Source organism: Beta vulgaris, chromosome 5, assembly GCF_026745355.1.
Source record: "Beta vulgaris subsp. vulgaris cultivar EL10 chromosome 5, EL10.2, whole genome shotgun sequence".
NCBI classification, from domain to species: Eukaryota; Viridiplantae; Streptophyta; class Magnoliopsida; order Caryophyllales; family Amaranthaceae; genus Beta; species Beta vulgaris.
In genome coordinates this window covers 3719815-3791903 of record NC_079206.1, presented here as the reverse complement: position 1 = coordinate 3791903, position 72089 = coordinate 3719815, and the positions used below count along the sequence as shown (strand labels likewise).

Sequence of the window (72089 nt, the reverse complement as noted above, 5' to 3'; positions counted from 1 at the left end):
ATAAAAGTCGATATCTTAAAAATATACATGAAATAAAACTAATAACATCCCAAATGATGATATATACTCCTTTTGTTTTTAATTAGTTGTTTCACTTTTTTTTGATAGAATTAGTTGTTTCACTTTGACTTTTGCATTATACATAGAAGCCACTTTGTTTTCTTAATTATTTGTATACTAGTATATGAAAACAAATATTATCATGTAAGATTGTATTGGATTAGTTTGTCTATGAAAATAGATATTATCATGTAAGATTGTATTGGATTAGTTTGTCTCAACATAAATTTTTTTAATATCATCAACTTTTTATTAATTTTACTAATTGATATTTAACAAGATTTTAATTATCAACATTGTGGATCAGTGAGTATAAAAGTCAGAGAGAAACAACTAAATAAAAACAAAGGAAAGGTAAAGTTTCATATATTAGTAAAACAAATCAATCTTCATACAATTTAACCATAAGAGGTTAGATGCTACATTATTTATAGAGGGAGGGAAGGACTGATAGAGAGCTTTTGGGCAAAAGTGTACTAGCTAGGTAAAAGTGTAGAACAGTAGAAGTGCTATTATTATTGCATAATGCATACATGTCCTATATACAAGGCAAAGCGAGAATGAGGGAGTGAAAGGGTGGTAAGCTCTTTCATCTTTCACCCACATGTTGTGGGTTCGATTCTCATCAGGAGGTTTGAGGAGTTTTGGGGTAGATTGTATTTAGGTCCCCTGTGAGAGGGCGTTAATGTAATTTATCTTACCAATTTTTTTAAAAAATATATACAAGGCAAAGTAATGATAAATTTACTTAGTACAAATTGTAGCTATTGCATATATGTCTTATTTTAGTTTGAAATTAAAGTCTTGTATAGCTGGTTATTAAAATTTGAGATATAATTAAATAAGGACGAGTATATATGAAGCTACTATATCTTCTGAATCATATATAAGAAAAGTGATGAGCCATCCTTTGCTATCTTATAAGTAGTAAGTTCTAACAAAGGAGTATGCAACAAATTAATGTTGCGAGAACATGTAAGTTAGTACTTATTATTGTGATCCTATGTGAGAGCAGATTAGGGGAATTTCTTATTATCACGGAGTTTCTGAAAGTGTCATTCCAAAAAACATACTTATTATTGTAAGTTTGTAACCTCGATATGTATAATAATTTTAAAGTTAGAGAAAGAATTTATTAGGATGTGTTGTTATCGGCAGAGGACAATATCATACAAATTATAAAGGTGAAAAGTTCATATATGTTACTATAAAAACTATATGATATAACATGTTTTGTGAAAGTTTTTCATTTAATACCCATTTCTTAACAAAGTACAAGCTACCAAAAGAGTAGAAAAACTTGAGATCATCCATATGTAATTTACTACACATATCAAACAAAGTTCATATAAACTTTTCCCTTATTAAATTCCATGTCCAAAGATAATATATTAATTGAGGTGATTTTAATTACAGATCAAAGAGGACCAATTTAATTTTAGGATGTTTTTTGTCAGATGAAGATTGACCCACAAATACAATGGCCTCAATACAAAGACAGAATTCAACTTAAGGAGTGGGGTAAAATAAGGGTTTGTTTGTCTGAATATCCCTTTTTTCACTTTCTCTCTCTATCTCTAACCTTAATTCCTAGGTTGAGTCTTTCATATCTTACCATGTAAGGTCTTTTAAAAGAGAGAAAAAATAACTACTCTTTTACATAAAACATACACAAACAAACACAGTACATCTTCTTCTTCTTCCTGTTTTTTCTCTCTCTATTTTTTTTTTAATTTTCTCTCTCCATAATCAAAGAACAAAAAAAACTTGAAGTTGCTCCACCAAAATCTAAAGGTACCCACCACAACCATCAACACTCTTTTCTCTACTTCTGGCAACCGTTAACATTTCCATCCTTTCTTCTCCCTTCCAAACAAGGCAAACTCATTAAAGATCAAAACTTTGCATTTTTCTTTTGTAAAATTTTTTAAAAAAAGCTACTTTTTTTTTTTTTTTTTGAGATTTCAAGAGCATATTTTTCTTGGGATTTTATTATTCTAAGGTATTTTGGGAGGTGGGTTATAAGTGGCAGAGTGATCTCCCAGAAAAAAGGGGGAAAAAATAAGCTAGTTGCCAAAAAAAAAATTTAAAGTTGGATTTTTTTTTTTGGGTGATATCTTGTATGTATAAATGGCTGCTCATCATCATCATCATCATCAATTATTGGAAGAGAAATCATCAAGGGAAAGTAACAACAACATGATGGTATCATCTTCTTCATCAAGCTTTTGTTACTCAGATGTTGTTCCTCATTTAGCAGGAGTTAGCAATCATCATCATCATCATCATCTTCAAAGTTTTGATTCAAACCCTGAAATATACAACTTAACTAGTGGTATAGAAATGATAGGGTTTCAACCAAAACCTCCTAACAATAATATTAATAATAACAATAACAATACTCACCATCATCATGATGATGATGATCATAATGAGGTTCAAAATCCTAATGATCATCTTATTGTAGCACAACAACAACATCATCAACATCAAAATCAAGAAATGGGTTTTATGGATGAATCTTCTTTAAGGCCATGTGTGTTCTCTTGTGAAGGTAATGAGAGGCCTAGTCAAGGTTTATCACTTTCTCTCTCCTCCTCTAATCCTTCCACTATTAGCCTTCAATCCTTTGAGTTAAGACATAGTTTTCATCAAAGATTCAATCTTTCTTCGCCTTCGTCGAATTCTAGAGATGGGTTTTTGGGTAAGTCTCAATCTTTTCATCAACATGAACAACATGATCAGCAACAACCACAACAACAACAACAACAACAAATTTTTCTTGGGAAAAGTATTGTTAATGGAAGTGCTAGTAGTAGTAATAGTATGAGTTTGCAGTTTGAGTTAATGAGGAATTCAAAGTACATGGGACCCACTCAAGAGTTGCTGATTGAGTTCTGCAACCTTGGAACAAAGCAAAATTCTGATGAATCACAAAGGAAAAAGCAGCCATTGAAGAAGAACAAAGAACAATGGGAGTTTGAAGAAGGTGAAGAAGATGGTGATCATAACAATAATAATAATAATACTAATAATGCAAGTAGTAGTTCTTCTTCAAGAAATGCTAATACTAACCCATCATTGTATGGTGTTAGTTTATTGGAATTGCAAAAGAGGAAGACAAAGTTGCTTGCCATGTTGGAAGAGGTATATATTTATTGCTTTTTTAACTTATTATTATTATTATTATTATTTCATGCAAATAGTTTTTTTTTTCTCTATTTCACTCCTTTTTTTGAGCATAAAATTTGCTAAAAACTTCCCTTTTGTTTATAATTCACCATTTTGCTTTCACATCAAAAAAAGATCAAGAAAATTATAATAAAAATTGTAGAAAGAAAGGAAAAAGAGAAGAACTTTATAATCTAACTAACTAGATGGTTGAGTTTATTATATTGTGGGTCATCATTCATCAAAAAGAACAAAAAAAATAGAATAAAAAAAAAACTAGAAATTTGTGAACTAATTAGGCGACTCCTAATTAATGCTCACAATCACATGTAGGTGACAATTCAGGGACTTCATTTAATTGTTTCCATAGAAACCTCTATATCTTACATACACTTCCAATTTTTTTGATCTAATGGAAGTGATTTTTACCATATGTAAATGAATGATCTTATGAATCTTTTTCTCCTATTTTCTTGGGGGTGTTTTTGTTTACCTAGTTGGACAGAAGATACAAGAACTACTGTGAACAAATGAAGGGTGTAGTGTCTTCATTTGAGGCTGTGGCGGGTCCGAGGGCGGCGAATGTGTACTCTGCCTTAGCCTCCAAGGCAATGTCAAGGCATTTCAGGTGTCTAAGAGATTCAATTGTAACTCAGATTAAAGCAACAAAGAAGGCAATGGGAGAAAAGGATTCAAATAATGCAACCATTCTAGGTACAACAAGGGGTGAAACTCCAAGACTTAGAATTTTAGACCAAAATTTGAGGCAACAAAGAGCTTATCAACAAATGACTATGATGGAGAGCCATCCATGGAGACCTCAAAGAGGCTTGCCTGAGCGTTCTGTTTCGATCCTTCGTGCTTGGCTCTTCGAGCATTTCCTCCATCCGTATGTCTTCTCTGTCTCATCTATTGTTCGTTCTGTCTGTCCATCTGTATATACGAGCTCCCCTCTTGTGAGTTATGATCTAGAGTAGACTCCATTTTTGTGTCGTGCGTGCATGGTTAGGTTGACAGATTAGATCATGAAAATTTCAATATTCATGGTATGTTGAGCATCAAAGTTTTCTTCAAAATGGTATAGCATAATATGTAAAACACTCTAGCTAAAATTCCCAATAGTAGCTTGTGTAGCTCAATCATTCTTATTTACAAACAAACTACGTACCACATGGCTTTTGTTAGTTTTTGCCTCAAATCCTTGCAAGATTCCAAGTAGCTTGCTTTGTTCTTATTTGATCGTTTTTTTGTCATGTTTTCATCAATCATATTTGTTCACTTCCCCATCTTTTGAGGTCCCATCTTCCTTTTTATACCTTTCAAAAGAACCATCCTAAAAAATTTCCACTCAAAAGAAAAAAAAAAGTATGAAGTTAAAGTGATCAATACTAATATTATTCCAATGGAATCAATTCTGCAACTCTGAATTGAACTCACATGTTTTCCATTTATGAATCTTTCCCTTCTTAGGTACCCAAGCGACGTCGATAAGCATATCTTAGCACGCCAAACAGGTCTTACAAGAAGCCAGGTAATCAAGATTTCTAATTACAATGCAATGTTTATAACAATAATAACAATATAAGACATTTTAGCTTAGCTTAGTGATGATGATGATGAATATGGTACCTTGCTAATTGGTTTGATTAGTCAACAATCTAAGCATGTTTTGTTTAGGATAATGATATTGATTTTAAGTGTTTTTATATGATGGGTAGGTGTCTAATTGGTTTATTAATGCAAGAGTGAGACTATGGAAACCAATGGTGGAGCAAATGTACTTAGAAGAGACCAAAGAGCAGCAAGACAAGAACATGGGGTCATCTTCAGATGGTACAGATCATCAACTATCTTGTACTGATCATCTTGGTGGCATTCTACCACCACCACCACCACCTCAAGATCAAAAGCCGGACCCTGATCAACTCATTCGAATTGATCCAGGGTCTCTCTCCTCCATTGTCAACACCACTACCACCACCACCACCACCACCTCGAGTCGAGATGATCCTCAAAATAGGATTAATCATCACTTACAATTTCAACAAAGTAGCCAATTTATTGGTAGGGTTGAAGGTTTTGGTTCAATGGACCATTTGGATTTTCCATCTTCTTCATCATACAACAACCAACAAAACCACCATGCAACACCTTTTGGTAGTAATACCAATGACCAAAATGACAATAATACCCCTCACCAAACCTTTGGTGGTGGTAACAATAATGTGTCATTAACATTAGGGTTGCAACAGCATGATGGTAATGGAGTAAGCTTAGCATTTTCGCCTGCTTCACAAACAGCTTCTCTCTTTTATCCAAGAGATCACATGGATGATTGTCAACAAGTTCATCATCAATACTCTCTTTTGGATGGAGATCAAGGACAAAATTTACCTTACAGGAACTTAATGGGTGCACAAGTACTTCAAGATTTCGCTTAATTATATTAATCATCATTGATTAATTTTAAGCTAAGTGAGATCACCATGAACCAAAGATTATTATTATTCATGATATATAATTCGTTTGAGGTTTTACTTAGTTTGTAAGGAATATTATAGGTATTAGATCAAGTACTAATTAAGCTAAAATAGGTAGTATATGTATAGTACTCCATGATTAATCATACATGCATAAATAGCTAAACAATGGAAGGTGGATTTGATGGGGAGTAGTGATCATGGAATATGTTGGTGCATGCATGATAAAGATGTTGTAGTTTTTTCTATTTTGCTTTTTCATTGTTTTGGGAAATTTTTGGTGGTTTAATTAGGGGGTCTAAAACGTTATTCCTATGCTATAATTTGCTTCAAGGGGAAAAAATATTCAAAATAGAGAAAATTATACATGTAGCTTTTTTATTTATTTGTTAGAAGCCGGTATATTTTGTTATGCTTGTATTTCTTTTTCTTGCTATGGAGTGTAGGTTTTCATTTTATTTTTTTGGACCTCTTTCGAGAATGTCGTGATAAGATGAATTTTCTATGGACTTTCCTCGCACAAAGTCACTCGCCCAATGCCTAACAAGCTCTAGACCCTCAGTGCATGTTTTCATTTGGATCAATAGTGTAGTAAATTAATGCAAGAATTCATTCATATACATGAAATTTGGTAATATTTGTTCCCCGTTTTGGAAAGATTCTGCTATGAATTTTGCTTTTAACTTGTTCTATATGTTTATTGTCTTTTTCCTGCCACCCCAAAAAAAAGGAAAAACCCTTTGGCTCAAGGAACTTATGATGGGGGCCACTATAGGGTGATTGAACCATTTGTGGCTCAAGTTTAGATGGGTATTTGGCGACTTTCATGAGACCTTATCTATAGATGACTTTCATAATAAAGAAAGGTACTTTGCAATTTGATTGGCAATTTTAAGTTTGAAAGATTAAACCGACGAAATTTTTCTATGATAGTAGAAAATAGATGCATCTTTTTGATGTGGACCATGTTTTCTTATCATTCTCATCTAAGACAGCTAGATCTCTTAGTATTGCAATTCTTTTGGTTGGACAAATTTTAGAGCAGTTGATGTCTCAATTTTCAGCTGTTGAAATTGCCCTCCAACAACTTCTCCAAAATGTTTGGATAAGATGCTTGAAGTTTAATTTTTATAGGTGAATAAGATGTTTGAAGTTTAACTATCTGTGTGATTAAAACATATTATCAATAATAGTGTTAGGGATTAAGAGGTCCATAGATACTAGCACTGCTAGCAGAAGCCCAACAAACATAAATACAGAATGAACACAAGATGATTTATGTGCAAAAATCCCTCCTCAATTAGGTAAAAAATCACAGCTACTATACTATCATTAACGAAGAGAGTTACAACAATATATATGTCCACACCAACTATTTAGACTCATGGGTTGGTGTAAACAACCTCCAACAAACTCATTTTCGGCTTCTCGATCACCATAGAACATCTATGGATGCTACACAAATCACTACGTGAACCAGTACACGAACCAAGAGGACTTTCGACACAAGACAACTCTCGTCTTGTACGCCGCTACAACCAACGGGACACGCCGTCCGACTACCGCACAAAATACATTAGACTTTATGGACAAGTCACAAACCACATGCCTGGAGGAGACGCTTCCCCTCCGGCCGAAGCCCCCACACACTTTGAGCTCTCTCACGGCTCCTTTCTCTTAAGCACTCTTGAGCTTCTTCCTTCATTTTGAGCTGCTTACTCACTTTAATGCTTCTCCTCTATAAATAGAAGTCTTCCAACCCTAATTCAACTTTATGATAGGAAAGTACATCTCACAAATCTTATCATAATATATTTCTTTAATACAATTAGGATACTACTACTACTACTTTCTTAATCAATTAGGAGTGTATATAATGAAAATCTAATCCTTACCTAAAACTCTACCAAAAAATATTATCCTAAAATATTTAGGATATACTCCCTCCGTCCTCTATTAGTTTATCCCTTTCTTTGGGGCACATTTGCCGAGATACTAATTTGAACCTTAATATCTCTAATTTTCGATAAGCAAAAATTACAAAAAGTTGATATTTGGATAATACACATTGAGACGAATCCAACAAGATCTCACATGACTATATTTTTCCTTAAATACAAATTACAAAAGATAGTCAAAGTCATGTATGTGAATAGTGTCAAAAGTCAAAAGGGGTAAACTAATAAAAGACGGAGGGAGTACATCACAATATTCTAAAAGATTAGGATGCATCAAAGATGAGATCTTGAGCTACGCATGCATGAAACTTGCTAACTTCAAACTTCGCTACGTATAGTGACTGATCTCTTACTTGGTCCACATGCTGGTCCATCGTCACAAAACTCACATAAAAGTGTACATCTTTGCTTCTTCGTGGGCTTTTAGTCAACAAATAGCTTATCTTTGCAATTAAAAAAAACAATAGGATTATCAGATGAATACATATACATTTATAAGAGATTTGTATGAATAATTCTAACTATCACCCTTCTTGTTTGAAGAATTTCAACTATCTATTAACTTAACAGAGTCACAACTCACAATGTCAAGGAAGTCTTTCTAAATCATCCGTATGACTTGTTACCTGTTAAACATATTAAGGAAAAAGGTAAGTGTTGAAATCTCAAAAGAGAAAGATAGAGTAATCCTAAAGAAGTACAAATGAATTTCCTTAACATGTTTAGCAAGTTATACTTGGATTTCAATCTTTATTTCAGCTCACTAATTTTTCTAACAAATATGATCTCGAAATACAAAAAGAAAGGAAAATAGGTAAAAAGATAAAGATAAGAGAGCTTGAAAAAAAAAATATGAAATTTATGCTGATCTAAAAGAGTCGGTCTTATCAAAAAAACAACAAACAGGTAGTAATTATCAATGGGTTTAGTTAAAAAAAAAGGCTTCAAGAACAAAAAGTAGTGGATGGGCCTAAGGCAGTAAGGCTACTAGTCTTCGCTCGACTATAAAAAGAAATTCAAGTTATTTTTTTGTCGTTACTTATTTTTGACTCATTTTTTTTTTAGGGGAAAAGCTCTAAAGATTTTTATTAACCAACATCAAGTTCCGTCAAGGTTAAAATACTCTGGTATCGTTTGGTTGCATTTGGGAAGTTGATCTTCCCATGAAATTTCACTTCCTAGGAAGTAAGCAAAATTGTTTGGTAGGCTATGGGAAGATGGAATTCCCATGGGAAGTGGCATTTACCTAGGGAGGATTAGGTAAGCAACTTCCCCCATTGTGTGGGAAGTAGAACTTCCTAGGAAGTTCCACTTCCTATGCTCTAGTTAAACAAACAACTTCTTATATTTGCACTTCCTAGGAACTTGCAATTCCTATATAATTGGATGTCAACCAAACAACACCTCTAAAGATTTTTATTAACCAACATCAAGTTCCGTCAAGGTTAAAATACCTAACTGAACATCATCAACAAAAACTTGCTCCACCCCATTAGAAGGGTTAACGCGAGCAAGCAAATGAGCTACAATATTCCCTCCCCTCTTAACATGATAAATAGAAAAATCTGCAAAAGTAGAACTGAGCATAACAATATCTTCCACAACCAAATCCAGTGGGGAACGTCCATAGTGTTGTTGTTTTATAGCCGTCAACAAGTTATATGCGTCACATTCTAGCTCCACCTTCGGACATCCAGCCGTTTGAGCCTCCTGAAAACTAAACTTTGCGGCCATGGCTTCCGCCATTGCCACACTCCACCTTGCCCGATGTACAGCAGCCCGTACCACCTGGCCTTGAGCATCTCTAATAATCACCGCGACTCCCACTGCATTATCATCCAGCAAGGCTGCATCAGAGTTAACTCGCACCCACCCCTCACTAGGAGGTACCCAGCTAGCTCGTGAGATTACAGGCAGCGTTGTAAGTTGTCCTTGAGTCTTAGTAGAATAGTTAGCAAAATTATGCACCAATTTTAGGAAACCCACCGCACTAACCTCAACATTACTCCATGGTTCGTAATGCACAACAAAATTATGGTGAGACCACGCAGCCCAAGCAAGGGCCATGCACGACAACAGCCCGTCTTTTCCATTCTTGAACGCAGCCAAACAAATAAGTCAATAAATGAGGTTGTCGGAGCATCAACTCGATAGTGAGCAAATGGAGAGTTTTTCCATATGGGTTGCTAGATAGCAGTGGAAGATTGCATGAACAATAGTCTCCCTCTCTCCAAGACAATGGCCACATTCACCGTCCTCAATAATATGTCTCTCACGTAACCTATCCTTAGTAGCAAGAGCCCCCGAACAGGCGTGCCACACAAAGTGGCTCAATTTAGGAGGGGTCCCAAGTTCCAAATCGCTCGCCACAAATCACTCCTGTCTCCACCAAAATGATCCATCCATCCCTCAACGTGGTCGAGCCTCCCTAGCCAATATCCAGATTTTGTTGAGTAAATCCCATCCATATTAGGCCACCAAAAATGAATATCCCTCGGCTTTCTATAAATGAGTAATAAGTAAAGAAATAGCCTTTAATTTTCAAAGGTAAGTGGTAAGCCGTATTATCAATCTCTGTACAATATTTTTTTTATTTTTAAAACCAAAGGAAGCTCAACTTAAATTAATAAACCAGATTCAGTACAACCCTTCAAAGTACAAACATGATCAACATGAAAAGACAACCTAAAACTGGAAGCAAAAGTACCACAATCTCTGTACAATATGGTACACTTCTACTATAAATCGCATAAACTTAAGAACCTAAACCAACTAAACGAATAACCTTGCAATATTTTAGATCTGTCATCTGCTCATTAGTCTCAGTTCACCAACAACCACTTCACATTCAGTCCAAAGAACAAGATTGTGGCCCATGAATCTTAACCCACGAAGCTGATAATCAATCCCTTTGCTCAATTCAGTTAACCTTTTTGTAAAAGAAGGCCCTGAGGTTCAATTCTCTTACCAAACCTCTACAAAGCACAAATCTTACCACGAACACTCCTATCATAATAATCCTCAAAACCTGAACAAACATATCAATACTAATGTTCGGTTCTTTTACCTGTAAGAACTAAAGCTGTAAGAAAATTAAGTTTTGTTCTGTTTCAATATTTTTAGATTAATAAATTTAATTAAGTCTAGTTAAGTTCATGTTAGTTGCAATACATTCGAGTCAAGGCTACCCAAGTTTATACTTTCTTTGTTCTGAAATAAATGAAACACTTCTTTTAAGAATTTCTCACGTGAAAGAGATTTGATAAATAGGTCACTCACCAAAAGAATTTTATTATTTTAAGTTCCACCGTTATAAACTATTACTACACATCACTATAATACAAAAGGGACAAACTCAAGACATGTACAAATGTACAATATAAATGCATCAAAACATGATATTGAAAAACACTGACACCATTATTTCACCCAGGCATCTCCATTTTGAGCCGCGAGTTTTGCCCAACCATCCACTATTTCATTTGTTTCTCTATATTGAAACTGAAAATCAACCTCCTTTATTATCGATAATAAATTATGCAACTTGTTACAATAAAACTGTAAGCCCCAAGGCATTCTTCTCTATTTCTCACCCATATTAAAGCATTTCTCGAGTCGGATTGAATCAAGAGTGTTTTCGCCTTTAAAATTTCTTCACTAGCATAAATCTCTATTCTTTAGGGCCGGGCGAATATTATTGCAATAAACTCTGCTTCATTTGAGTACTTTACTCCAATATTGTTGGATTATGCTCCAAAATTAGTCAAATAGTTTTCTTAATAGTTAGGATTAGTTGCTAATAATTAGTTAGTGGGTTAACAAGTAGTGGCCTAGATAATGGTCTAGTTAGTGGGATAGCAAGTAGTGGGCTACATATAGTGGACATGTTATTATCAGTAGTGCTTTGTATGCCTATTTAAAGGTTGTTTTGTTTATTCATTAAGTGAGTACATGAAAAATATATAAAAATGTAGTTTTTTTAATTCTCTCAAAAATTTTCTTTTTTCTCCTCTAAAAATTCTACAAATATAAAAAGAGAAAACACATGCAGTTCTTCCATTTTTCATCCACCAATTCCAGCATGGCATCATTTCCAATTCCATTTGAGTACACTCTTTGGTGGAGGTGACCAAAACGGAGGAAATGTTTTAATTACAATAAATTCGGCTAAGGCCTAAGGGTGAATAACAATAACTCCAAAGAAGTGGACTTCATATAGAATGAAGATTGCTCAAGTAGAGGAAAAAAATGGTCAAGTGCTGAGACAAAGGTGGGAAGATGATATGATATGATATGATATGATTAGTTTTTTCCAACGCTGAGTTGAGTGAATTAGATGTACATCGAACTAGGGGAGGAGGATAAACTTGTTGCTGATATAAATGAACTTGTTTATGTTGACAGATCATATTCATCTCTTATAATTGTTGCCTGAAGACTCTAATACATGATGAAGGCACAAGACTGTATGATATGTGGCTCAAGAGTTTGTACTTAAGTTTTTAACTTAATGCTTCATTTGATAGGTGGTAGTGGTAATATATACTTCGTTTTTTTAATAGTTACAACATTTTAACATTTATATACTTATCAATATACAACTTTGACGGTTAATATATTTATTTGAGTAAATTTTAAAAAGTTTAAATTTTATAAATATATATTGAGATAAATCAATGCTAAATATTAGTCACAAATTCTTGATTAAAGAGAATACATAAATATGTGAAAAATAAGTTTCATGTTCAATATACTTCCTCCGTTTCTAAACAAGTGCAACATTTGCATAGTGTTTACTATTCACAGTTTAAACTTTAATTAGCTTTAGTGATTTACATTTTACGTGTTAATGTTTGTTCATAGACAACGCACATGAGTTTGGGCACGGTGTTGTGGAAGCTGAAGAAGTTCATAAGGTCGGGCTTTAGGAGGGAAGAAAAAAATACTGACCAAGTGGGCTGATACATGTGGATTGTGGAATGGTGAGTTTTTACTTTTCCGAATTTAAGCAGATTAGTGAATTGCATTGGCCCAGAGAAAAATGGTGCACAATAGTTGAATGGGTCCAAATGAGCACTAAAAATTCAAATATTGTCTCATTGATGGATCCTAAAATAGATCCTCATTTTCATTTGTCCTTACCAAAGAACTAGGGAATAGCAAGAATTTTCTTTATGAAAGGATAAGAATTGGAGTAGGATCACATAAAAATATCTTCTTACATGAAAAATGAGAATAAATCTCAACCACATAATTAAATTAGAGTTACAACCCTTGTTTATTAGAATTATACCTCCAAAAAACTTCCAGCCCAAAAAAAAATTAGCGCGTAAAATCCATTTTCATTTCTCATATAAGTATTAAAGTATGCATTCTCATATGAATTTACTTATAATATATATATTTTTTATAAAGAAAGTAATAATAATTAATAGGAGCTAGTAGATATTGACCCAACAGGCCAACACATCTTTCGACGTGAATTTAATCCAAAATGAGCTATTTAGGTTAAAATTTGCAAGCTCTGCTAACATTTGAAAAATAGCATCCGCTAAGTGAGGGGCTCCATTTTCAAAATCATCGCTAATTAAAGAAATTATAATAGATTACCCTTACTCCCAACACTACTTAACCCGCTTTTGGAACCTCGTAATTTGTCTAAAGTACGTCTATAGGAGGATCTTAGTTGGGGTTGATAGGAGTCTGGCTCCCGATAATTTTTTGGCGTATTAGATATCATAGATATTTTGTATCAAATATTATATAAAATCTTGTTACATACTAGTAAAAGATTCAATTTAAATATAGTGGTTGTTTAGTATATAGGAAATTATGTAGGCAATAGAAATTCTCATGACTTTATGATTTGCGTAGTTGTTTCGTTGACAAGAAGTAGGGAATATGAGAGCAATAATAATTCATGGAAAATTGAAATTTCCTCAAGACGTGGAACCCCCCTCCCCTTGGTCACTTAAAATTCTCATATCAATTCATGAAAATTACAAATTTCTTGATATTAACCAACCATATTATCTCCATTTTCTAGGAATTACATAAAGAAAATAACTTCCTAGAAAATGGAACTTTCCTAGGAATTACTATTTTTTAGCCTAAGATCCGCCACTTCTTATATCAACCTTGAAGAGCTACACAAAGGTTTTGTGGTGATTGAATTCATTGTTGGAGAAATGGTGGTTGGCTTGGCAGCAGGGCCGTCTTGGATATTTACGGGGCCCTATTCTATGATGGAAATTGGGCCTTTTCTTTCCCCATAGTGATAGAATAGGACCATAATTTTTCATAAAGAATAGGGAGAATCAATACTAATTGATGGATTGATTTTATTATTGATAATTACGAAAAAGTATTGATGACATACTAAATTTAAAGATATGGAAGGTTGAATTTTTGGTGAAAGAGATTGAGCAAGATGATAGGAGATAGCGTGAATTATGGAGTTCGGAGACGAAGATGTGGAGCGTTTGCCGTTTATACAAAGCATGATATTTTTCAAATTAAGCCCTTTCAAATAAAACCAAAATATTTTGGACCGAAAGACCCTATGCGGAGGGACTCTTTACATACCCGCAACTACGGTCCTGCTTGGCAGTGAGTGGTGCAACACTAAAGAAACGGCAGTGTTGGGTTGGGCGGAGAGAGATATACATAGGGGAAATGGATGATGGTGGTGCTAATGGTTGTGCGAGGCAATATTAATGGTGTTGACAAAGATCATGATGGTAGTGGATGAGGTTAGTGACTGAGTTAATGACTGAAGATAAGATCAAGGATCGATGCCCAAAAATAATTAGTCTGAGTATTAGGTTTTGATCTTTTTGGTCGTGAAAGCTGGAGTTTTATGTAGGTTCTTTTACTACAAATTAGTTTGTACATAAGGGATTCTTTGATGGAGATGTATATGCTTATTCACAATATATGTCAATATATTGTCTGGAATCATTTAAATCAAATCAAAATCAACCTCAAAACTACAATAAATTGATGAACGAACCCAACAATATAAACGTAGGCTTGCAGTAAAATAAATCTCAATTTCAACATCTAAAGTGTTGTGCGGAAGCGTTTAATTAAATCAACAAGAATTCACAACAACCAAGCACACACACAAGAAAAACAAGAAAGCGAATAAATGACACACAAATTTAACGAGGTTCACTATCAACGTGATAGCTACGTCCTCAAGGCAGGGAAAAAGATCGTTTCACTATGAACGAGACGATTACAAATACAATAGGCAAGATTCAATTCAATTGAATCTCAAGACTCTCTCTAATCTCCTCTATTGTGTTTTCTCTAATATCTCTCTATTATTTTTGTGGTTAAAAGCCCTAAATATGACAAAACATATTTATATGAAGTCTAAGAATACAAGCCCTAAGTCGTAAAATAAACCGGAAAATCTCGCATCCCCCGATAGGTGCGGGCGCACCATCATCTGGTGCGGGCGCACCAGCCTGATGTGCGGGCGCACCAGCCCATGCGGGCGGACAAAATCTTCTGCCTCAAGACGAAGAAATCCATCGCAAGCGATGTGCGGGCGCACCACATCTTGGTGCGGGCGCACCAGCCCATGCGGGCGGACAAAATCTTCTGCCTCAAGACGAAGAAATCCATCGCAAGCGATGTGCGGGCGCACCACATCTTGGTGCGGGCGCACCTTCCTTTGGTGCGGGCGCACCACTCGCGACCGAGCCATTCTTCTCTCGCGCAAGCTGCTACCTTCCTCCTTCGGCAAGTCACAACTCACAAATCTCCACCTTGACTTGCATCTACCACACGACTCCACCTCGAAACCATCAACACATCATGTACCTCTGCACCAGTACGCGAGATACCCCTTTCTCTCCTGCTCATGCATCTTTCACCCGATGCCAGGCTTGCCCTCATATGAGTCTCACCCAATCTCCCAAATCCTGACCCTGACATCATCATGAACGACCCGTCTCACAGCCTATGAGACCCATGTTGCGCATTCACCTGAAACCCAATTTATTACCCGTCGGAAATCAAATCGCCTTCACTGAACCGCAAACACACTAGCTCCACCTTAATCAAGACGAGCCAGTACCCTGCCAGTTGCTCCAACTAGAGCCATTTGCACTTACGTCTAAGTACCCAAAACAAATCACCCTTGGCGCAGGGGAACTTCCGTCGAAGTTCTTCTATGCTCGCGCCGGAGCACTCCACCCCGTTCTCACTGGAACGCAGGCAACTCCTCCTGGAGTTCCAATCTAGCTACCTCTTGGTGACTTCTCCCAGAATCACCTCTCAACCCAACACTCCCTGGCAAAGACATGTCGCTCGAGATCCCATAGCTATAAGCTGGCACACAAGTATCGATAGAACCGAACCTTATCATACCAATCTGCTGCTGAGAGACCCTTGGTTGTTCTTCTTGATGACCTTAGTTTCAACCAGTTGTGTAGAAGTTCCCACAAACTCTACCTCACTGTTGACACTCTCATCCTCAGCCCAAGTAGTACTCTCAAACCCGGTTGTTGAACTCATTTTGTTGACTCTGACCTCTCAACCTGTGTAGAAGCCCCCATAAGCTCCACCTCACACTCAAGACCATCATTTTTCAACCCAGAATGCAGCTTCAACTCAGAATCATCTCTAGCCAGTGTTGTACCCTGCAAATCATACAAGTTACCCACACCTGACTTCACGCCACGAAGTAACTCACAAGAACCCTTCACCACACGCAAAACTCCATCCCCTCCTTGGAATCGAAAACCCTTACGGTCTAACATCCCAAGAGATATAAGTTTCTCTTAAGTTGTGGAACATGCCTCACGCCTCTAAGATCCTTAACTCTCCCATCATGCATTCTAAACCTCACAGAGCCTACTCCAACCACCTCACACACCGTATTGTCACCCAAAGTAACACTACTCTTGCATAAGCTATAGGTCGAAAACATCTCCTTGTCAGAACACATATGTGAAGAACATCCACTATCTAGAACCCACTTATCTTCTAAGCGTTTCTCCTCATGGACAATTAGAGCTAAATCCTCCTCAGAATCGTAGTCAACCTTATTTTGTTTTGCAAAAGAAGCCGAACCATCCTTCTTAGGACATTCACTCTTCCAATGACCCGGTTCTTTACAATAATGGCAAAGATCACTACTTTTAGGGCCCTTCGACCTAGGTTTTCTCCTATCCCTACTCGAATCTCCCTTATTTTTCTCAGCATTTGCTACCAAACCTGCAGAATAATCACGATCCTCTACCATATCACCAGTTGCTTTATGACGCAATTCCCTAGTGTAAAGTGCCGACTTTACCTCCTCTAGGGACACAGTGTCTTTTCCAACCACAAAAGACTCTACAAAATGTTCATAGCTACTTGACAATGAAACCAACAATATCAACGCAGCATCCTCATCCTCAATCTTAACATCTAAATTACGCAAGTCCAGTAAAATAGAATTCAAACGATCGAGATGATCTTTTAGGGACATACCTTCTCTCATGCGTAGGCCAAACAACCTTTGCTTCAATAGCAATTTGTTTGTGAGCGACTTTGTCATGTACAACTCTCCAGTTTCAACCACAAACCTGCAGCCGTGATTTCATCTGCAACCTCTGTGATGACATCGTCCGCCAAGCATAGCAAGATAGTGGAGTGTGCTCTTTCCTCCATAGATTCCAACTCGCCTCAGTTAGACCAGTCAGATTTCCCTCTTTTGATGTCGTTGTGAAACCCTTAATCAATGGTTTCCAGATACCTTGTTGTTTCAATAAAGCTCTCATCTTTATCTGCCATAGCCCAAAACTATTCCTTCCCGTAAACTTGTCGATCTTTAAGGTTGTTGTTGCCATGTCCCAAAAGCGATTAACCCGGTGTTAACCTGTAGCTCTTGATACCACTTGTTATGCGGAAGCGTTTAATTAAACCAACAAGAATTCACAACAACCAAGCACACACACAAGAAAAATAAGAAAGCGAATAAATGACACACAGATTTAACGAGGTTCACTATCAACGTGATAGCTACGTCCTCAAGGCAGGGAAAAAGATCGTTTCACTATGAACGAGACGATTACAAATACAATAGGCAAGATTCAATTGCAATTGAATCTCAAAGACTCTCTCTAATCTTCTCTATTGTGTTTTCTCTAATCTCTCTCTAGTATTTTGTGGTTAAAAGCCCTAAATATGACAAAACATATTTATATGAAGTCTAAGATACAAGCCCTAAGTCGTAAAAATAAAAACCCGAAAATTTCGCATCCCCGATAGGTGCGGGGCACCATCATCTGGTGCGGGCGCACCATATCTGTGTGCGGGCGCACACCCATGTGGCGGCACAAATTTCTGCCTCAACTTGAAGAAATCCTCGTAGCGATGTGCGGGCGCACCACATCTTGGTGCGGGCGCACCTTCCTTTGGTGCGGGCGCACCACTCGCGACCGAGCCATTCTTCTCTCGCGCAAGCTGCTGCCTTCCTCCTTCGGCAAGTCACAACTCACATAAAGTATTGAAGAAAAGTTATTATCTGACATATTATTATTAGTTACAGGGTAATTACTGATAGGCTGTCGTACACCTGTCAAAAATAATTCCTGCAAAACCTTCTAACAATGTAGTAGGGTATGTAGGGTCGAATCCACAGAGAGATGGTCGTTTTATATAGTTTATAAGATATGGAAAAACTAAACAAGATCACAAATATTTAAATTAAAGTTCTAAACTAATCAAACTACGAAAATCAAACTAAAAAGGATCTAGGGCAATGGTTCACCATGTTTATAACTATAATCTATCAAAATATCATCAATGGTTCAATGAATTAGATATCTAGAGCACAGATTAATACTTGGTCAGGCATTAACGCTCTCAAATCAACATATGCTAGTACGGTCGCTCAACATAATCAGATTTGCTAATTGTAGGTAAGCCTCTAAAGAGTACTATCTCTCGATCTATGACTCGATATTAGCAATATTTAATCAGACAATTGATCAGATTGCAAGATTAATAATAAAACACTAATCAATTAGAGAAATCAATAACTAATCAAATCATGAATAAATATGAATCAAATCATAACATATAAACATGGATTCCCAAACCCTAGAAATAAAAACTACTCTAACATGAAATAAAAGATGAGATCTAAAACTATAAAAGAAAACATAATTAAAGAAATCAAAGAAAGAAACTAATAAAATTCATGAATTAATGAAGAAGAATAAAAACTAGGGTTTACAACTAGAAACTAGAGAGAAAAAGAGGAGAAAGAGAAAACTAAAACCTAGAATAATGAAAAATAACGTGAAGGGGGAGGAGGAGAGAGAAAAAGAATGAAAACTAATCTAAATAATATTCTTTAACCTAATATGACTAGAAAAGTAATTTACAAGATAAGGAAAGTCTTAATTAAATCATTAATAGGCGGATTAATGACCCGCGCGTACGCGTAGCAGATTCCAGCAGAAACAGTGCAATCTTCCGAAAGGCATAACTTCCTAACCAGAAGTCTCCCCGGGGCGTGCCACCTATCGTTGGAAAGCTCTTCAAGTCTAGTTTCCAAATCTGCTGGAATTACTCAATTAAAATAAGCACATCAAAAGTTATGATCAGAAGAGTAGACATGACTCCTTTTTCACATTTCTTCTAATGATTTTCCGCTTCGTTTTTGCTCAAACTCGTACTATGACATATCCATACGATCCTTATTCATTGTAACTCCTTTCCAAGTGCTCTTAATCCTCAAGTTTAACTAATCATACTCCAAATACGTCTTCAATGCCTGAAATTCATCAAAAACAAGAAATCATACCGAATAGGAATAGAAAAGCATAACTTGAGAATATAATGCAATAATGAACCTAAATATGAAACTAAATGCTCTAAGATGCAACCTAAATACACCTAAAAACTAAATATAAAAATAACTTATCAATTACCAATCTTTATTGAGCAGAAGAACACTATACTGCCATATTGGTAGGATTATTTACTGACTTGGGAACATTTTAGATAAGCATATACTGCCATATACTATAAAAGCATCAAATGAAATGCAGTGGAATTAAGAGGCCGCAATCCACTCATTTTGTGGCAAGTAATCGTGATCACCATGTGATATTGTGATCTAGTTATGTTCCATGTTGGGCTTCAATATGAAGGCCAAATATCTAACATTATGCGTCATTTTCTCAGAAATGTCCACATCGTATCGTATGCCAACTGTCGGCTCCGATATTTATCAATTATGACGAACAAAATTTTTAATGTATGGACCGGTCTTACCCTTTCTATTTTGGCACAATAATATTTATAATAGGTTTTTAGCGATGTTTTTTATTTTCATATGAAATGTAATAGAAAGTATAAAAAAAAGAGGGGAATTCGAATCTGTGACCGATATAACAACTAGGCCAAGATATATTTAATAGGTTTTTAGCGATGTGGTGTCAATTAGTAGATGTTGGTATGAGGTGTAGGATGAGCATCCTACATCAGCTCCAAAACGCAAGGCAAGAAGAATGAAACGCACCATTCAACATGCAAAAAGTAATTGATTTGACAACCAATGTACATTCCCATTACATCCAGTGTACATGTCGAAAATTCAAAAAGTAACTGATTTGACAATTATTGTTCACCATTTAATAACTGATTTAATGTCAACCGCCATCATTTCCCCATATACTATTCACCACTTCTCTCTTTTCCACACTCAACCTCCTTGTACATTCTTGGCTTCGTGGTTGTTCATTAACAAAATCAAAATGTACAATGACAAACCCCAGCTGAAAGTAACCCAATTCCTGAAGCTGATGTCAAGTGAGTAATTTGCGATCTTTGTACACTGGTGTGTTGATGTTTGTTCACTAATGAAATTCAATATGTACAATTACAGTCCCATACCTCATAGTGCTCCAAGTGCCACAATTCAAAGTGATGAAATTCAATATGTTCACTGGATACGAGTCAATATTGTTTTATTTATTGACTATTCATTGGTTATGACTCAATATGCAATGTTATAGCAAGATTAAAGAAGGATAAATCACAATGTACACTGATTGTCATTACTTTGATTACTGAAAATCTCCAAATGTACACTCGTATATTATTGTACACCAAACCATATGCATTTGTACATTAAAAAAATTGTTTCAGCAAATAAATGAGAGAGAAAGAGAATGAATGAGTGAGTGACGAGAGAGAAAGAGCTGGCCCACTTTCAAAAATACTGCCAAAAGCCAGCCAAATTTTGGCTCCCCTAAAACCATCAAACGACATCGTTTTGGGTAAGGTGGAGGATGCTCATCCTACACCTCGGTGCAGGATCTAATTTGCGATGTGGTGTAGACTGATGCCTGTGTAGTTTGGTCGGTCAAATTGCGAGATTTTGATACATTAGAGTACTTCTCCTTACCAATTAAAAAATATAGATACTGAAGATGAGGTGGTGGAGTTGTGGCATGACTTTCTACATCGTATCCCTAGGGCCTAGGGATCAAACCTCATCATGAGACTCATTCGAGTAATTCCCACCTTTTCCACTTCTAAAGGGTCTTGTTTTATGTAGTTGGATTGGTCAAAGTAACTTATGCGAGGTTTCAGTCTAGGATAGTAGTTCTCCTAACTAGTTATATATATATATATATATATATATATTATATAATATATATATATATATATATATATATATATATATATATATATAATATATATATAATATATATATATATATATATATATATATATATATAAGTAGATAGTATTCTAGTCAATATCTATATTGGAAAGAGAAAAGATGTTTTAAAGTATTGGCATAAAAAGGTTATATTTTTTCCTGTCTCATGTTGTGTTGTGCTTTCAAATCCAAAAGGTGGCTTGAGCACGACTCATAGCTTAGGACGCACAGTTTCATATTGTGCTTTCTCGGTGTTGGTAGTGCTCTAAGTCAGCCCAACTCCCAAACGAATACTATCTATAAGAGCAAGCCAATAATGTGCATAGTACTTTAGAAAGGATGGTGTGTATGGGAGTTTCCAAGCTTCATATTGTCCCAACTGGACCGCTAAAGACCATCATGGTCAAACATTCAAGGAATTTCCGAGTAATCAAGAAAAGAATCTTGCTGATATCGGTGCTATAAGCATACCGGCCTATATCTAGCGCCTTACCGATGCATGTTAGACACCTGGGCTACGCCTAATGGGCCTAGATATGATCCATTCCCGTCTTACCAAGGCCTATGAGCCTAAAGATAAGTGTCATGATAGGATAGAAACGTATCCAGCTAATAGGGACAATGTCCTACCTAGCTTGGGCTACTCCCGATCCCTATAGATACCCCATGATCTGAGTCACAAAGGTACATTCACAATTATAATTACACAGCACTTGAGAGTTGTCGGCTTTATCCTTACTGATTTAGGCATCGAAGGAGCGTTTCTCATATCAACCTCCGAAGTTAGTTTACGTGTTCTGTGTTACATGTCATCAAATGTTGGAACATTTATAGGGTAATGGGTTTGAAACTCATAAGGGTATGTACTAGAAGAGGAGGAGGTCTAGTATGCAAAAGGCTAGAGTGCATCAAGTGGCAAAACGCATTGATAAACCAAGGGAGACAGAAGACTGGCCGCGAGTCGCGACAACCGTCGCGAGTCGCGACCGGGCCCGTCGCGAGTCGCGACAGGCGTCGCGGGTCGCGACCAGCGCCTCGCGACTCGCGAGCCTTTTCGCGAGTCGCGACGTGTCTTCTGCCTTGGAATGCGAAAAGTTGCCTCGACGGTTTTATATCCGTTGTGATGCTTTGTTGATCATTTTAATGACTTTTAAGGTCCTTTAATCAGTAGATTAAAGACCTTTGATGAGTGATTAAGATGGGGGTTATGTGATTAACCTCTCTAGTCAATGTGATTAAGATGGGGGTTATGTGATTAACCTCCCTAGTCAATGAAAGGTTTATTCTTCCTATATAAACCTTGGGATTCCTATGAGTGAAGGGTTAGAAGAAAAATCAGATTTTCTATACTCTTAAAACCTTCTTGCTTTGCTTAAGAGAAACTTTGCAATCTTCTCTTGAGTGTTCTTCACAAACACAAAACACAAGTTCTTGTTGATTCACTTAGAAGATCATCTAAGTGGATTGTTTCTCTCCATTGTATCTCATTAGTTATTTCGTGTTAACCCGGTGATCCTAGAGGGGCGAAATTAAACTAATAGGAAAGCGTAGTTTCCGTGCCTTGGAGTGGATATCCGGTTCTCTCATTGATCACACTCATAACAATCTATTAGTTTAATTTTCATTCTTTTCGGATATGGCTCAATCACTCAAGGACATGACTATGAACTTCCAAAAGTTGGATAAGTTTGAGGGGGTGGGCTATCGGAGGTGGCAAAAGAAGATGCACTTCTTGTTGACCGCCTTGAATGTGGTGTATGTGTTATCAACTCCTATGCCACCACTCCCGGAAGATGGAGAGGAAGAGCCTCTTGAGACTACTAGGAAGAGGATAAAGTGGGAGAATGATGACTACATTTGTCGTGGTCATATTCTCAACTCTCTCACCGACCCGTTGTTTGATCTCTACCAAAATGTGGAGAGTGCAAAGGAACTTTGGGACGCTCTTGAGGCCAAGTACATTTCGGAAGATGCTTCAAGTAAGAAATTCCTTGTTAGTAATTTTAATTCTTTTAAAATGACTAATGATCGGCCTATTATGGAGCAATTCCATGAGGTTCATCATATTTTGAACCAAATAAGATCACATGGTATGGTGATGGATGAGGCAATTGCGGTTGCCTCAATCATTGACAAATTACCAAATTCTTGGAAAGATACAAAACATCTTTTAAAACATAAAAAGGAAGACATGTCCATGGAGCAATTAGGAACTCATCTTCGTATTGAAGAGGGGATCCGGGCTCAAGATGGGGTTAAGGATACTACTCCTAGTATTCCTAAATCTACCGTTAATTTGGTAGAGGTTGGTGGGTCTAGTAAGACCAAGAAATCCAACAACAACAACAACAACAACAACAACAACAACTATAATAAAACCAATGTTGCAAACAAGAAGAGGAAGACCCTCTCTTGTTGGATATGCAATGGTCCTCATCTTAAGAGGGATTGTCCTTCTAACAACAAGAAGAAGACAAAGAACAACAACCTAGTGTTGTTCAAAACCAAGGTAACAATGCACATGTTAATGTAATTGAAGAAATGCATTTTGTTGCTATGATTTCTGAAATTATGTGTGTGCAGGTTGATGATTCTTGGTGGATAGATTCGGGAGCCTCTAGACATGTGTGCAATAACAAGGATTTCTTCAAGTCTTTGAAAGATTTGGATGATGGTCCAATCTTGTATATGGGAATGATTCTACGGTAAAGGCTAGAGGCATAGGCCAAGTAGAATTGTTGTTAACCTCGGGAAAGACTTTAACTCTCCGGGATGTTGTGTATGTACCGGAAGTTAGGAAGAATCTGTGTCAGGAGGTCTCTTGAATAAGTATGGTTTTAAAGTTGTTTTTGAGTCGGATAAATTTGTACTTTCCAAGGGTGGTATTTTTGTTGGACAAGGTTTCTTTTGTAATGGAATGTTTAAATTTAGTATTGATAATAAAATTGGTACTAGTTCTATTTACATGCTTGATGTTTCTTCTCTATGGCACAATCGTTTATGTCATGTGAATTATCGTAGATTATATGACATGTCTAAAATGGGTTGATACCTCCTTTCGATTTAAAGTTAGAGAAGTGTCACACTTGCGTGCTAAATAAAATTACAAAAAATCCTTATCCTAGTGTGACTAGACAAACGGTATTGCTTGAATTGGTGCATAGTGACTTGTGTGACTTTCATAGTTCACCTTCTTTAGGAAATAAAAATATATTGTAACTTTTATTGATGATTTTTCAAGGTTTTGTTACATATATTTATTATTTACTAAAGATGAAGCACTAGAAAAGTTTAAGACCTTTAAAATCGAAGTGGAACTCCAACTTAATCAAAAGATTAAAAGACTTCGAACGGATAGGGGTGGTGAATATTATAATCCAAGTTATTTTAGTTCCATTGGTGTAATTCATGAAACAACCGCCCCATACTCACCTCAAAGTAATGGTATAGCGGAAAGGAAAAATAGGGTCCTAAAAGAAATGGTTAATACCATGCTTTCTAATTCGGGTCTTAATGACGGTTTTTGGGGTGATGCAATTTTAACTGCATGTTACATTTTAAATCGAGTTCCTAATAAAAGGAATAAGACTACCCCTTATGAACTTTGGTGTAATAAAAAGCCTAATCTCAATTACCTTAAGGTATGGGGTTGTAGGGCAATTGTCAAATTGACGGAACCTAAAAGGAAAACTTTAGGTGAAAAAGGAATTGATTGCATTTTTATAGGCTATGCGGTACATAGCAAAGCCTATAGGTTTTATGTCATTGAGCCCAATGACTTTGTCTCTATTCACTCCGTGATAGAGTCAAGGGATGCAATATTTGATGAGACTAGATTCTCATCGATTCCAAGACCAAAGGACATGATACCTAGTACTAGTTCCAATGTTGTAGATGACATTTCAAATGATCATGATACTACAACACCGGAAATTAGGAAAAGTAAACGAATTAGAAAAGAGAAATCTTTTGGACCGGATTTTCAACTATATTTAGTTGAAGGGTCAAGGGAGTCAATTTCGACTCAAATTTCATATTGTTACAATATGGAGGAGGATCCTAGGTCCTTTGATGAGGCTATGAAGTCTCATGATTCTGCTTTCTGGAAAGAGGCAGTGAATGATGAAATGGATTCTATAATGGGTAATCACACTTGGATTTTAGCTAATTTACCTCCCGGTTGCAAACCACTAGGTTGTAATGGATTTTTGTAAGGAAAAAGAAAATCGATGGAACCATACTAAAACATAAGGCCCGGTTAGTGGTCCAAGGTTTTAGGCAAAGATATGGTATCGATTACTTTGATACTTATGCTCCAGTAGCTAGAATAGCTACTATTAGACTATTGATAGCATTAGCTGCGATTCATGGTCTAGTAATTCACCAAATGGATGTAAAAACTGCTTTTCTTAATGGTGAATTGGAGGAGGAAGTGTACATGAATCAACCTGAAGGGTTTGTGGTTAAAGGTCAAGAAACTAAAGTTTGAAATTAGTTAGATCTTTGTATGGTCTTAAACAAGCACCTAAGCAATGGCATCAAAAATTTGATGAAGTTGTGTTGTCTAGTGGGTTCAAAATAAATCAGTCCGATAAGTGTGTATATAGCAAATTTGATAATAACGGTAAAGGAGTTATAATTTGCTTATATGTTGATGATATGCTTATTTTTGGGACTGATTTGGAACAAGTGGAAAAGACCAAAGTCTTCCTTTCCTCTAGCTTCTCCATGAAAGATTTGGGTGAAGCGGATGTTATTCTAGGTATTAGAATAATAAGAGGGAAAGGGTCGTTTTCTTTATCACAATCTCATTATATTGAGAAAGTGGTCAAGAGGTATAATGAGTCAAATTCGACTCATTTTGCTACTCCTATGGATCCTAGTATTCACTTGGTTCCGAGTAGTGGTACTCCAATTTCACAATTGGAGTATGCAAGCTTAATTGGAAGCTTGATGTATGCTATGACTAGCACTCGGCCGGATATAGCCTTTGCTATTGGCAAGCTCAGTAGGTATACTAGTAATCCTAGTATGTTGCATTGGCAAGCATTGAGAAGAGTGTTAAGGTACTTGAATAAGACCTTGGATTATGTCATAACATACAATAGAGAACCTTCTATCTTAGAAGGTTACTCGGATGCTAGTTGGATTTCGAATAAGGAAGATTATTCATCCACTAGTGGTTGGGTGTTTCTTCTTGGAGGAGGTGCCATTTCATGGGCATCCAAGAAGCAAACATGTATAACGGATTCCACTATGGCATCGGAATTCATTGCTTTGGCTTCTTGTTGCCAAGAAGCGGAATGGCTAAGGAATGTGTTGAGTGAGGTGGACTTATGGGTGAAACCAATGTCACCTCTTGCTATCCATTGTGATAGTGCATCAACCATAGCTAAAGCATATAGTGAAGTCTACAATGGCAAGTCAAGGCACATTGGAGTTAGACATAGCTATGTGCGGGAAATGATAAGGAATAGTTGTATAACTATTAATTTTGTTCGGTCTAGTTTGAACTTGGCGGATACGTTTACAAAACCGTTGTCAAGGGAACTAGTGAACAAAATGAACAAAGGGATGGGTCTTAAGCCTATTGATCAACCTATGGTGAAGGAAAACTCTATTTGATGTCTAATACAACGTTAGATCTCAAATTCAAGGAGGATAGTACTTCTCTAAGAGGTTGGGAGCACTTGTTTAATACATCCCGAGGTTAGTGCTTGTTGCTACAATGATAAAGAGGTTGAATTTTATTCTTAATAAATCTTTGATAAGGTGCTCAATTGTAGGAGCATGTCCGGAAAGATTTACCTATGTAAGCTAGAAGTTTGGCCGCTTCATCAAGTCTTAGGCTTGACTTGGAATGCTTATGAATGGATATGGACACCAAGGCTTCATAGGTGTCGGAGGTTTTAAGAACCTAGTTTATGTTTGTGTGTATTAGTAACTTCAATAATTTGTAATGGTTATATGATTCAAAGCTTTGTCTATCATTATGATCTAAATTATTGTAAAGATTACTTTTACTAAATGGAAATTCAATCGTTAGATATTTCCATGATGCATGAACATGTGTGTTTGCGATTTATAGCAAGTTGAAAAACTTTTCAACATTACCCTATAAATGGGAGGAGGATTGTTGGAACATTTATAGGGTAATGGGTTTGAAACTCATAAGGGTATGTACTAGAAGAGGAGGAGGTCTAGTATGCAAAAGCTAGAGTGCATCAAGTGGCAAAACGCATTGATAAACCAAGGGAGACAGAAGATGCCGGCCGCGAGTCGCGACCTGGCCCGTCGCGAGTCGCGACAGGCGTCGCGGGTCGCGACCAGCGTCGTCGCGACCGCGCCTTCGCGAGTCGCGACGTGTCTTCTGCCTTGGAATGCGAAAAGTTGCCTCGACGGTTTTATATCCGTTGTGATGCTTTGTTGATCATTTTAATGACTTTTAAGGTCCTTTAATCAGTAGATTAAAGACCTTTGATGAGTGATTAAGAGGGGTTATGTGATTAACCTCTCTAGTCAATGTGATTAAGATGGGGGTTATGTGATTAACCTCCCTAGTCAATGAAAGGTTTATTCTTCCTATATAAACCTTGGGATTCCTATGAGTGAAGGGTTAGAAGAAAAATCAGATTTTCTATACTCTTAAAACCTTCTTGCTTTGCTTAAGAGAAACTTTGCAATCTTCTCTTGAGTGTTCTTCACAAACACAAAACACAAGTTCTTGTTGATTCACTTAGAAGATCATCTAAGTGGATTGTTTCTCTCCATTGTATCTCATTAGTTATTTCGTGTTAACCCGGTGATCCTAGAGGGGCGAAATTAAACTAATAGGAAAGCGTAGTTTCCGTGCCTTGGAGTGGATATCCGGTTCTCTCATTGATCACACTTATAACATCAAATCCACTTACGTAACAAGGAGATACTGATTCATCCCAACAACATTTATTCCATGATGGAGCATATTGTATTTGGTCATCCTCATGCAGAACTTGGTTAGGTTATTCTCATGCTTGTGTCGTAATTCATGAGATACAAAATAATGGACCCATGGGCCATGGCCTAGACGTACACATTACAGATTTACAGCCCACTAGCTCGTCATATCAGGCCTTCATAGCTAACATTGAAAAGTCGTAGTTTTGTAATGTTTTAGCATTTTAAAATTTGTGCCTGGTATCGTAATTATTCATTCCAATTCCATACTCAGTATGATATTATTATATTGTACTCTTCCCTTGTTGGATCATGTCAAACATTGAACTCGCCATGTCGAGTGCCATCTTAATTAGGTGGTTGGGTACCGAAGAAGTGAATGGAAACCAAGATAGTGAGATGTTAGCAATGAAGCCAAGAGAAGGGAATATGTCATATTGGCATTCCTCAAAACCTAAGAGATCAATTACTACTATTAAATCAACTAAACCCCACAAATAACCAAATCCGGATAAACTGTCTATCCTAACACTATAGCGTAGATTGCACATAGATGAACACGAATACGGGACAGAAAACGACAAGATTTTGAAATTTTAGAAATAGGTACGCATATCTATACATGATACATATGAACATATTGTATCGGACACGAATATGGATACGAATAAGTTACCTAAAGAAATACCTGTGTTACATCTATAACAGCATATGCATTTAAATGCATATGGGAGGCCCCCAGTGACGGGTCGGTTTCACCAACTCCCCATGTCCAAGAACATTAAATTAACCCCTACCAGGCTACCCTTATTATATTACTCCTAAAATAATGGAGCTTTTTATGAATGAATTAATCAGATTTAGGACCCAACAAATATACTTTAAAAAACATCAGATTTGGTATTATGCCGTATACCACTACTTATTCGTGAGAAAAAGGTATCTTGTTTATTTGCCTCACGAGTGGCATCCTATGATTGGTTTTTATGTGTCTGATCACCAAACGTGGCACCTCTATCACTTGTGTTGTGTCACACTACCACTACTGCGGTACTCTGCTACAGTATACTCGTGTACCACCGACAATTTTTATTTTATAAAGGAATTCTTTTATCTGTAATTTCACCTACTCATTATACTGTATCAGTGATATGTTTTATTATGAACCAAAAAATGTCTAAGATTCAAAATGGGTCCCACCTATTCTAGTTAGGTTACCGAACCCTGTTTCAGTGATTTTTGGTGACTTTTAATTGTTATTCGGGTCCATATATTAATTGAAACTTTCAAAGCAATAATATTTGTTACAATAATGTTGGTACAATACAAGAAGAGGTGGTATATCAATGGAGTACCACCTCGAATTTCAGGACATTGCTCAGGGTTCGAATCCTCATCCCAATAATATGTTGGGCATTTAATTCTGAACTGTTTAGCCTTGTACGTAGCTTCTAAACTGGTCTGCCTGCAGATTAGTAGCCTAACAGAAGTTGGTCTTCGAATCAATTATCTTTTCTTAATACAAATAACAATAATGTTGGTACAATAATGGTGCTCCTCTCTCACATATCTGATATCTGATCCAAATTTTAGGAATAGATTTATAGATATCAATCTGTCGGTCTATAGTTTGTGAAGGTAAGTATGGGCTTTACTTACCCTCTTCTCGTTTGTTGGTGTCTAATAATTGAATAAATGTGATAAATGAATTCCGACAAATCAGTGTACGACCAGCTAGGCAGCTAGTGTTTAATTTAGGCTATAGACAAATCGAATGAGTTTGTAATTAAGGTAATGGGTATTTTTTTGTCTTTGGTTTCGTGTAGATATTAGATTGTTATTATTTATCAAGATATATCGAAAATTATATAATATATAGAGTAATTGCATAATATGATAATTTAATAGGGAATTAAGTTTGAATTGATTTCGTGCTCATATCGTGTTAGAGAATGACAAACCAACGCATTCAAAGATATAACTTGGATCATTGGTTGCGGCAAGGTAGACCACAAAAGACCAAGTTTGTGCTATAGTAAATGGCAAGGAACCAAGTTTGTGCTATAGTAAATGGCAAGGAACCAAGTCTATGCTAACAAGTTTGTGCTATTGTAAATGGCAAGGAACGAAGTTTATGCTAACTAGTGAAGCAATAGCTGAACAGAGCAGATTGAGGAATCAGTTAAGCAAGAACTTGATTGATGTATGCAAGTGATGTGTAAAGCTGTTAACCCACATGTGAGAATGTCCCACGTTAAAGGAACGGAGAGAAGATGACTAACATATAAGCGTAATGGCCATTCTTCCTATTGTCAATTGGTTTTAGGATGGAACCTCATATGAGCTTGTGTATAGTCATTCTCTTCTTTTATGTTATGTGGACCTGTGTGTGCAGACCCAATGAAATTTATCATGCTACAGCAATTTGAAACTTAAAAGGAGCTTACGTCAAGCATATTTCCATAATAAGGGTTCTAATGATTAGTACATAGCATATTTTGGTAGTGTTTGGATGTCACAAAACTCTAAAACCTTGATTGAATAAGTGATCCACTCGTTTCGAGTTGTGATAGTTACCATTTGCAATTTGCAATTCGACACTATCACTTTCACAAGGGGTTTCGGGCGCATCTTGATTCAGACTTCGAAAAGATATACGTAACTTAAACATTGAAGATTTATACCAACTTTTTCATGCAATCACTTCTCTCAATTATCATAATTTCGTGAATCATTATCCATCAGAAGCATACAAAACCATTGCTAATGCTAATATTCGGATAGTTATTTTCAACTAATTATTAGGCTCAGACTATGTCACGAGTAAGGAAAATTTTCATTTATTAATATTGTACTTTGAAATGGTAACGTTAAATACCAATTGTTTCTATAGTATATGAGCTTGAAGTCATGGAATCAAAGCTTATACTATGCAAGTTCTATTTTTTAAAAAATTATACATAGATTCCATGAAGTAAACCGTCCTTAGGAAGAGTGTCACGTAACACTATTCCTTGTTTAGAAACGTCTTTTAATAGATTTATACAGATTTGACTTGAATAATAAAGATAAGTACTACAGTAAATATAAAAAAAAACAGTAGTATAGAGATCCACAAGCATAGCTTTACTAGATAAATTAGGGCCCATTGAGACAAAAATAAGTTAGATGGGGACCAAAGAGGGAAAAGAATTACAAACAAAGAGAAAGGCCCACAATAGTGGTTATGTATGTGGTCAAAATCATTGATGTCAATTTTCTATAACAAGGAGCAATAATAGGAGGCAACAAAACAAAACAAAACATATTACAAAAGATGAATGACCTAATGAAAAGGAAATCACAATTGATTGAAAAAGCTTTAATCAGCCAACAAAAGTGACTTCATATGTTAATGTCATTTTATGGTCTAAATGCTGCTAATACTACAACAGCAGCATCAAAGTGAATTGTATGATTTTACATCTAAACAGTTTCCATGCAACTAGTACTCTTGCTAATCGATCCGAAACCAGATAACATGAAAGACTGAAAGAAAACTCAATTAGTAACAAAAAATTAACCAAACAAGAAGCTAAATTTCGCCGAAGAGCCTTGGCTCTAGCGGCATCCGCTTCCGTCTTAACTAGGCAAGGCCTTTACCTCTCAGGCAGCCCCATGCCCATAATAGACAAGTCCAAAAAGAAAATTGCCAGCTTTCAGATTCCATGAAAGATCATTAGGCTACAGATTAGCCAAAACAAGATCGTCGATACACACGAGGTGAGTTGCAAAGCTGACACAAAACTGATAAACTTGTACCTTAATGCTACAATGATACAGTTAGAATAACATAAATTTCCATTTATAAATGATATAAGCTACAGCTTCTCTACATTCAATATACCCATACCCTAGTATTTAATAGTGGGTAGTCAGTGGGATCCAAGGATTTGAAGATGATAATGTTTTTGGAGATGAAACTACAGAAGAATTGAATACAGCAGAAAGTGAAAAAAACAGAAGATGAACTATTTAATTAAGACTAACAAAATGCTTCTAACAATTTTTTTTTTCTTTTGTTCACATGTTTTTATACCTCAATGACCTCACCTCTCTTACATACACCGACATCTAATACCATGGTCCCGTTCGTCCTCGACTTCAATATTCTGCAACAATTCCTCCTTGGAGACTGTTGGAAAACAGTAAACAAGAGAGTCAACCAAATAATTCTCTTACATATCATTCTATAATCAATCTTAAGTTAATAATTACAATTATGAATTACTAAGATTTAGCCAACAATCAAGGGTGGGTACAAAAGCTACACTCTTCTGTGTGGGTGTCTAGCAATATCCATGTCTCTATTATCGTCGTAAAGATGAATTAGGTTGGATATATGCTACGCATTCAACTAGGTTCCTCTTTACAAATACACAAAAAGAACAAAAAGATTTATGTAATTATGGGCTGGCAAATGCATACTAATTAAAAGAATCATTACGATTGTGCCATTTATGTGTATAGCAAAGCAAACCATAAAGTTTATTGAGTTTTCGCTTTCAGAATGAGTATGTTGATCAATTTCTGTTACTTACTTTCTCCATCACATAATTAGCCACCAACTTGCAAAAAGTGTCCTTTAAGAAGAAAAAAAAGTTCAAAAAAGGATGATGATATAGCGTCAAGAACAAGATACACTATTACACAAGGTACTTACTAAAAATTGAAAAGATGCAATTACACTAACACTAAAAAGATGGACAATAAGTTAAAAGAAATATGATTGTGAAGTCTTAGACCACGATACAATAGCATAGGCATATGGCCTCTTAAACCTTCCTACAAAAGAATTTGAATATTGTCTAAGCAACCTATTCTTAATGTCTTAATGACATTAATGACAAAACAAATTTTGGCCACTTCTTAGGTTACAATGCAGAGCACAAGGCTCTTTGAAATGTGTACTTCAAAATGATATGGCACATGAAGACTGACTACAGTCCGCCAATAATCTGTATTAGGCCAGACAAGCTTAAATATGGCAGCTAGCTTGATGACTAAATCTAGCAGGAATCTGAATATATTAAAAATATTCCCAAGTACATAGAGCAAATCGTCGATCAAAACAAAGAAATATAGTAGTAGACAGTAGTACAATGGAAATAGAACTTACCCTACTCCATAATTGTGGATCCGGTTTCTTGTAGACAACCACTCTATCAATTGTTGAAGGCTCAGTCATCCTCCACCGGCACAGGGGGTGTTGCACACGATGCAGCAAGTATTCGCTCACTGTCTGATTCTTCTCCTTATCGAATTTAGCTTTGGACAAGTAATATACATAGGGCTTCTGGCAAGGGTTTCGGGCCACAGGACGTGTGTTGAATGCATAAGCTGTGTAGTCGGCCCTCCTATACCAATTCAAGAACGTCCTTGTTGGCATCTCCATCTCACGGGGAGATAAGACGCCCCGTATTATTTGAACTGCAAAACCCCATGACACGGAGATGGTCCATTTCTTTGGTTTATGGTAACATACAGACTGCTGCATTAGCCCAGCAGAGTCCAATTTCATTGGAATCGTAAGGTGTTGCAAGGCTTGAACCTGAGTCATGTTAGGGAAGATGGGTTCGACCACGTCCAAATGATGCAGCGAGACAAGTGGCGTTACAGGATGCGCAGCTAGCAGTCCAAACAAGTTGCCATACACATCATACTGGTTTTCCAGAAAGTTTCACCAAGAAAAGGTTTGCTGTTAGAAATTAGTAAACACCTCATAACTAAATTCATCACACAATCAAATTGGTCATAAAATCCGCCCATTTTCTTGTAAGGAAGAGCAAAGTGAAACTCAAGAAACGAGGGTAAAGCTATTTGTTTTTTCTAATTATTATTATTGGTATATACTATATATATAGAGGGTTAATGCGACATTTACCCAACAGGGTAAATCACCCAGCAAAGACTAATGAAGTAACTTATGTCGTTCAGTTGGATTCTACTATTCCCTATTTATACATAAATTGATAAACATAGGCCCCGTTTTTTTAGACGAGGAGAAACTAAACTGAACTCAATTGAAACTGAACTGGGAGGAAACTGAACATGAGAGAGTGTTTTAACTGAAACTGAACATGAGAGAGTGTTTTAACTGAAACTGAACTGAAAATAAGTCCAAAAGAACATGGCCCCTACAAAAAGTGACCGGAGGAGTACGATAATGGGATTCGATAACAGATCTTGGATAACTGTCCCCAAGACTTATCAACTAAACTAGTTAACATCCATAAACTGCTTGTCAGTTTCAAGCAAGGTAAACAAAGTTCACACTTCACTTGCAACTTTAAACTTTAGAAGTATCAATTTCCTTCACCAAAATTTTAAACATTATACTCCAATAAGAAAAAATAAGATACTCCTTATAAATACTAAGAATATAAAAAGCATTTTCGTTCCCTAGGTGAGAGTCAATGTAGGCTGACCCATCTTTTTCCTTTCCTTACGGTATCAGTTATTTTCTACATACAGTGATACAGCTTGCAAATTACTAATTTTACTCCTATAATCATAGCACTTATTTACACCGACAACCCCAAAATAAAAATGATATAATAAAATAAAGTTAAAAAAAAAACCTCGATAAACTCACCATCACACATTTAACAAAATCCTACAGTTTTTTCCCTTCACCAGGGAAATCAGTGAACTGTGGCCCACACGCGCTTAAAAATAAAGAATTAAATCACAGGCCCTTTATAAGACCTGGGTCCCACAAACCCAAATATAAAAAAAAAACCCACAAAACAATTTCTTCCACCAAGATCTTTCCTATAGTCTATACTCCAATAGTCCATTTCCTTAAACCTTCAATCATTAAATCCCCAAAATATCACAATTATCACATATTTCCCATTAATAACAAGTTCAATTAAGCTACAAACACAAAATAAAATCAAATCTATTTCGATTTAGTTCAGGTGAAGAGAACGCATCCTAAATTATCAAATCTATTTCGACTTAATTCAAGTGAAGAGAACGCATCCTAAATTTCGAACAATCAACTAAAAGCAAACAAAAACAAGCTAAATAAGTAGTTGACAAGCATTACCTGGTGAAAACCGAGTTCTTTAGTAAGTGGAACACCAAGTTCAGCCATGCAAGCTTGCATTCGATCATCACTACCATAAAGAACAGGATACCTTTGAATACACCTATCTTGTATCTTAGCTAAAGCAACAGCTAAAGGATAACTAATAGCAAAACCACCACCACCATACGCCATTGCATAAGAAAAATATATATTCTGTAAATGTGATTCAGAATTACTCCCTATATAATAATACTCTCTATGATCATACTTATTCAATACTCTCACTAAATTATCAGTAACAAAGACGGTATCATCATCTCCTAATACAAACCACCTCACATCTTTTAAACCCAACCTTAATGTCTCCGAAACAATCCTTGAGATCCGAATCGCCGACCTATGTCCTTGTTTATTAGTATACCTAAACTTCGATGTGTCTTCCGATATCCTAACTTCTGGAAGCTTCTTCTTATCTTCTTTTCCTTCTTCTTCTCCTTCTTCTCCTGTGCTGACGTCACCGTCTAACCACACAATCCCTCTCATTTCTGATTTGTTATACCATATTTTTATGTACTTTTTCCTCCCCTCCCACAGACTCGCTGACCCTCCAATGCCGAACACTATGTGCGATATGTTCGTCGGCCCGGGCCCTTCGTCGGGCTTGGGTTTGGGGTCGGGCTTGGGGTTGGGCTTGGGGTTGGGCTTGGGTTCGGGCCCGAGCTTGGGCCCGGATGGGATTGTGGTGGAGTTGGAGAGGGGGAGGCGGAGGTGGGTGTGGAAGGGGTTGTCGGTGTCGACGTGGCAAGAGTGGGGATTGGAGACGAGTTTGAGAGTGTAGACGAGGTAAGTGACGGAGACAGATAGGATAAGCCAGAGGAGGAGTTTAGGGAAGAGGCCTTTGTTTTGGTGAGGAGATCCTACGGAGGATGGGCTTCTCATCTGATCCCAAATCAGCTTCTCTGTTTCTTTTTGAGAAGCTTTCATTTCTCTCAAAACCCAGATTTATCTTTTTATATAAAAATTTAATTTTACAATATTTTTATGTAGTTTTTTCTGGATTACCCAGAAAAAAAAGAAAAACACCAGATCTAAGAGAAAGATGAAATGAATGAGAAAAATGGTGGTGGTGTTATTGTTGTTGTTGGAGAGAAGGAGGAGAAGTAATTGAAAAGATAGAAGAGAAACAGTGCATTGTTGCCAGGTTGCACACTCTAGTCACCAGATTACAACAAACCAGAAAAGGAGAGAGTTTTAGAGGAGGAGAGTGTGAATGTGGTGGAAGTGTGTTTGCTTTTTTTTCCTTAGTCTTGGGTTACTCTCTTACTCAGTTTACTCTCCTTAGATTTCCTTTTTATTGTTGGAGGTAAGCGGTATCATCAATCATGATACTAAATCATCATAAATTTATTTTTCTACTTGTTGGATATTAAATCTAATTGTTGAATTCTCATAAAAGGTTTTTTCTTTTACAAGGGTTGTTTTTTGTTTTTGGGTTTTTGTTTAGGTGAGGACTCCTTTAGGCTTTAAGTGGGTTAAATGTTTGACAATGATATGCTCAACTCTCAAAGCTACCTACTAATAACATAAATACATAATGATCTTAATTAGTTCTTAATTTATCCCCTATTAATTAGACATTAATCAATGTGTTGGCATGTTTGCTTGTTAAAATGTCCTGAGTTTAGCTTAAGTATAGTTATTGCTTATTTTCTAAGAAATTTGAAGGATTGTTTTTTTACCCAGAAGAAATAGAAAAAATGCTTCTATGGGACACGATAAGAGTTTGATTCGTTCAACGTATCAGTATGTTTATGTCGTCAATTAGTTAGTCTGGCATGAAATTGATGGTCAACGTGTATATTACCTTGACCCATTGCCAATTTTACTTTCTCGCCACTACCTGATCTAACTCCTTTCTACTTTATTCCCTCTTCTCCACCGGCCTATGCTTCCTAGCTCCATCCATTGCCTTCATTTCGACTTTTGCCTCCTAACCCCACTTATTTTGTTATTATATGTTTTAAATATATAATCAATAGATCGGATTTTTTCAGGAGATTAAAAGTTATAATCAATTTACATTATTATAATGATTTATGGCGTTTGAAGTCTTACACAATCATTAATTTCATTAGTGTAATTACAAACATTCACGAAATTGCAATTTTAGAAGTTTTTTTAAAAGAGAAATTTCATTAATTAAAGGTCAAACGACATTTACAATAGGTACTAAATAAATTAAAAACAAGATATAATTAAACAAGGCTAAATCAAATTCGTATTTGAAGAAACTACAATGAACCAGATCGACAGCACATGTAACGCACCATCGGGTTGCTCAACCCCCTTCTATTTGCTGAATCAAACAGCTATTGATGAGAAAGTCTATAATTCTGACATAGTTTGGGAGAGAATTCTTGATTGAGCCATGTTGAACGCATCACATATTCCAATATATTCATGTTGAGTCTCGAACTTCAACCAATGAGAGCAATTTCTCATACTTCCTCCGTTTTTTTATATGTTACACTTTCTATTTTAAGAAGTTTCAAATTAGATGTTAATCTTTTATTCTGGGTAATAACTTTTCTCTATCTTTCTCCTATCACATGTTCACATAGGGACCCTTTTGTTTTCTTTCTCTCTATCTCTCTCCACTCCAAATTTTTTCTTGGAGTCCGTGATTTTAAAAGTGTAACATGTAAAAATGGAGGAAGTACCTAAAAACAAAAAAATCATACTCACAACTCCCGTAAGGGAGAAGGAAATCTGCAAAACAGAGACTAAAATTCCCATAACAGGATTTGAAAAAAATTCATAAAGTGAGACTAATTTATTAAATAAAACAAGAAAATAAACTTAAAATTCAAAATAAGAGCAGAGAAAAGGCTTACCATGGATAAAATCATCCATAGCAGCTCCTAACTAATGAAAAAAATAGGGGAGGCTAGGATTTGAGAGAAAAGAGAGAAAGAGGGTGACAGATAGCTAACTTACTGCAATTTTAGGAGTTTATATAGGATAAATCATTATGAATATGTTCGGTAAATAAGTTTATCTGATTTTCATATATAATGTGAGTTTAAAGGCACAAAAATAACAAGTCAATGATAAAATTTGGTCTTCACTACTTGCAAACTAGCTTTATATTTTCTGGTATGTAGGAGAACAAAGAAGAGCAACAAAAAGGACTTGAACAGTTAGAGAAATTAATTTCTAAGTCATATTAGTTCTTTATATTTCAAAAAAGTTATTTTTACTAGATAACTTTATAATGTATTATTTTTATCTAAATTTATTTGAATCGGACTACTTAACCCTGATCGCTCCTAGTTTTACCTTATATTTTCACCAGATTGAACTAACTCAACCTTGATTAAACCTAATCAAACATCTAGAATGAAGAAAATACACCTTATGTGGTAGAAATCTCCTAATTTAAACAACCCTCCGAAGAAGAAAATCAATACTCAAATCACCCAACCGCCCTTCTCTTCGCATCCCTTTGAGAAAATTAAAAATTGTCGGCAAAGGCAATCCACAGTCCATAAGTTCAACAGGTGAACATAATAGTAAAATTTTATGTAAAAAGCAGCACTAGAAATATGTTGAATAATGTATTTGTTTGGCTGACTATTCTGGATCAAAGGCTTAAAAGTTTGTGGGGCATAGGGCTTAACAAACCTAGAGACTAAAGTTAAAAAAGAACATGTCGAGGGCATATTAGGATTTAGGAGGGTTGAAAAGAGGGGCCCTATTTAGAAATTAAGGACGTATGTGCATGTGGCCTTGTTTCAACATTGGGCCTCTCTTTTTCATACCTTTTTACTTGCCCTATTTTATAGTACTATATTCTATAAGCCGGTTTTTTTTTTCCATCACAAAACTAGTATTTGGGTTCGGACATTGCCTTGAGTTGGTATTGTTTTTCGAATTTGATATTGATTTTTTTATTTCTATTAAAGTATATTAAGGAAAACTCAACATTTTAAAAAGTACAAAAATAATAATGTGGACACTTAAAACATGATTGAAAGCTGGTTGAGATAGTGAATGTGTAATGTATTCTATCAAAAGATCACGGGTTTAAATCTTGGTGCAAGCTAATTTTAATTTTGTGAATTGACATGATTTAGATACACATTAGACAATTATAGTGTAATAACAGAGGTGCCACGTACCGTGTATACTTGTAACGCACGCTTTTTACTATATTTGTATAGATTGTGTTTTGGATGAAATTTTAACAACTTTATGAGACTTTATCAACTATAAAAGATTATAATGTGGTAACGCAACTTTTTTATTTGATTTTCTGCTTTGGTTTGGAACATTTTCAGAAGTCTAAATTCTAATGCTATTTTTTTTTTATAAAATAATAGACATTGTAGTACAAAACCTTAGGATCATGTTTAAGCATTATGTGTGTCCTTAGATTAGAGAGACTATTGTTGATAAAAATGAACACGTGGATTGATTCAACAAGAGCATGAAGAAAAAATCTGAATTTGGGCAAAACAATTCAATGCAAATTTCAAGTTGAGCTTCTTAAATAAGCTAACTCATGATGGGTTTGAGATATGGGCCATTAGGGCTATTGTACGAAAAAGTTGTCCCCAAATTTATCGAAGTTATGGTCACATTGTGTTAGACATTCATATAGTATGCAGAACAGCAGAAGAATGATATGTCTATACTCTATAGTCTAAAAATTTTGTACTTCGGCCTAAGTTTTTGTCCAACTTAAGATGCGTATTTTGCACTTGAAATTGTCTTAAATGAATTTATTATATCTTATTTGACTGGATGAAACCTTAAATTTTTACATCAAGAGATTACAGATAGACGACATATATAAAATACAAAACCGTGGTGATATAAACGGAATTTGATTTCAAATCTTGAATACTACTCCTACAAAAATTGAACAATTAGACTAGGTAATATCTACATAAAAGAACTAAAGATGCTAGAAAGTATAGTCAAATAGAGTATATTAGTACTCATAATCCTTAACGAACAAGCTTTATTATATAAGGTCAAGAAAATAAGAGAAACATGAAAAAATATTAATTTTGTTAAGAAAAGAAAGGGTCAAAAGATTTCAAATGTGGCTTATTGTTTGTCATTATGCCTGATCACTTTTCTCCTATTGATTGGCAATGACATACTTGACATTTTGATCCATCTAGTTACCAACCACTCATATTCAATATACTTTTTTTCCCCTTATTTTTATTGTGTTGGTAACTAAGTATTGTGTAGTATGTGTGAGATATATACCTCTTTTGTTTACTTTTTAATTGCAACACTGTCTTTTTATGTCAATTTCAAATTAGTTAAAACACTAATTTATTTGGTATTTTCTTTATCACATGAATCCTTCTTTATATTTTTTTTACTATATCTTTCTTCACTATATAGGTCTCTAAATCCCGCTATGTATTTCTGTATCTCTTCTGCCTCCTTCATATCGTTAGTTCCTCCCCCATGTCGCAATTAAAAGTAGGCATAGTAAGTACTTGTTAGTTGTGACATGTCTCTTACAAAGGTGATGAGATTCATTTCATCTGTTTTATCTTCGTTGGAAAATATACATTTTTATTCATCTATGATTGAACCAGAAAGCATTAAACACACATGAATTTTGAATTATGGAGTATAGATTATTATGAGCACATATATTCTCAATTTTCTTAATAGATTCAGGCAAATCTTTGAAAGAAGCGTTTCCTAATTTTCTCCTTATACCTTGAATATAAATAACTAGTTTTTTTATGCACGCTATGTGTGTGGCGATATTTTGGAATAACTATTGCTTAGTATTAAGACAAACCAAAAAAGAAAGTTCGTATCTAAGTTCACCTCCATGTTGTGAATAAGAAAGATTGAAATACTTAGAAATAGTATTTAAAAATACATATTTCACAAAAAAGACTAGAAAATAATGATGGTGCCAAAAAAAAAAAAAATGTATACTAATTTATTTAAAAGTTAACTATGTATATATGTTGCATGGACACTTCATGAAAGTCGCGTGTGGTGTCCATTTCAGATATGAAATGAATGAGCATTTCACAAACCTCAAGAAAACTCTTCTTCATAGCTTCATATGCAGATTCTTATAAACGGTTATTTCCCGTTTTCATCCCCGTATTCATATTCGTTTTATGTCTCCGTGCAACATAGGTAAATAAGATACTAAAACTCTGTTCTTTTGTAATGAACGTAATTTGTTTGAAATGAATTGAATTTATAGTAAACTGAATTTAAATTAATGAAAACTATATAAAAAAAAGTCTAAAAACTAACTAAATTGAACTGCACTTAACTATATTTTATCGGAAGTGAATTGAATTTTCATTAATACGGAAAAGAACATAGCATAAGATACACACCAATGACCAAAAGTCAAAACCCTCTCAAAACCCCTGCAAGTTCTCCATAACCATAATAACGCGACGCTAATGCATGAAGAGGTTCCACTCCAACGTTCCCTACCTTCATTCTCTCTCCTCCATTAGAGACCTCATTGCTCAAAATCTCCATCCTCAAGCTCTTAAACGCTCTCTTTCTCTCTCCTCTCCTTCACTCACCGACCAAACCTACGCTCATTTCTTCAAATCCGGCCATGTCCTCGACACTTACCTCGCCACCTCTCTCATCACACATTTCTCCAAATCTGGCGACTTTTCTCGCTCCTTCCGCTTCTTCCTCGATGCGCGCAACGTCGACATTATCGCCTTCAACGCTTTACTTTCTGGGTACGCGCAATTTCACGATTTACCACCCTCCATTGTTTTGTACAATAAGTTGGCATGTTTTGGACTTAGACCTGATAAGTATACTTTGAGTTCTCTGATTAAATCGTGTGATACTTTAGAAAGAATCATAGTTTTTCATGCTGTTTGTTTTAAATTTGGGTTTAATTTAGGTGGGTTTGTGGTTAGTGGATTGATTCATAAGTATGGGAAATGTGGGTGTGTTGAATCAGCTGAGAAATGTTTTCAGGAATGTTTGGATTATGATTGTGTTGTTTGGACTGCCATGATTAATGGGTATGTTTGGAATGGTGAATTTGAGAAGGGTAGAAAGATTTTTGTGGAAATGAGAGGGTTAGGGTTGGAATTGAATGAATTTAGTTTGACTGCTGTGGTTGGTGCATTGAGGGAGGTTAGGGAAGGTGAGCAAATTCATGGGTTTGCTCATAAAATTGGGTTGGTTTCTGGTGGTTCGCTTCATTTGAGTAATGTGGTGATGAATATGTATTCTAGGTGTGGGGGTAGACTTGATGCTCTTAAGGTGTTCGGCGAAATTGCTAATCCGGATGTCGTATCGTGGACTGCTAGGATTGGGGCGTCTCGCGATGGTAGTGAAGCATTAGAGGGTTTTAAATTAATGCGGTTGAATAATGTGGAAGGAAATGAGCTTACTGTTGTTAATGTTTTATCAGCAATTGAGGACCCTAGGTTGTTGATGGCTGGGAGGCAGGTTCATTCACTTTGCCACAAGGCTGGGTATTTGACAGTTATATCTGTTGGTAATGCTCTTATTTCCATGTATGGGAGGTGCAGAGAGATGGATGATGCTAAGCTAGTTTTCGATGAATTGGCTTTTCATGATTCTATATCTTGGAATTCTTTGATTGGGGGGTATTCTGAAATTGAATCACTGAGTCTTGTGCTACGCGTATTTGGTCAGATGCGTGATCTTGGTGTTCAACCCGATCAGTACACCCTTGCTAGTATTCTTGGCGCACTTAGAGGCCCTCAATATGCTGATCTTGTGCTGCAAATCCACTCATACATTATTAAAACTGGATTATTGTGTGATGATTCAATGATCTCTTGTTTGATATCTTCATATGGTAAATGCTCTTGCTTGGATCAGGCAAAGAAGGTATTATTTATGATACAAGAAATTAATGTTGGGCATTTCCAAGTGATGGCAGCCACAGCTGTTACTGTAGGTCGCCCTGCTGATGCCTTGGAGTGCTTCAAATCTGCAATGAACCTGTGGTCTGAAATGGACGGTGTTACTTTGAGTATAATATTTAAAGCTTGTAGTGCTTTGACAAATCTTGGGCAAGGAAGGGGTATTCATTGTTTGGCTGTGAAATCTGGGATTGGAAGTGATAAGTTTGTTGAAACTGCTATCATTGATTTTTATTGCAAGTGTGGAAGCATTTCTGACGCACAGAGCGTATTTATGGATATATCTAGCCATAATTTGGCTGCGTGGAATGCCATGATTGCGGGATATGCTCAACATGGTTGTTACAATGAAGTTCTTCCCCTGTTTAGAAAGATGAATGAACTAGGTGTGAAGCCTGATGAGATAACATATCTCGGAATTCTTCAATCCTGCTGTCATGCTGGACTCGTGAATGAAGCTAACATTTATTTGAATTCTATGTTTGAATTTCATGGACTGGTCCCTTGTCTAGAACACTATGCTACTGTGGTTGACTTGTTAGGCCGAGTTGGCCTTGTTAATGAAGCAATGCTCATCATTGACAAAATGCCTGTAAGCCCTGATGCTCAGGTGTGGCAGAGTTTGCTGTCAGCCTGCCATAATTCTGGTAACTTGGAAGTTGGAGAAGTTGCAGCGAAGGAACTTCTTAGGTTGCAGCCTGAAAATGACTCTGCCTACATTCTTTTGTCAAATCTTTATGCTAGAGCGCATGACTGGGATGCTGTAAGAAGATTGAGAAGGGAGATGAAAGAGAAATTCATACACAAGGAACCGGGTTCTAGCTGGATTGAAGTTGGAGGATCTGTCTACCACTTTCTGGCTGAGGATACTTATCATCTCGAGAATGTGAACATCTACTCTCATTTGCAAAGTATTGCCCAACAAATGCTATCTCTGTCAGAAGAAACAGAAGTTTCCTTTGTTTCTGTGGATCTTTGTTGACTTATCGAGGGTATCCTGTCATACTGTATGTAATCTATCTTTGTAACATCTATGAAAAGCCCTGAAGATGCAATTTAATACATGACATTTGCTGTTGTGAAACATTAATCTTGGATAACGTTCATGGGGAAACTTTACCATCTCAGTTATATGAAATATGGCATGAACAATGTCTAAATGTGGTTCTTGACTGCTCCCCTCAAGGTTGCGTTTCAGTTCTCTCTCTTGCCTTTATGATCGCTGAATCTCTGAGTTAGTCATGGCGTCAAAGACGACAAATTCGTGTTGCTTAGAACAGGGTGATTTCCAGTGATGCTTAAGATAACATTGATAAAATATTATTGTGCACGATAAAAAAAATTCTATTACTTAAAGTTCTCTCTTTGGCTTTCCCATGGATAGTTGGGATCAACCAGTTTTCTAGTCTAACATGTGAACCTCTCTAGAGTCTGCTGCATGAAATTCACATTGGTCTTGTTTGTTAATAATCTGGTACATGCATAAGACTAATTAAAATAACAGCACACTCTGCTCGTGCAAATAAGGAGTTCTCAATAGAAATTTATAGGCTCTTTTCCGAGTAGCCTGATCTTTGAGAGAGAAAATTTTTCCGGTCTGCTAATCCAGTGAGGATTCACCAATCATAATATTGCTGTTCAGCATACTTATGTTGCTCTCTTAGCTAGTGTCCCAGTGGCAGGAAATTTCATGATATAGGTGGAGTTCCTGGTTGGTTGCTTTTTTTGGCTCTTCACTTATTTATGATCTTTTCTCTTTTATCTGTCTAGTTACCACTTGTCAATACCACATGTGTACACCATCCTGCTATCTCCAATGCCTCCAACAAGATTCATGCTAATTTGCATTTAAGTCTGTCCTTGCTTTTCTACATCATTAACTAAGGATTCTCTGATACGGTTGCTTAGTTATTAACCTGTAAACCACTTCTTGTTTCATGGATAAATTAGAATGGTACTATCGGGGAATGAATGAAGGAAAAATACCCCCTGTGCAGTATAGAATAACAATTTATGAGTTTGCTGGGCCGTGTGTAGCTAGAGCAGATAGTAACTTGGCATACATATTTAAGAACTAGCAGTACCTAATTTTTTCTCATTTCTACAGGACTGATGATCTTGTCAATGTGAAGCAGCTTTAAGGAACACTGCTAAATGCTAAGACATGGACAACTTACTTTACACAACATGCAGACCATAATGGTAAAATCTGTGTTTCTACATCACGACTAAGCTGTCATTTTGATTAACATATAAATTTATATCCTGGGCCTCTGGTCATCTGAGATATGCTATATTCATATCAATACTAATGACATGGACATTATACTGTGGCGTGAAGGATTTTCCTTGTCAAAACTATTTCTTTGCTTTAGTGTTTCTATGGAGAGCAAATGAGATTTTGCGGTTGATAGATTTCATTAATCGGAAAGAGTATCAAGGAGTAAGAACTAAGAAGGGGAAAAGAGGAGATAGAAAATTAAATGTAAAGGGAAAATTCCTTAGGTATCCCTTAGGTTTGACGTAATTCTCAAATTACCCCTCAAGTTTGGGGAATTTCTCAGATACATTTGACCTCTGACTTTGTGCTCGAAATACCCTTACTAATGACAGAACCCTAACGCTGTTAGGTTTTTTTTCTCTCTCTCATCCCATTATCCTCCATTGATGACTTTCTAAAACCTCTAAGTTTTCTCTCTCCTCCCACCACCATGACTTTCTCTCTCCTCCGAATCTTCCTCTTCCTTCTTCCATCGATTAATTACCGAAAATGCCAGTTGCCATTCTCCGAATTGGGAGATTCCCCAGGAGCATCGGTGATGGATTTCTCTTGCTCCTCCATCGAATGTCCTCCAAACGACAATCCGAACTGCAAAGAACTTTCTCACTTGTGCAAGATGATAAACAATATTGAGATGATTTAATGTAAGGGGAATCTAGACTCAGCAAGAGGAGGTTAGCTGAAAGAAAGGGTCTCAAACAAACTTAACTTCTTCCTGCAAAAGTTGCAGGAGCTCAAGAAATTATTTAAAAGGTATGTTGATAGTGAAGATTTATGGAAAAAAAAAAAAATCCAAACAAGGCCTTGTGGTCACAAAGCTTTCCCTCTTATTTTCAAGATAATAAGAAATCTATTTGAAGTATATGAGTTGCGTTATTGCATTTGTTATTGACTATTGTATACTTTGATTATATACTTATTGACTTTCTCGCCTTAGGAGTTAGGACACAAGAGCTTATCAGCCAAAAAGTCAGGCATATTTTTCTGCTAAAATTGCTCTTAGTAGCAAACAAATGATCACCATGGTGGATATTAGGATGCAAGCTTAGTGCAAATTGTCTGGCTCTTCTTAGCTGGTAGGTTTTGGGACAAATTAAATGTGCAGTTTGCTAGAGATTTTATCTATGTCATGCATATAATTGTCTTGCCGTTTACATTTTTACTACGCACAATAGAAGGCTTAGAAGCGAGGCATGATGTAGTTCCAAGATTCAAGAATTGTAATTTTAAGATTTTTGTCTGGTCTTAATTCATTTACACTCCAGATTTACAGAACATCAATTGAATTATAGTAATCTATATCATATTCCCTCCGCACTTTTTTGAGTAAATATCATCAGCATATTTGCTGTAAACCTAATACACAAGACAAGTGAACTGTAGAAGCGTACTCATTGTAATGTATCTCTGTTAAAGATGACTACTATTTGGACATAATTTTATATATTACCTAATAATACTCTTCAGTGTGCATGATCCAGCGTTTAAACAATTGCTCAGATACAAGGTTGCATATCATAAGTTTTAACATGTAAGCTGCACACTTGTGTAGTGATTTTAATGTCACATTGTACACTTCAGAGCTTTTCACTTAAAAGCTTGACATTCTTGCTTGGTCATGCTTAACGCTAAAGCTTTATTTCAATTGAGTGCTTTTCAATAAATGATTATAATTCTCTTATCTGTTTTGCCACCCGATTAGAGTTTGGTTGTCGATGTGAAAACAAATCTTTGTTTTCTTTTCTTAGGGGGTGGGTGGGCAGGGTTCTCTTGTTTGCTTATTACAAGTCCTGCTGTTCTGCTGCATGTAATTTTCTGGATATGACATTTTTTACCTTTTTGTTTGTTCTTCTGTTTGCTGTATATTTACTCACAAGCTTTGCCATGATTTGACGGCATGGTAAACACGAACCTTGATTTGGTTCTAGTAACATGTACTCCAACTAGATTGGTTCAAAAATTAAATCAAGAAAACAAGAGAAAGGCAATAAAGTAAATATCATTGATCTAAAAATTAATGAATTCCATATTCAGAACCAATTGATGTTACACAGTCAAGGACTACATAAATGTATAACTAATGATCCTTGATATGTTTTTTTATTCTCCTGCACTCTTCTTTATGTTGTGCTGATGGTTGTCGTCAGACTGTGAGGACGCTTTGGAAAGAACATGGAGAATGGAGTTGAAAGCTTTTGCTGCTATTATTGCCTTTATGTGCCCTCTCCTTTGTAGAGGCCTTCCTCCACAACATCTTTCAGCAACCGCAGCTACCTTTGAAATGCCACTGATCTTGTTGCTCATGATGGCTATATTGAGGTAATTTGATCTTCTATTTCTATCCTTTTGTGTTCTAGCCTGATATTGAGAGGATAGTGCTGCTGCTTTTGCCTTGGGTGGTTGCATATATATAGTTTATCGATAGCTTAATTAATTTAGGTTCTTGCTGCTTGAGATTGGGTGCGGAAGCAACATGTATAAATTCTGAACTTTCCATGTTGGCGTTGGTTGGGGAGCATGTCTGTTGCAATTTCTGGATTTGTAATCCTTTTGGCACCTTTATGACAAATGAAATTTGTTTGGGGAATTTACATGTGAGGTATCTGTTTTCTGGTCATCTAATCATTAATGTATTGTGATTTTGGATTCATTGAGGAAGCTTCTTGTGGAACTGCTCTTTATTTATATCTTATACACTCTGTTGGGAAGAAGATATTTGTCTTATTCAAGGAATATTTTTTATAATTCCATTCTATCATAGTAATGTTGCTTAATGTTAGGAAATCTACTGTATGTCCAATAAAGTTCTATTTTACTCATATTAGGGGCATATTATATTAGAAGCAAGTAAGGTAGCCAGGTAGGGATTATAAGCCAAACAAAAAAGCTATTATTGCTTGATGCTTGTCTGTGTCTACCTCTGCAGGCAGTAGCATTTTAGTATTTTTTTCTTCTTCTGATTCTTTTTGGGGTGGGGCCGGGGGGGGGGGGGTGGAGTTGGGGTTAGCTGGATTCCCCTATTTAGTTTTCAACCTATGGAAGCATGTTATACTTGATTTGCATTTGTTAGCTACTTGCCAATTATCAGGAGTTCAGAATGCTGATTCATGTAGCACGTTTCACGCCCTAGTGATTTTCTTAACTGTGCATGACTTTGACGAGATATATTCTGATTTTTAAGGGCAGCTATTTCAAAGTACATAAGTAACTTGATCATCCTATCCTAACAGGCATTCCCTACAAAACGTGTGATGTGATGTCATAAACTTGTTTTCACATTGAGATATGGGGACACAATTACCGAGGGTCTAAGTTATGATTATGATGTGAACACAGGAGATATGGAGTTCGCCTTCTTTTGTAATAAATTATAAGGTTGTAATATGGTTAGCTTCTTATCCAACATGGCAACGTTACATATTCTAATCCAGCATTTCATATAAACCAATTCTGGATCACACTTAAACAAATAAAGTACAGAAGGAGACTCCATTAAGGCAAGTAATTTTAGCTAATGAAGTATGTGAATGCTTTACATCCTATAACTGCATTACAGATTTACAGTACTAGGTGCACTTGTACAGTAATGCTAATGTTTCAGAATTTTATTCCCTTGTCTAACTTAAATAAGCTGACAATTGATGCAATGCTGACTCATATTAGGATTTGTCTTGATCTTTGCTATAATTTTCTTATATATCAACGTCAGGATAATCAATAATAAACTGTGGATCATTGAAGTAGCACATTGGTGGTCTGCAGAGCTTGTTTTGCTCTTAAATTTGGTCATTTTAAAAGAGGGTCTCATGCATCATGCTAGAAATGAAAAAAGAATCAGTGCAAAATATTGATCAATTAAATTAATGAATCTCATATTTCTATAGTTGATTGCAGTTACATGGTCAAATAATGCATACATTGCTTAATGATATCTCTAAATTCTAATACACTCTACGCTTTTTCGTTTTCTGATTGGTTTCAGTTTGAGGAAGCTTTTGACAGTACATGAAGAATGGAATGGAAAGCTTTTGCTGCTATGACTGCCTTGATTTGCCCTCTTCTTGGTAAAGGTCTTCTTCCATCAAAACTTTCAGCAACAGTAGCTACTGGTGAAGTTATACTAATGCCCATGATAGAAAATATTGAGGTAATAAAAACTTCTTTGTTTATCCTTTCTCCTTCTTGTTTTCTATTTGAGAAGATGCTAACTGCTGCTTTAGCTTTGCCCTTGAGGACTTGTATATATATAGATGTGGTATTTTTGATGATTGAGATGGGAAGCAATTTTGATCCATAAACATGGAAGTTTCGTGTTGATATTGGTTAGGGAATCATGCCAGCTAAAGCATTTAGTTCTATAACAAATTTTTGATGATTATTTAGACAGCTGAATCTTTTTAGTTGATTTATTCAGACATTGACACTGGATAATTTGGACTTATTTGTACATTCATGTACTTCAATTTTCGAATGTGTTAAGGAAACTTCTTTAGATGGAGCTTTTTGTTTTTAGTAGTCTTCCATGCTTCGTCGAAGAAGCACATGTCAAAGATTAGATCTCCGTTTTTCTTTCTTGACCATATTACTATTATTTTATTATCCTGTTATAGTGATGCTGTTTGATATAAAAGAATCTCCATTATGTCAATAGAACCCTACAGGAACCAATCATTCCATTGATAAAAAAGGAGCCATTTTTAATAAAGAAAAATTGAATTTTATATGTCCCATATTGACTCTACTTAATGATACCATTGGCGAAAAACTTTTAAGGACTAACCTATAGGATGGTTGAGATGAAAAACTATAAAGGGTGAAGGACCCTAGTAGAATGCGGACTTATCATTTAGAAATAGTGATAATACTACCATAGTTGATAGAATTTTAGTTAATTAGATTATCATTTAATCGTAGTAATGATTTGCATTCTGATAATTATCTGAAACTTTTTGTAGGTTTATTCTAGTATTTGTTTTTTTGGGGGTGGTGGGGCATGGGGGTGATCAAAGTAAGGGTTCTCAACTCAAGCTAAATACTAATTTAAGTTTATTTCGTATATAGTCTAGAATGGTTTAGGAATTGTATTTCTTGGATTAGGCTCATAAATATACAGTTTTGTGAAACATGAAGTTCATATATGTCAAAATTTCTGATCTGTAGAAGCTTTTTAACTGTGTTATTATCAGGAGTGGCAATTGTTAGATTCCGACAGCATGTATTTCATTTATAACTGTTTTCATTTTTATGTGGTGATTTCAACTGCATAAATTCCATTGTGTGAGCAGAACTTAAACAAGTGATTTAATATAATTCCCCCCTGCCTGCTTTTCCTCTAAAAAGAAGGGTGGTTTCAACTTCGAACCTGCTCTGTAGTTTATGGTGGATCATCCGTTGAAAGAATTTATAGTGCTTGTTTGGTTGTGCACAAAGAGTAAAAGTTCTTGGAAAGTGACTAACTGTAGAGTTCTTTGGCTGATAAACATAGTATAAGTTGCAGACTTTTCATATTCAATAATGGAAGAAGTGTATGGGACCCTCTATATCTCACAGTGAACCAATTAGTTATTTGAGCTTATGACTATTCGTTTCTGTTTTTCCCCATTTAGACCCACTCGTGAGATTCACAACATGGAAGACTAGTTACGAATTCAAATGAATGTCCAAACCAAGGTTGCCCAGAATAGTAAAAGTTCGACTTCATTGGGGGTCATCAAGTTGTATCACGTTTGCCTTGATTTGGTTATGAACAATAAACCTAACGGCTAAGGACAAGGTAAGGCGCTCTTCACAATCTTTACATAATTTACTCACGAATCCAGTGCTCATTAATTGGCTGTTTATATAGTCCTGCAAAATTAGTCAATGATTTAGAACACGAATAAATGTTTTCTCCAGCTTGTTTGATAAGTCTTCAGACATTTTAGTTGTCTGATACAGTGTGCCAAACTCTGTTGCTTGGTTTTTCTGAATTCTGGTATTATTTTTCTTATATTGTTTGTATGAACCATTGGTATCAATCTGAATAAGAAACATCGTATTGCAAAATTGTAATGCATATCCATATTACAGTTAGTTTCAGACACAATAAACTACTAGCAAACTCAACTGGTTGCCATTCTTTTTATTGCAGAATTTAACCCACATGATTGTTTTTGAGGCATTTAAGCAGCAGTGGTGAAGTTGAAGTTCTCACAATGAGTCCGGATTCCGCTAAGTGGGCCACCAAAGCCCAACATTTGCTTGCTCAGATCAAATTTTAGTGGAATATCCTGCATCTGGTATGTTCCAATGTTGACTTTAGCTCTGTACTCATTCTTACCATTCACAAATGCCAGACACAACACCCCAGGCTGGGCCTCCACCATGGAGTTCAGCCCAAAAATGGACCAGACTGCGTCTTTACCCTCCATCTCGAGATCGATGCTAGGAACGCCAGGGCCCAACCGAGTTGACGAGAAATGTTTGGACTCATAGCACAGCCCAAATGGTGCTATGGGCTTTACTTGTGGCACCTTAGAGAGCTGCTTAGCAAAGAATGAAGTTATGGCCTTGAAAATGGAATCTTCTAGTATGGTGTAAGGCAACAGTGTGTTGAATACAGTTCCGCCGCCAGAACCCGTGTCTGTTACTGATAGCAAAGAAGTGTTGAGGCCAGGAACAAGCTTTTGGTTGATTTTGATGGACTTGACATTTACATAATACTCATCAAACGGGCTTATGGTTAGTGGTGTGTATCTGAGATTTTGTGATACATCAATTCCTGGGAGGAAACTGTAAGGTCCATCTGAGCCAAAGAAAATGACCCCATCAGCTGAGGTACTGGATGAGATGCACATAGTGAATATAGGCTTAATCCCAGTTTTAGAGGCAAGCACGTTTTGTAACGCAATGGGAGAATGGGCCAACCCTGCTACACCTTGAACACCTTTGGGCAAGCGTAATTCAACCAAGGCCGATGGCGCGCAGGTGAAGAGGTAGTCACGTATGCGGACCAATGGGCCAGGGTTGAGGCCATTGGTTGAACTGAAAGCAAAGACATCTTGAGCTAACTCACCAATAGTACTTTGGTGGGATACTGGATTCTCCAATAAGTACCCACATGTATTAGTATGGCAAAATGGTCTAGCTCCTTGACAATTATTAAAACAATAGCTAGTACGAGCCGTTTTACATTGAGCTGAACTACACTTGGGTTGGCTGAAGGTCGATGAGGTATAATCGGTCTCGCAATTAGCCCATAAGTGACGGGCCGTGAGATCGACAATAAATTTGACTGGGATGAGGGGAGTTCTACCATAAATGTTGGCTACTAAGAGTTTAGAAGCAGCATCTTGACGTATTGGTAAAACTAGTGCTTTTGGTTTAGGAGATGAAGCATAAACTTGGTTAAGAAAAGTGTTGGAGAATAGAGAAAATAAAGTTAGGAAGAGTAGAGTAAGATGAGCCATATGAATACTACTATGATGTGAAAATAGAATGGTTTTAATTTTGTTGGTGTATGAAGAAATGAAGTGGAGGGCTTATATATAGTGGAGGTATAATGGTATTAATTTATATTATCTAATATCATTTCCTCACGAGTTTTATTTATTTTGTTAGTTTAGTATACAATTATTAAGCGAGTGATGCGGTGATGAGTGGGTTTTGGGAAGTGGTATGTGATATTTGTAAACGCGTAAGATCCACAATGTTTGACTAGTATTTAAACTATTCTTCCTGTCCGACTCCTACCATTGTTTGACTAATATCTCTACTGGCTGTTTCTTGTTATTTGCTATGGGTTGTTTTCACTAGTTTTTAGGAGGAGTTGGTCTTGTAAAAGATCATCTACTTTTAATTTAAAAGTAAGCGCGATTCAAATCCAATATTAAGAAGAAAATGGACCATCTTTCTTAATATAGCGACTACTTTATCTATTTGGTGATCATTTTAATCTATATAGTGGTCAATTTAATCTATTCAGTTTTAAGATTATTTAATTTATTTAATGACTAGTTTAATCCATTTCGTAAAATTGTCAGACTAGTTTTAAAAATTGTTTGTTGTAATTCGAGATTCAAAGGGAAACAAAGAAAGGAGAAGAGAATGGGTGACTAGGATGGTGCAATATACCTAAAAATAGTGTTGGGTTAGAGAAAAATGAAATGGGCTTGTTAGGAGAATGTAGGCTTGGATTGTCTAATTTTATATTAAAATTAGACCGTCTATTATAATAATTTGTGTTTTAGGAGATGTCTCTTTCAATTTATTTTGGTGTACCTTTTGACCATTTTAGCATTAAATGAGGTGGAAAAGGTAAAAAAGTAGTACTTTTGGAGAGTTAAGTATACTTTTGGGTACTGAACTTTGATAAAAGTTGCAGTTTGCTCACCCAAAGTACAACAGTGTTAACTTTTCTATTAACTTCGAATTCAATATAAAAAAAATTGTACGGCCAACCAAAAATCTATACTAATATATTAAAAGGCGTGCGTAAACCTGGAACGGTGCCACGTGGCGCTCTCCCTAGGGAGTTTTAGTTCATGTAATCCATGTACAATAAAAAAAATTAGAAATTACATGGTATAGGTTTTGATCCCGTGACCTCAAGTTTATGTACTAAAGTTTTAACCACTAGACCAAGTTGTATTTAGTGATATCATATCAAAGTACAATATTAATAAATGAAATTTTTCTTACCCGGGGCATAGCCCAGGCCTAATAACTAATTTACTAGTCTATATGGTGAACAATGATAGTATAAGTAAATTAGTGCATTCTGGCAAAAAGTCTATTACAATCCTTAAACCTTTGTCTCTTCAATTGTATCAAGTTTAAGTCATAAAATTTACTAGTCTAATAAGACACTTATCCTTGCCCAACCAAAAAAAAGTTTGGGCTTTGAAGTTAAGTTAGGGGTGGAAGTCGTGTATTGTGTACATGCCAAAACGTGGATACATGTGGGCTGCTATATATGTTGGTGGGCTATAACGTGGTTTATGTCTGTGTGAGAAGGGAAAGATGTGGGCTTTCAGCTACGTGGTCATTGTGCAATGGGCTCTATATGGAGTCTTGTTGGTCAGGTGATGTATTTGAGAAGTACTTACCGTTGGGCCTATTGTTGATTGGTTATTGTTGGATCTTTGTCATCCGATACGATCAAAGATATTAACAAATAAAATCATGCATCGACAAATATAAAAGTTAAAACGTTGTAACTAATATAAAAGACAAAAGTTTCAAGTTATAAGTCATGTATTTGAGACTGTTTTAAGAAGTTGAGACGCAATTGAGATTGTTGTCGTCAATTTTGTTTAAAAGATATTGATAGACAAAATTATAAACGGTGCAATTTCCAATTGAGCAAAGTCTAAGAAAACAGAAACAGAGTAAGTATTCTACTATTCCAGGCCAAAGAGGAAGAAAAAAACACAAGGAAGTAGAACACACTACAGAGTAATATCATTAGCTACACTCTCTCAAAGAGGTTTATGTTTGATTGAAGTCGTCGACGACGCGATTCGAAGCTCGCCTTAGAAGCTTGAAGATGATAAAATGGCAAGCAATTGTTGCTATCCGCAATTTTATATGGCCTCTTTTGGGTAATGGCCGCCTACATTCTTTGCATGCTTCCTTCTTATAGACATTGTTCATCATCTTGCTTTCTTAATTAAGATGATCTTCAATCAAGTCTTTATTTGAGTCTATTTATATAGTATGGTTTTTTATAGCAAAGATTAGTAGATGATTAATAATGTGATTTGGAGTTTGGTAGGTCGTTATATGGTGAATAAGAAGCATGACAACGAAGCATGTCTCCTATCTTCTGGCTGTCTCAAAATACTGTATTTCCTGATGCTTCATTTATAGCATAGTTTAATAATTAATAATAATATGTTTTGTGGTTTATATTATAAATATGATATGATTGCATCCTTTATTATCTAATTTGCCCACTAATACAAGCATTCAACCAACCTATACCTATATTTAGAGTTTTGACCCTATTTGTTGACTGTTATTTGTTTTGTTTTTTTGTGTGTTTAGTAATATGCTTAGAGCATACTTTAATTCTGTTAAGCTTTATCTGGTCACGTTGGGAAGGGTAGCCGATAACTTGTTCTCGTAGTAGTAATTAGCGTACAGTTTACCTGATGCTTGGCTTCATACATTGGCTCCGTTTGATGTGGTCCAGACCGCACTCTGAATAACCCTAATTATGTATTACGACTTAGCTAACCCGTCTTTGAATTATTCATACAATGGTATCAAATGAAACTACTATGGTTATTGGGTAACTTATCCTAGATTAATTTATCTTTATATTTCTTATTAAAATATAATAAATGGTTTAACACAATTAATGATCCATTTAAATTAACAAGTCAAATTAAACATCTTCAATCAAATGGTTCTAAACAATTAAACGAGTGTTGAAATGATTTATTTTTTTACCGTAAACTCGACACAAAGTGTTGAAACCCATTGAAAGTCCACTTGTGAGTGTCCCACATTGGAGAAAGAGGAGAGAATAAACCACTTTATAAGATAAGGAGTTACTCCTATCACCAATTGGTTTTAAGATGGAACCTCCTAACTTGTAAGTGGGTTAAACTCTCCTCCTTATTGGGTCACCCAGACCCATTTTCATATAAATCTAAAAAAAAAAAATTAACACAAAGCTACCAATTTGCCAGTTTCACGTAATTATCTTGTGATTAACTTAAAATTAAAATACGGACAACCTTATTTACAAGGGTCCTATATCTTATACATAATAAATGTATCCTTTTCTTTCCAAAAAAAAAAAAAACTTTTAGTGTAGTTTTTTTTTTTTTTTAAACATGTTGATTTTTTGAGATGACCTACTTATGCATTCCAAATTTCCAATCTGTACAATGTTGTGACTCGTGAGAATATATAAATTTCTTTGAGAACAGGCGTTGGGGGGCAGCAGACATGCTAGCTTAATTGTTCGGAGCTCTTGTATAGAAAATCAGATACATAATTGAATATTTTCTCTTTGCTGGCAACAAATTTCATAGAAGTTTGACTGAGCCATAAACTTTGACTTCGTCCTGGTCCAGTTGTCACAACTCACTAATCACAATTATATCTCTCCTAAGCCTTAGCAACTAGCACTAACCTAGCGTTACAACTTAATATCTTATATTTTATGGCAGCTTTATTTCAATTGATTCGTTAAACAGTCGTTGAGTAGGTGCTATTGTGAAATTATGTTATACTATGCGTTCTAAATTGAACTTATTGAATTTGAACTGAACTTATTAAAACTTATTAAACCTGATTGGACCTGATTCAACTTATTGGACCTGATTGGAACTTATTAACCTTATTGAAACTTATAAGACCTTATTGGCCCTCATTGAAACTTATTATACCTTATTGAAACTTATTAGACCTTATTAGACCTGATTGAAACTTATTTGACCTTATTAGACAAAAATAATTGACCATTAATAACATAAATATTGCCCCTAACGTAAATATACTACCCCTCAAAATTTATTATGAAGTAATAATCATTAAAATTCGTTCTTTAAAAAAATAATTATTATTAATTATCTTTATGACAATTAATTTAACAAAAACATTTTACTATTTATATATTTGCCTGTACATAACTTTCACCACTGATAAATCTAATAGTCTTGTTTTGTTTTTATAAAGCACTTGTAGAAAATCAAAAGTTGATTAACATTTATTGCCAATAAGTTAAAATTGGCACATATGAAGAATTTTCACTCCACTTCATTTACTTGAAGGTAGTAGAATGCATAACTCCTTATTTAAAGACGAATTGCAAAATATTGTAATTATAATGATATTATTTTAACCTTAATTATTGACCATGATTATAATATTATTTAATATAATATAATCAGCTAATAGTAACATGAATAATCAAATAATAGAAAATAATACAAGTATAATACTATACATTGTGGTACTTTAATAAAAAATTCTAATAATAACATAATTAACTAATAGTAATATGAATAATAAAATAATAAACAATAATACAAATATTTAATAAAATAATAGACACTAATACAAGTATAATACTATATAGTCATTGTGGTACTTTAATTAAAATTCTAATAATAACATAATCAGCTAATAGTGATATGAAATTATGAATAATAAAATAATAAATAATAATACAAATATTTATTGAACATTGACTATTTGGACCTTATTGGACCTGATTGACACTTATTGGACCTTTTTAGACCTTATTAGACCTGATTGGAACTTATTGCATCTGATTGGAACTTATTACACCTGATTGGAACTTATTGGACCTTATTAGACCTGATTGAAACTTATTGCCCTGATTGAACCTTATTGCAACTTATCTGAACTTATTGGACCTGAAACTTAATTTTTTAAGTTGAGGAGAACGCACCTATATTACCTTTGTTTTTTTGGACCTCAATTCTCTTCATCCATATTTGACTAGCTTGCCGATAGATATATTACCTTTGTTTTTTTGGATGTAACATTTACATTTTTATGAGTAGATCAAAATTATAAAAGATTACATCTAAAATATACTTCTTCCTTTCTCTCTTTTCCCCCTTTCTTTGTATCCTTTCCTTTTATAAGAGTTCATAGTTTGACATTTAACATAGAGTTTATTAATTGTTTGTTATGCAAATTTTCAATTAACTTTGAATTCTCATCTATGATCTACACCGTGATATGAATATACTTTTCATAATTATGTTAGGATAATAGATGTGCTAATAGAAGGTTGCATAATCTAATAAACTAATGGGGAGTATGCTTCATTCAAAGAATCTTATTTAATCAAGTTAGATTATATATTATACTAATGATACATGTACGTGTCAACAACCTTATGTAACTATATATATGAAATATTTATTTAATCTAAATATGCCGGTAGTGATGTAATTTATTGAAATTATTTTGTAAATATATCTTTTTAAATTGATATGATCGATTTTTAACTGTTCAATATGGTTACTAAAAAATGTGGTTTATTTATATAGAGTATCAACCACGGTGAAGGAAGCGTGTAGAAATTACCACATGCTCCCTCCCATATTTTCCCACGTTATATCTTAAACTTGATGAATTTGCCGGCATGTTCCAAAAGTTCTAGAGAAATCATGAAATGATGTCCAAAAGTTTAGGTAGAGATTAGAGAAATATCTCTTGGTAGTTGGTAGTTGGTAGTATGGGTCTAATGAAATTTGGGCCAAACAATCCAACATTCGATTTTAATCCGAGTGTAAGTGTTACATGCCTCACCATGCCAATAAGTGTCTTGCCATGGGTTTTACTCCAACTTAACACATATACAAAATACAATCAGTCAATCACTAGTTCACTACCATGCAATCTCTTCACGTCAATTAGCAAATAAGAGACCTGCACGCATACGGAATTACAAATCAACCCGACAAACTGGCTCCACTAAAAACCATCAAATCCAACTAACTTATTGAAATGGTTTGAAACCTTAACCCGTAATTACTAATGTCGTTAACAGATTCTAGTCAAATTAATGGTTGCGTCAGTTTTTTCCACCTCTATTTTTAGACGAAATAGTGACGATATTGATGCAAATTTTATTAGTTGATCGATCACAATCGTTCAAATTTGGCACGACTCTCCATGCTAGCAAGTTAACTGATTATTTTATTCATTGGATAATCTACCCATTAGAAATAGAAATTCATAATTAGAAGAGTATTCCAATTTAATATATAGTTTTGTGTTTAATTAATTGTCTATTTTTGTAGGATACAAACTTATATATTTCCTCCGTTTTTTTAGATGTTACACTTTCCTAAAACGGAATGCTTCAAAATAGATGTTACACTTTTTTTTTATTTCCTAAATTGAAAAGTTTTATGCTGCAAAATTACTCACTTATCCTTACTTATAACAATTAACCAAAATTAAACTAACTTAATTTAATCTCATTATATACTAATCTAAATTAATTGAACCTCCTCCCTCTCTTCCACCACCCCTCCCCCACCACCTCAGCCGCCCAATCCCTTCCCCCACCTTGCAGCCTCTTCCCCACCACCACAGCAGCCTTGCCAATGCAAAACCTCCCCCACCACCCCCACCCACCGTAAACCACGCCATCTTTGCACAAAACCACGTCGGTCTTCCATTTTCGGCGGGTGGGGTTTTCAACGGAGGTGGGGTTTTCGGGTGGCTGGTGGGGGTGGTGGTGGGAGTTCACATGGGCGGGGTGGGGAAGGAGGCTGTTGCGGTGGTGGGGAGGGGGGGCTGCGGGGGTGGGGAAGGGGTTGGGATGGTGGTGGGGGAGGGATGAGCCCACTTCCTTTAATCCCCATTATTACTTTGCTTAATCTTCAATCAAAATTTGGTTAGGTAAGCGGATTTTTCTAAAGCGTAACATCTATACTAATATATTAAAAGGCGTGCGTAACAACGTCGATGCGCCATGTGGCACCCTGCTCCTGCCACCAGAATTTCGCCACGTGTCTGTTAACCAACAAAATCAAGTGGTCATTATTTTAAAAATAAATATGCTGAAGCTTGGGCTCGAACCCCTGATCTTATGTAAGGGTTTTCAAAGAATCGCCATCTCATCTAACGTCTCTTGGTGATCCATGTTTCCACAGTTGATGTTATTAAACATATCCCTTGATCCTTAAAAATAAATAAATTTGCATGTTCATTAAAATTAATTATGTATGCATGATACCATTTGAAAAGCAGTGTTGACCACTACAGTACTACCCCTATGGAGTTTTAGTTCATGTAATCTATGTACGATAAAAAGAAATTTAGAAATTATGTAGTATAGGGTTTGATCACGAGACCTCAAGTACATATACTAAAGTCTTAACCACTAGGCTAAGTTGTGTTTATTGTTGTTATCATAAAGTATTATATTAATAAATGAAATTTTTTCTTACCCGGGGCATAGCCCGGGCCTAATAACTAGTTTAAAAAAAACGGAGGAAGTACTTTTAAGTAATATTTTCATGAATTTGCTTAAAATACACTTGAAAGACAAAGAACGGAACTGTAAATGTACTATGAGCTAACATAATTTAACTAGCTCAGTAACCCCGTAGGAACGACTGGAGATTTGATCATATATATACAACTTCGATATGATAATCAGGGAGCTAGTTAGGAGTATAAGATGTGAAATGATTAATAGTAATTTATAAAAAAGATGCATATACGATTATTGTGCAAGTTTGCAACCTAAATGCACTTATTACATATGTTCATAGACACTCTATATTCTAGTAGAAACTTTGTCATAGGTAAAATTGTCCTCAACATCCTGAACTATAGTTCAGGTGCACCCAACATCACCAACTATGACTAGTAGCCTAAACACCACCAACTACGGGGTGGCAACATTTTAGGCTTCCGGCCTCATTTATGGTACGGAATGCATCCCACCTCATAGTTGGTGGTGTTTAGGCTACTAGTCATAGTTGGTGGTGTTGGGTGTACCCGAACTATAATTCAGGTGTTGAGGCCAGTTTATGTCATTACTATCTATAACAAACGCTGGGTGGGAAAAGCACGTAACGACTTAGCCTTCTTAATAGTAATTCCGTAATGATCATCCATGTCTAAAACATGCTGCAACTCCCCATAATCTTCAAGTTTCCAATCAAACGTGTGAATCAAGTTACCCAACACCAAAGATATCATACACATGGCCAAGGGCATCCCAGGGCAAATCTTCTTTCCAGCACCAAATGTAAATAACTGAGAAAATTGTGTCTTCACATCAAGCTCCAAGCCTAAGAACCGCTCCGGAGAGAATGTATCCGGATCAGTCCAGGTACTTGCGTCGCGACCGATAGCCCATGCATTAACAATAAGCATGGCACCCTTTGGGAGTAGAAAACCATTTATATCAATGTTTTGCTCCAGTTTACGTGGTAGTAACAATGGAGCTGCTGGATGAAGTCTTAGGGTTTCTTTAACGACTGCTTGGAGGTATGGAAGTTGCGATATGTTTGATTCCAAGACTAATGTATTTTTATCTTTTCCCACCACTTCATCTACTTCTGCTTGTAATTTGTGTAGAACGCTAGGATTTCGGAGTAATTCTGCCATTGCCCACTCTATTGTTTTCGAAGTTGTGTCCATTCCAGCACCAAGGAGATCCTATCATACATTAGGAATTTTTGTTTCCAAAATATAGTATTAGTGCATATAGTCACGTAGGGTCTTGTTTGATTCGTCTCAATGAGTACTTTATTAATATTCAACTATTATAATTTTTACTAATATGTAATGAAAGATAATTATTGTAGAATAAGTGCATTGACAAACATGCAAAGTCAAAGTAGGAAAGATAAAAAAAAATAGAAAGGAAGTAATATCTTAAATAATTATCTTTCATTACATATTATTAAAAATAATTATCTCACCCTCGTAATAAATAGAGGCACATATTTTGAAAGAAATTAAGATATGGGTAATTTGGAAAATTTATGTAGAAATGAAGGATAATTTAGTCCAAACATATTGATGAAAAAGAAAGTAGACACAATATTTTGAAATACCCAAAAAAAATATAAGCACTATATTACGAGACGATAGATGAGCCCAAAACAATAATTAAATAAGGTGGGGATAAGGTGAGCAAGCTTTAACCCATAATAGGAGTAATAGCGATAATCCATTTTTGAATCTCAATACTTATTGATAGTACCAAATCAGCAAATTTTTTGAGCACCAATAGAAGTTATTATAGTTATCAATATTAATTTCATAGTAATTTAAGAATTTAAAAATACGTAAAAGTTATGGTTGGATAGTGATATCGTTGTAAGGTTGTACTTTTTTATTTTTTATTTTAAGAAGGTAAGGATAAATCTTGATAAGTTGGAGGAATTAAGGGGATTCCAATTTGCCAAGGATGAGAATCAATCCCAACACTTCCTTGGCTCCTTAAACCGAGAGGAAAGCACTAATCACTAGGTTATCCCTCACTCTCAGTCTCTCATTGCACCGTTGTACGTATTCAACTGGTATTACAAAATATTCCGATAATACATTACTACTACTTTATTTGATAGTAATAGCAAGTATGTAATCATTAGTGTCAACACTAATATCTTAGATTACAAAATGACACTCACCGTTAGCATTCTTGAGGGTGAGGTAATCCACCATCAAAACAATAGAATTTATTTAAGTCAACTGTGAATTGTGATGATGTCAAAATTATGTTAAAACAAGCCTCAAAAAGTTAGAATTTCCCCACCTTTTCTTTAAAATTGAACACGAACAACAAATAATGGGCAATGAGCGAATTATCAACCCATAAGTGATACGTCAGTTTAACAATTAGCAGATAGTATTAATATCTTATTTATAAACTTTAATTAGTTATTAGGCCCGGACTATACCTCGGGTAAGAAAAATTTTCATTTAATATTTTATGATAATAACACTAAATACAACTTAATTTAGTGGTTAAGACTTTAGTATATGTATTTAAGGTTTTAGGATCAAATCATATACTACGCAATTTCTAAAAATTTTATTGTACATAAATTACATGAACTAAAACTCCTTAGAAAAAGCGCCACATGATACATTTTTTTTTTTGTTTATACACACCTTTTAATATATTTAAATTTTTTTTTTGTTTATACACACCTTTTAATATATTTACATATATATAGTAGTTGGAAGAACATCACAATCAAACAACATAGTAATTCAAGAAGTTCCCATACTAATTACTATGCTATTGAAAAACAAGGGAAAGTAGCCGGCTGCTGTTACATTGCCGACCTCATGTACGTTCAAATCATTGTCAATGGTTCTTAAATAAGATTTTGGCACGGTTGAGAATATGACTTAGGGTGCGTTCTGTTCAACTTAAAAAATTAAGTTTCAGGTCCAATAAGTTCAGATAAGTTCAGATAAGTTCAGATAAGTTGCAATAAGGTCTAATAAGTGCAATAAGTTCCAATAAGGTCTAATAAGTTCCAATAAGTTCCAATCAGGTGCAATAAGTTCCAATCAGGTGCAATAAGTTCCAATCAGGTGCAATAAGTTCCAATCAGGTGCAATAAGGTCCAATAAGTTCCAATCAGGTCTAATAAGGTCCAATAAGGTCCAAATAGTCAATGTTTAATAAACATTTGTATTATTGTCCACTATTTTGTTATTCATAATTTCGTATCACTATTAGCGGATTATGTTATTATTAGAATTTCAATTAAAGTACCACAAGGATCATATAGTATTATACTTGTATTAGTGTCTATTATTTATTATTTATTTGTATTATGTCTATTATTTTATTATTTATTGTATTATGTCCATTATTTTATAATTTATTTGTATTATGTCTATTATTTTTATATTCATATTACTATTAGCTGAATAGTTATTATTAGAATTTTTTATTAAAGTACCACAATGTATAGTATTATACTTGTATTATTGTCTATTATTTGATTATTCATATTGCTATTGAATAATATTATAATCATGGTCAAATAATTAAGGTTAATAATAATAATAATAATAATAATAATTAATTTTTTGATTTTCTACTAGTGTTTTATAAAATTAAAACAACACTATTAGATATATTAGTGATGAAAGTTATGTATAGGCAAATATATAAATAGTAATTTTAATGTTAAATTAATTATCATAAGAGATAATTAATAATCATTATTTTTAAAGGACGAATTATAATAATAATTATTCCATAAAAAATTTTGAGGGTAGTATTTACATTAGTGGTAATATTTATGTTATTCATGGTCAATGTTTTTGTCTAATAAGGTCAAATAAATTTCAATCAGGTCCAATAAGGTCTAATAAGTTTCAATCAGGTCCAATAAGGTCTAATAAGTTGCAATCAGGGTCAATAAGTTTCAATAAGGTCTAATAAGGTCAATCAGGTTCAATCAGGTCTAATAAGTTTCAATCAGGTTCAATCAGGTCCAATAAGTTGAATCAGGTCCAATAAGTTCCAATCAGGTTTAATAAGTTCCAATAAGTTCAGTTCAGGTTCAATAAGTTCAGTTCAGATAAGTTCCAATAAGTTCAGGTCCAATAAGTTGAATAGAACGCACCCTTATTAGGGATTTGTGCCAGTTTTTCACTTTTTGGTTTTAACAGTAGTAGTATAAACTAAAATTATATATTTAACAAGCTCAAAATAAGTCATCTTATGAAAATTCTGTTTTTCTTTTTTTAGATCCTATATAAAACCACATGTTTTCAAGCAAGAGTTCTTTCAGCCATTCAACCTCTTCATTTGTATATATATTTCACGGAAAAATAATAATTTCGTGCCACTTATTTGTATCATTATTAATGCCATTTAATTTTATTGATTGATGTCAATTATCAAGGGTATGCATACATAATCGATCAATACCCGTTCTGATTTTTTGGGTGTTTGGATATTTTGGATCGAGTACGTATCAAACTTTTCCATTTTTCGAAGCATGGGAAATCAAACGGATATTTTTGATATCCGGAAAAATATCATAAAATAGCTGGTTCCATGACCGTAAATATGAAGATATCCGGTTATTCGATTCGATCTGAATTTTTTTTAAAAAAAAATTTCTTTGAAAAATCAATTTTTCAGTATAGTTATCACTGATCAGATCTGAAATTTCGAATATTAGATTTTTTCAGATCGGATTTGGATCACATGTTCTCCAATCCGAAACTTTGGATCGGTGGCCTATCCGTAATAATCACTCCTATCAATTATTCTTTGCCTAATTGTTTTGGATAAGTTGGTTTGAATCTAATGATATGTACCAATTATATTAAATGGTACATATATATAATGGTATAGAAAAATGGGACCAAAGATTTGAGGCATGATAAAAAAAATTAACTTAATCCTCCCATGCATCAAATCTGATCAATGAGTTAATCAACTACGTACTTCCCCCCCCTTAGAGCACATGACCTAGTATCTAGGGGTGTGCAAAAATATCCGATCCGAAATATCCGATCCGAAAATCCGCCGATCCGATCCGAGATTTCGGATATCTAGAGATGGATAGAACATTTATATACGAGATTTTCTCTTCATTTTTCCATGCTAGCTCCCATCTTAATTACGTAACCCCCTTGAAAAGTTACTAGACTTTATAACATACTCATATTTAAAGCAATGCAAATATATACTGTACTTACCAATAATAGATGGTGGAGGTGATCTCGACTGATTTCATCGCTTTGTTCTTCCATAACTTCCAAAATCACGTCCAATAAATCACTATACGATCCTTCACGGTTAACTCGTCTTTCTTTGGATTTCAATCTCATCCCTACAATTTCATCAAATAACTTAAACAATTTCACACAATAAGTTGTTAAACGATGCCTAATCCGTTGTGGATCAATTATCTTGAGGAAAGGATAACAATCCACGATATTAGGCCTACCAATCTCTTGTATAATACAATCCATCAAATTTTTAATCTCTATTATCCGTGCATCACTTAACAAATCCATAGAGAAAATGGTACTAGATATCATATTGAAAGAAGCATCATAAACAGCTTGTCCAACATCAACACAAACGTTAGCTTCCGAGCATTTTTTCACGTAACATAACAAATCTTCCAATATTCTATATCTATGAGTTTGCATGGCTTCCATCATATTATCACTTAACAATCGAGTATTGTAAATTTTTCTAAGGATCTTCCACATGGGTGAAGAAGCCGATAACGGGCCGATTGAGAACTTCTCATGATCATGAGCTTGAACGGCGTCAAGATCATAGAGGGTGGAGGAAATTTTGTGGTTTTTGAGAAGGACTTGTTTGGCGAGCATGGAATTCGAGACAATAATGGCGGTAATGGAGCCAAGTTGAAGGCTCATGATAGGGCCATGAGTCTTAGCTAGCTCGGCGAAGTACTTATGGGGCTTGGTGGTGTAGGGTACCAAACTCAAGAGATTGCCAAAAATAGGTAAAGGGGAAGGTCCAGGGGGTAAGTCTTTAGCATATGATTTGTGTTTTGTAAATAAGATTAGGCAAAAAATTATTGTTGCATATAATGGTATCACCCAAACAAAATAGCTTAATAAATCCATGTGATATGTTTTGGAGAAAATGAGAGAGGGAGGGGGGGGGGGGGATGGGTGTTTGAGGATTATTTCAGTTATTGAGATATAATTGCTGATTGACAGAATTTATCTTATATAGAGTTCCAAGTGCTAAATTAATAACTTGCTGATCGATCTGAAGGAGTTGTCTTTACACTGACCTTTCGAGTTAGGACAGTTTAGAGGATTAAATTCTAACCTTTTAGATTCTGTTTGGGGAAGCATTTCAGGGAACTTTAATGATAAGGTGCTACAATTTTAAGTTACCTTATATGATTAGTGGCGTTTGGTGGAGGAACTCAAATAAAACTTAAGTCCGAAATTTGATTGAAGTTGGGTTTGAGTAAAAGATACAGTTTGAGATCAGGTGCTAAATTTTTTTATTTTCTTTTTATCTTTTTAAGCCTAAAAAATATTTTCCTTTTTATCTTTTTAAGTTAAAAAGATATTTCAGCTATAGTCATAAATCATTTTACCAAACACGTTATGCAATCAGCTAGCTTATCAGATTCGGCTGCTACCTAATCAATTTCAGCCACCTTATTAGTTTCAACTCCTTTTCAGCTAGTGTTGCCAAACATAGCCTTATTCTAAACTTCTCCTTCTCTATATTTACTTACTATATTTCAGCCATCTTATTGGAACTAAACATTTTCACTATATAGTAGTTGTTGGTTTGGGTGATGCCCTATATATTTATCAATGTGAATTTGAAGTCTTAAATCAAACACTTGAGAAAAGTTGAAAAAAAGACTTATAGACATTGGATTGTGCTTATTAAGAAATGATCTTCCAGTTACTTGTAAATTTTCTACATAGTAAATTATAATATGAATTATTCATCAATATAACTTTGACTTCAATACATATATATAAATATATAATTACTGATGAAATATATAATACATTTTTTTTAAAATGTAGGTTAATGTGTAAGAATACAATACAATGAAATGGTTATGGAGGTTGATGAAAATTTGAATAGTTTTTCTATATAAGATTATTGAAAAGTAGGACACGGTATTATTAACACTAGTTATTAGGCCCGAGCTATGTCCCGGGTAAGAAAAAATTTTATTTATTAATATAATACTTTATGATAATAACACTAAATACAACTTAGCCCAGTGGTTAGAACTTTAGTATATGTACTTGAGGTCTTGGGATCAAACACTGGCCTATACTATGCAATTTCTTAATTTTTTTTATTGTACACAGATTACATGAACTAAAACTCCCTAGAGAGAGCGTCACATGACACAATTTTTTTGTTTCCGCACGCCTTTTAATATATTTGTATAGATTAGCTTAATGAGTAGTAATATATACTCCCTCTGTTTTTTTTATCATTCCTACTTTGACTTTGCACGTTTGCCAATGCACGTTTTAAAACTTAAATATCTTTCATTATATATTAGTAAAAATTATAACGATTGAATTTTAATAAAGTACTAATTGAGACGAATCAAACAAGACCCCACATGACTATGTTTTTTCTTATAAATTGAGAACATTTGAGAAGATTCTCTCTATGCATGAATAGTGTCAAGATTCTAAGTGAGAAAGATAAAAAAAAACAGAGGGAGTACATTATATGAGGTTTAGGGTTTGTTAATTTCACTTTGTGAAGAAATAAATTTCAAGTAGATAGTAATTAGTTCCAATAAAGCTTAGGGTATCTCCAAATTAATTCACACCTAAAATTAGTTATGGTGCGTTCACGTATCTTACAATAATAATTTTAGATATTTTCACATAAATATTATTTGAGTTGATTAGTTTTTTTTTTTGACAGGTATTATTCTACAATTTTAGAAGGCATGTACCGATGTACGTATAAGATATGTTTATTGAGAAGGAAATCAAGCTAACTAACTGATTATGAAATTTTTCCTTTGCAGAACAAAATTAGTATATTTTTAATTAGATAAGTTAGAATTTACCGCCATTGATGAAGAGAAAAATGTAAAAGATTAAATATATACTACTTCCTCCGTTTCTTTTTAAATGCAACAAATGTATTTTTTCCACTATTTAAACTTTTTACTTTGAGTAAGATATGTAATTTATACATAATGGAAAACATAGTAAGTGGTATCTTGTAAAATTCGTCTCGTGACATACTTTCATGAAATGTAACTGTTCTGGTATGGGACAAGTTTTAGGGTACGAACCGGGATGTCTTTAGTCAATCAAGCCGATTCCAATTCCTGCAAGAGAGAACACGTAAACTAGCCTCGGGGGTTGATCCGAGGAACCCCTCCGATGCCTAAGTCAGTTATGGGTAAACCGGTAGGTCTCAAGTATAGATTCTTGGGATTCGTCAACGTACCTTATGACTCAGATCAACGGGGTATTTATAGAAAACCCGGATAGACCCGTGTACAGGTTGGGCCCTGTATTTACGGGGGATATTCCATGTATATTCCCTTGGGATATACTCTTATCTTGTATACAAAATCTATCTCTAGGCACGTAGGAGCTGATAGATAGAACTAGATCAAGCCCAAACTCTTGGCAATAGGCCCGTAAGATGATACCGGTAAGACATCTCAATAGAACCGGCAAGACGAATTCAACGGTTTTGTAGAAAACATGTGCGACCTCATTATTTTATTTCGGCCTTATTAAACCGATATGGAACTTAGTCAGCCCCGATACAGTAACTTTTATAATTTTTACTTGTATATAATTTGGTATTGTCGAGCTTGAAAGCATGAAATTTGGTATTGAAAGCATGATAATATGAGATATGAGAAGCCAATCAATTAGCATAAAATTTGGTAAGATTACGAGGAAGGGCTGCAAATGCTCCTTAATTCTTGTACATACTTAAATATCAAATGTTACGGACGAAAACTTTAGTTTATTGGCGAGCTTGATTTTATTGTGTTTTTTCTCAATATTATACATTATTACTCTATATATTTAGTGTTAGATAATTATATTAGGAATTGCACTTACTTTTTGTTCATTGATTCGAACCGCGTCCCCTCACCAAATACCAATGCCGTAGCCCGTAAGAGTTGGGATAACTGCTACTCCCTCTGTTTCAAATTATAAGTCATTTTAGCCAAAAAATTTTGTTTCAAAATATAAGGCATTTTCCATTACCAATGTAAAATTAAATGCAACTTTATACTATCAAGATAATATTATAGGTTATTTTCTATTATCAATACAATATTTAATGTCAATTCTTATTACCTATGCAAATCTAACTAAAACTAACTAAATTCTTAATATGCGTAAAAGTGGTTTACATGCCTTATAATTTGAAACGGAGGGAGTAACAAGTAACAAGTCTGCCCTAGGAAATGTTCCAATATTACCCAAGAGTGTCATGACTTGTGATAACAATGTGTTGATGATTTGATGCTATATTGCTATTCCATGTTTTTTACGTTTTGGTTTTGATTAGAACAGCTAGGCCTAGCTACCCATTTGCATGTGCTAAAGCTACAGTAGAAAAGACCAACACCACACATAACTTCGAAAGTGATTTCGCCGAAAAATTAAAATGAATGTGTTCCCAGCGTTACGTGGTGACGAAACTTAATCCAAGCCTTAGACATTACACCATTCGTGGCAAGCTGGCAGCAATATACTATATACAGTATACAGTATACTGATGTAAAAATGGACATGCAGGCATATTTATTTCGTGCTCATGTTGTATCTTTAATTTTTGCTGTTGTGCGGTCACTCAGGGTGCGTTCTATTCAACTTATTGGACCTGAACTTATTGGAACTTATCTGAACTGAACTTATTGAACCTGAACTGAACTTATTGAACTTATTAAACCTGATTGGACCTGATTGCACCTGATTCAACTTATTGGACCTGATTGAACCTGATTGGAACTTATTGGACCTGATTGAACCTGATTGACCTTATTGGATCTTATTGGAACTTATTGACCCTGATTGAAACTTATTAGACCTTATTGGACCTGATTGAAACTTATTAGACCTTATTGAACCTGATTGAAACTTATTTGACCTTATTAGACAAAAACATTGACCATGAATAACATAAATATTACCACTAACGTAATACTACCCCTCAAAATTTTTTATGGAATAATAATTATTATAATTCGTCCTTTAAAAATAATGATTATTAATTATCTCTTATGATAATTAATTTAACAAAAAAAATTACTATTTATATATTTGCCTATACATAACTTTCATCACTAATATATCTAATAGTGTTGTTTTAATTTTATAAAACACTAGTAGAAAATCAAAAAATTAATAATCATTATTATTGTTAACCTTAATTATTATTATGTAATTATTATTATTATTATTATTATTAACCTTAATTATTTGACCATGATTATAATTATTGTTAACCTTAATTATTATTATGTAATTATTATTATTATTACTATTATTATTATTATATGTAATTATTATTATTATTATTGTTAACCTTAATTATTTGACCATGATTATAATATTATTCAATAGCAATATGAATAATCAAATAATAGACAATAATACAAGTATAATACTATACATTGTGGTACTTTAATAAAAAATTCTAATAATAACATAATCAGCTAACAGTAATATGAATAATAAAATAATAGACATAATACAAATAAATAATAAAATAATAGACATAATACAAATAAATAATAAAATAATAGACACTAATACAAGTATAATACTATATAATCATTGTGGTACTTTAATTATAATTCTAATAATAACCTAATCCGCTAATAGTGATATGAAATTATGAATAACAAAATAGTGGATAATAATACAAATGTTTATTAAACATTGACTATTTGGACCTTATTGGACCTTATTAGACCTGATTGGAACTTATTGAACCTTATTAGACCTGATTGGAACTTATTGCACCTGATTGGAACTTATTGCACCTGATTGGAACTTATTGGACCTTATTAGACCTTATTGGAACTTATTGCACTTATTAGACCTTATTGCAACTTATCTGAACTTATCTGAACTTATCTGAACTTATTGGACCTGAAACTTAATTTTTTAAGTTGAACAGAACGCACCCTCAGTCAGTGGTTTGGTTCCAAAATTCGGCGTATCAATGACGTGGGGCATCTATACGATTAGGTATCCGGGTGTTGTAACTTAATTATTGCAGAAACAAATCAATGAAATAACATAGATGAGAAAAACAACAAAGAAGATAAACGGAAGAATACAAAGATTTATGTGGTTTGGTCAGAATAAACTTAAGTCCACAAGTGGGGGGATTCAAGTTTCTTCACTATGATGGAGAAAAAAACCCAAAAAATAATTATAAGGAGTCCTAAAGTTCTAGAGGCTAAAAGTGTTTGTAAGTTGTGTCAAATAATAAGCACCAAAAAGTCATTTTATAACATAAGGAACTCCACACAAAACCTTAGAATGTA

General features: G+C 34.9%; 4 protein-coding genes across 9 annotated transcripts; 2 read left to right on the top strand and 2 right to left on the bottom strand.

Annotated features, from left to right (window-relative positions):
- Nucleotides 1-1576: 1576 nt before the first annotated feature.
- Nucleotides 1577-6095, top strand: LOC104892258 (homeobox protein BEL1 homolog). Its single transcript, XM_010678133.4, has 4 exons — nt 1577-3207; nt 3729-4120; nt 4702-4762; nt 4950-6095. Exons 1-4 carry the CDS (start codon nt 2191-2193, stop codon nt 5670-5672), a joined length of 2193 nt encoding a protein of 730 aa, XP_010676435.2. The 5' UTR covers nt 1577-2190; the 3' UTR covers nt 5673-6095.
- Nucleotides 6096-32108: 26013 nt separating this feature from the next.
- LOC104892257 (hypothetical protein) lies at nt 32109-36872 on the bottom strand. Its single transcript, XM_010678132.4, has 3 exons — nt 35380-36872; nt 33445-33987; nt 32109-32460 (listed from the first exon to the last, which is right to left on the bottom strand). The coding sequence occupies exons 1-3, from the start codon at nt 36343-36345 to the stop codon at nt 32359-32361; spliced, it is 1611 nt and encodes a 536-aa protein (XP_010676434.2). The 5' UTR covers nt 36346-36872; the 3' UTR covers nt 32109-32358.
- Nucleotides 36873-41716: 4844 nt separating this feature from the next.
- On the top strand, nt 41717-53293 carry LOC104892256 (putative pentatricopeptide repeat-containing protein At3g25970). 6 transcript variants are annotated; one of them, XM_010678130.4, is made up of 7 exons: nt 41717-44302; nt 45403-45497; nt 47724-47895; nt 48807-48951; nt 49559-49723; nt 51183-51349; nt 51707-53293. In XM_010678130.4, the coding sequence occupies exon 1, from the start codon at nt 41833-41835 to the stop codon at nt 44275-44277; it is 2445 nt and encodes an 814-aa protein (XP_010676432.2). In that variant the 5' UTR covers nt 41717-41832; the 3' UTR covers nt 44278-44302; nt 45403-45497; nt 47724-47895; nt 48807-48951; nt 49559-49723; nt 51183-51349; nt 51707-53293. The 6 variants fall into 6 exon arrangements, 4 of the variants coding, with proteins under 4 accessions (XP_010676432.2, XP_010676430.2, XP_057250870.1 ...); XM_010678128.4 differs by lacking the exon at nt 48807-48951; XM_057394887.1 differs by lacking the exons at nt 45403-45497; nt 48807-48951.
- A 7480-nt stretch (nt 53294-60773) lies between these two features.
- LOC104892672 (geraniol 8-hydroxylase-like) lies at nt 60774-66686 on the bottom strand. Its single transcript, XM_010678662.4, has 2 exons — nt 65761-66686; nt 60774-61731 (listed from the first exon to the last, which is right to left on the bottom strand). Exons 1-2 carry the CDS (start codon nt 66664-66666, stop codon nt 61111-61113), a joined length of 1527 nt encoding a protein of 508 aa, XP_010676964.3. The 5' UTR covers nt 66667-66686; the 3' UTR covers nt 60774-61110.
- Between the last annotated feature and the right edge of the window lie 5403 nt (nt 66687-72089).

Bases quoted from the DNA above. Each gene is read 5' to 3' on its own strand.
- LOC104892256 (XM_057394887.1), top strand. From the start codon at position 41,833: ATGAAGAGGTTCCACTCCAACGTTCCCTACCTTCATTCTCTCTCCTCC.
- LOC104892257 (XM_010678132.4), bottom strand. From the start codon at position 36,345: ATGAAAGCTTCTCAAAAAGAAACAGAGAAGCTGATTTGGGATCAGATG. The intron at 33,988-35,379 runs GTAATGCTTGTC...CTGGAAAACCAG, and splicing joins AAGAACTCGGTTTTCACCAG to TATGATGTGTATGGCAACTT. The intron at 32,461-33,444 runs GTAAGTTCTATT...GTTTTCCAACAG, and splicing joins ATCCACAATTATGGAGTAGG to TCTCCAAGGAGGAATTGTTG.
- LOC104892258 (XM_010678133.4), top strand. From the start codon at position 2,191: ATGGCTGCTCATCATCATCATCATCATCAATTATTGGAAGAGAAATCA. The intron at 4,121-4,701 runs GTATGTCTTCTC...TTCCCTTCTTAG, and splicing joins TTCGAGCATTTCCTCCATCC to GTACCCAAGCGACGTCGATA. The intron at 4,763-4,949 runs GTAATCAAGATT...TATGATGGGTAG, and splicing joins CAGGTCTTACAAGAAGCCAG to GTGTCTAATTGGTTTATTAA.
- LOC104892672 (XM_010678662.4), bottom strand. From the start codon at position 66,666: ATGGATTTATTAAGCTATTTTGTTTGGGTGATACCATTATATGCAACA. The intron at 61,732-65,760 runs GTAAGTACAGTA...AATGTATGATAG, and splicing joins ACCTCCACCATCTATTATTG to GATCTCCTTGGTGCTGGAAT.